Genomic DNA, 71,698 nt, shown 5'->3' on the forward strand with positions numbered 1-71,698 from the left:
AAGAGTAAAGCGCCTAGGCCCCACTGGATTCAGAGTGAACATGGCTGCATGACTAGGATCCTAAAAGCATTTCCCCTGTAGTTTTGCTCATGGAGGAGAAGGCTATCAATCGCTGCTAGTCCTGACGGCTATATGGTACCCTCAGTATCAGAGGCAGTGTGCCTATGTGCGTCAGTTGCTGGGGAGCATGGGCAGGAGGGTGCTTTTGCACTCATGTCCTGTTTGGGTTTCCCGTGGGCAGGTGGTTGTCCACAGTGTGAACAGAGTGCTGGACTAATTGGACCCTTGGTCTGATCCAGCATGGTTCTTCTTATGTTCTTAAGGGCGCAATCCTGTGGCCGCTAGTCAGTGGCTAGACGGCTATAGGATAGGTCAGTTCCCTGAGAACTGACCTCCACTCGCTCCCACACTGCCTCGTAGGCAGCATGGAATGGCCCTGCACTCCGCGCTTGGAAGAGGAGCACAGAGTGGCAAAACCAGGGCGTTCCTGGGGGCGTGTCAGGGTGGGGAAGTCGGAAATGCCGGTATGACACATCCTACGTGTCTTCTGGCTGCCCCTTCCTGCACTCCAAGGTCCCAAAGCTAGACAGCCAAAATCAGCTGTCTAGTTAGAAATGCAGGGTGGCTGAAGCGCAGAGGGGACGATCCCCTCTGCTCTGCTCCTGCCCAGCACTGAATCATAGAATCATATAATAGTAGGGTTAGAAGGGGCCTACAAGGCCATCAAGTCCAACCCCCATTGGATAGGCAGTCGCCTCCGAGTTCGGGGGCAGCCACCTATCCCGATAGGATTGCGCCCTAAATCTATTAGATTTATTTCTGACACAAGGAAACAAGGTTTGCTCTGTAAAAGTGTGTATAAGTATGCAATCCTATGCATGTTTAGACAGGAAAAAGTCTTACTGAGTGGGATTACACACTACGACTGTCCCATTTGAGATTGGAGAGAAGCTGCAGTCCTGAACTCCACGGGCTTACTCTGAGTAGATGCTATAGGATTGCACTATGAAGCATTTGCTGGAAGTTAAAACCTTTCTGTCAGTTACATTGGAAAAAATCCTATTGAATCAAGCTAAACTTCCTTCCCAGTAAACATGCACAGGATCCGGCTACATATCTCAGCTGTTGGAACTGAGAGGACTTAAACTTGCTTACATTTGGCTGGATTGTATCCTCCACCAACTGCATTGTTCCCCATGCAACCTAACCACTAAACAGCAGTTGAATCCAGAGCTTCTTCCAGTCAGTAAAATTCACATCGTTACTTTAGAAAGTTTTAATGAAAAATAAATTTCATTATTACAATGTGGCATCTGGATGCAAACATTTCAGCCTGAGATAGCTTCATTGTCCTACATTGATCTTCCTCCCCCTTTGCCATTGTTTTCTTCATTTTGTTTGAGAAGGGAAACTCATAAGAAGGATCAGACCAAGAGTCCATGTAGTCCAGCATTCTGTTCACACAGTGGCCAACCAGTTGTCGCCCAGGAACCCACAAGCAGGGCATGAGTGCAACAACATCCTCCCATCAACAACATCCACAAAGAGGAACTGGTGTACATAGGCTCACTGCCTCTGGTATTGGAGGCAGCACATAGCCATCAAGACTTGTAGCCATCAATAGCCTTTTCCTCCTGGAATTTGTCTAACCCCCTTTTAAAGCTATCCAAATGGGTGGCCATCACTTCATCCCATGGTAGCGAATTCCATAGTTCATGTGCTGTGTGAAGAAGGACTTCCTTTTATCTGTCCTGAATTTCTCACCAATCAGCTTCATAGATTGACTCCACTGGGGTCTAGAATTTTGAGAGAGGGAGAAAAATGTCTCCCTATCCACATTCTCTACACCATGCATAATTTTGTAGACCTCTGTCATGTCTTCCCTTACCCTCCTTTTTTCCAAGCTAAACAATCCCAGCTGTTGTAACCTTCATAGGGGAGATGCTCCAGCCCCTTGATCATCTTAGTTGCCTTTTTCTGCACTTTTTCCAGCTCTACAATATCTTTTTTGAAGTGTGGTGACCAGAACTGGACACAGTATTCCAAGTGTGGCTGCACCATAGATTTGAATAGGGGCAGTATGATCTTGTCAGTTTTATTCTCAGTTCCTTTTCTAATTATGCCTAACATGGACTTTGCCTTTTTTTTTTTTTTTACAGCGGCTGCACACTGGGTTGACATCTTCATTGAGCTGACCACCACAACCCCAAGATCTCTTTCCTGGTCGGTCACCGCTAGCTCAGATCCCATCAGGCTATACTTGAAACTCCTAGCGGGCAGAGACCGTTTTTTTTGCCACGTTAACTTTATCAGGCACCATTGTGCAGTGATGGAAAACTCTTATTTCTCTCTTGTAGTTGGAGTAGCACGAGTTCAAACGGCCTATGATTTCCTTTTAGTCATTCCTTTGGGGTTAAATAGATGTCCTTCAGTTTAAAAGGAGCTTCCCTCTTTAACAACGTCCATAAAAAAGGGTTGCCAACCTGTCCCTCCCCCAACCGCATGAGAAGCAAGGAGTCTTGCAGGTAAAGCAAAAAATACATAAAAGCACTGAGAGGCAGAAACCGAGCAGGTGAAGCTCCCCCTCCCCCACCAAAGTAGGAAAGGTTTTGCCCGCAGAACTCCTGCTGGACATACTGGGGCAAAGAAAAGCAAAAGTTGGCAACCTCACCGAACGCCCTGTTCTAAAAGTTTGCAGGTCAAACTTTTTTTTTTACATAGAGGGGCAGATATTCAACAGGTGAAGTCTCCCCCTAGAATGACTGCATCTCCGTGCAAAACAAAACAAACAACAAAAAACCTCTCCCTCCCCACACGAAGCTGTCCCAGAAAAAAAAAAAAAAAGCCCTACCAGAAAGAAAACGAAGTTGCCAACCCAACGGATTTCCCTTATTCTTGTCTTTTAGAAAAAGCCAGTGCGGTGTAGCGGTTAGTGTTGGACTAGGACTGGGGAGAACCGGGTTCTGATCCCCATTCAGCCATGAAGCTCACAGGGTCACTGTGGGCCAGTCACGGATTCGCGGCCTAGCCTACCTCACGGGGTTGTTGTTAGGATAAAAGGGAGAGGAGGAGATCCATGTAAGGCGCCTTGGGGTCCTTGCAAGAGGGAGAAAAGGCGGGATATAAATGTACAAACAAACAAACGGGGGTGGGTGGGAGAGAGAATGGGCAACCCAGCTAATCATCCTTTCCAGCCAGATGCAAGTTCTCAACTGAGAAAGAATCAGAGCTAGCAAGACAAACGAGGAACGCCGCGCGAAGGCGCCGGGGGAGGGAATAGCGCAGCGGTAGGTTCTGCGCAGGCGCCTGGCTCTCTCGGTCGCGGCGCGCTCAGGTGGAGCGCTTCGGCCGGGGCGACCGTACTTAAGGGGCAGCTGCTGGCCGGGGTTCGCGTCCCCCCAGCCCAGCCCACCCCCGTCCCCGCGGCAAGATCCCACCGGGCGGCTCATGGCTCTGATGGGGCGGATCGACTGGCAAGTAGGTCTTCTTTTGCAGTCCACCGTTCACGCGACGGGGGTGGCGGGCTGTGCCGGAGAGCACAGGAGGCAGCGCTAGGGGAGAGTTGGATCTGGGGAGATCAGACGTTCTGCCGGCCGCTCTTGCGCTGGAGACGGAGTTTGGGGCCTTCCCCGGTTCAGAGAACTCCGTCGTCTAGCGCTGCGCAAGAAACGGCGCAACCGGCGGCGGGGTAATGCTGAGAAGTCAGGGCTCCCTCCGACGGTCGAGCCGCGTGGATCTCGGCGGACCGTCTCTCGGTCCTTCCGCGCACATGGGGCGGCGGCGGCGGCGGCGGCGGCGGGGGGGCGGGTTAGGTTTCGGTGCAACTACAACTCCAATCATCCCCGCCATGTTCCCAGCCCTTTCCTTCTCGTGTTTTCTCGGCACTGCGCCCTGTTGGTTTTAAGGGGGGGGGGGCGGCGGCGGCGCGGCGGTAGCTTTTTAAGGCAGGCTGCACTCCTTGGGAGTAAGTCCCAGGGGACTCGGCTGAAGTCCCGATCCTGCTCTTGCGCTCGCGCGTTGCCTCGGGAAGAAGCCCCACTGACAGCCCAAGCCGATTCCGAAGTCAGCCTCGCTTGCCGTCGAACGGGGCTGAATTTCAGTGGAAACGCGCGAACTACATTCAGTGGGACTTTACGCCCAAAGAAACCTCTGCGGTTGGGGGGGGGGGGTGTTGTGCAACACAGCATTCCCCAGCTTGGGATAGTATCCAATGTTAGTCCTACGTAGAGTAGACCCATTGAAATGAATGGGACTTAAGTTAGCTATGACTAACCTAGGTCTCGGCCATTTCAATGGGTCTACTCTACGTAGGACTAACACTGGATGGCCTCCAGACTTTTTTGATTACTACACCTCCCGGCGTTCCTAACCATGGGCCATGTTGGCTGTGGCTGATGGGAGCTGTAGTCCCAGCGCAGCGGGAGGGCGCACTGGGCTTGGGGTCACAGCCTTCCGCCGAACTGCGAGCCGATCCCTTCGTGTCTGCTCAGGAGACGCCGCCCAGTTCTGCGCTTCCCAACTCGGTTAAACCGGAGGGGGGGGGGTGTCTTGAAATCGGCTCCCCTGTGAAGTCCCAAAAGGGCCAAACTCGAGCCGGACCCGCGGGAGCCGAGTGGAGCGAAACAAACCCAGCGACTGTGGCTTGCTTCGTTCCACCTTGGTGGGGGTGGGGCGAGGGAGTTCTCCGGAGCCCCAACTCCGCGGAGAGATGACAGCTCCGATCGGCCTGACGCCAACATCCCCCGGTTCCGGTGCGTTGTAGATCGGGCTAGGAAAGCCTTCTGAGAAACTGCATATGTGCCCCCACCCCACCCCACCCCACCCCACCCCACCCGCGGCCGCCATTCCAACGGTTACTACAAAATCCCCGAAGAAGCTCCTGTGAGCACCTCGGAAAGCCCGTGTCTGCTGCGCAAAAATCCTCGCAAATGGGTCTACTGCGGGATTCGATTTGTCGTTGACTTTCTCAGCTTCTGAACCCGTGTGAACCTCCTGGCCGACCGAGAAGGCAAGGAATCCCTTCCGCAGAAGCAAAGACGAGGCGCTGTTGCTAAGAAATGATCGCTTTCCCTCCTGCACATTTATTTATTTATTTATTCATTTCATTTCATTTCTATACCGCCCAATAGCCGAAGCTCTCTGGGCGGTTCACCAAGTTGGCAGAGAGAATCTTATCTGCATTCAATACGGGCGAGTTGCCACCTTTTTCTTTTGGCCCTGCTCCTGCGTTTCTTAACAGCAGGCTGAAGTCTAGCCACTTAGTGGATGACATTTTTTCTGGCATGGAGAAAAAAGTGCATTTTCGGGAGCAACTCCATTGAAACCACCGTGACTTATTTTTGAGTAAAATATGGGGAGAGATTGGGCTGCATATTATTTCTGTATGTCTGGCTGCTATTAAAACCACAGGGGCAGGGGCGGTTAAAAAAAGGGCCATCCATCCCTTAAAGTGTTAGAGTCACACAGAGCTCTTCATGAGATCCAGTAAAATACCCTTTTACCCATGTTCTTTCACTGAGAACCTCTTTCTCTTCTTAAGAGCAGGGAAATGGATCTTTTAAGCACACGTCCAGGTGTTGCAATTGAACTACAATCCATTTGTTGCTTGCGCTACCAATCTGCCTATTGCTACGGACACTGTGTTTATATCCTACCTTTTTCCCCACGTGCAAGGACTGCAAGGTGGCTTAGATGGTCCCCCTCTTCTCCCTTTTATCCTCACAACAACCTTGTGAGGTGGGTTAGGCTGAGAGGCAGCAACTAGTCCAAATTCATCCAGTGACCTTCATGGCAAGTGGGGCCTAGAACCTGGTTCTCTCAACTTCCATTGCAACACTAACTACTACACCACACTGCTTCCTGACTAGTAAATTGCCCTTGCATCTGGAAATGGCAAATCGATTTTTTAAAAGCCCCTCCCCTTGTCTATCCTTTCTTGGATCTTAGACCATTCTCTAACACTCCCATGCAAAGTGTAATCCTATAGAAGGAAGTTCTGTGGAAATGAATGGGACTTATTTCCAAGGGTACTATTTAGGGAGGTAACAACATCGCCGCGCCCCATATTTTAGGATTATTTTTCAGGTGCACTTATATTTCCAGCTAACTCGGTGACTATTACAAGCAATTAGCTGCCTGACCCTATTCATGTCCACTCAGTAAAACTTCCATTGAGTTCAATGGTACTTACTCGCAGATAAGTTTGTACAGAACTGCAGCGGAGGTCTGCATGGCAAAAGCACAAATCCCTTTGTTTGAGAAAGGAATACATTTGTGCTGACACCACATCATAATTGTAGCAAACACAATAAAAAGCGACCAGGCACAGATGTGCATATATATATATATATATATATATATATATGGGCGGGGGGGGGGCGTTGCAAGGTGCCACGCTATTCTAGTCATTTGACTCGTCTGCAAGTGTCGATGAGTGCCATAGGACGTCAGTGTGCTTATGATTACAAGCCTATATCCACTTACCTCGGAGTAAACCCCACTGAACTCAGTGGGGTTTACTTCTAAGTAGACATGCCTCGGATAGTTAAGACTGCAGCCTTTGGGTTGTATTCCAATTGTTAGCCTTAACTGAAGTCCCGTTCATTTCTGTGGGTCTACTCTAAGCAGGGCTAACATTGGAGACCGCCTTTTTCTCTATATCCAACACTAATATCCAGTCATCCAGCATTACTGAAAATTACGCCACCACCCTTAAAGGCGCTACTACTACGATCTAACCGTAACAGTATATAGACTGAAATGAATGGAATTTGCTCTTATCTGGGATTGGGGCGTACATATATTTAGGACCGGGGACCCCGACAGAACAGAGATCTTCTAAGCGCTTGTCTGTCTGTTTATCTGACATGATAATGTTTAACTCTTACCAAGGAAAAGAATGGAAGGAGGGTTGCTTGCGTTAATTTCATCAGTCATCGGTTGAGACATTCAGAACCTGTAGGATAATTCAAGGGGGTGGGAGTTGTTGCACTGGAAAAGATGCAAGCGACTATTTACAGAAAATAGGTACGGGGGGGGGGCGTGTCGAGATCTTGAAACCTAGCTGAGAAGGCATCTGGTGGTCTTTTTTTTTTTTTAACGAGAACTTCTTGTGTAAGTTTAGTGGCATTTAATTTCTAGGGAGTCTCTTTCTCTTCCTCTCCCCTCCTTTCCAACGTATAGGAGATGGTCTTTAAATTCAGATGTATTCATCCATCCATGTTTTTAATTTTGGCAGAAAGATCTCCCTTCCTCAAATTCTCAATCTTTTCTTGAGAAGTTAAAAGTTCAGTTAATTTGCCTGCACCACACTGATCCGGAGGGTTTTATTGATCACTAGCAAATATGTGTTTGGAGTAGGTACTGCATTCACTGAACAAGCAGAACTTAGGTGGTAGTCCTATACGCTCTTACCCCGGGAGTAAGTCCTATTGAATTCAATGGCACTTGTGAATAGGCATCCATAAGATTGCACTACTAGGCTGGGATCCTATGCATATTTACCTGGGAGTAAGTCCCACTGAACTCAGAGGGGCTTACTTCTGAATAGACCTGTATAGGAGTGCACTGCAACGTTGCAATCATACATATTTACTTGGGAGTAAGGTCCCATTGAATACAGTAGGTTTCACGTCTGAGTACGATCGGATTGTTAGAATATGATAATTACAAAGTTGCTTAACTTCTCTGGTAGATTTAATAACATTAGTTCACTTCTGCTTGGTTGTCTTGTCAATAAGACTGATCCTAACCCCATTTACGTGGAAGTAATTTGCACTGATTTTTTTAGCTAGTGCATGGTATCTTTGCCTTATGGATATACATTTTACATTTTTCCTTAAAAAAACAAAACATCTTCATGGCTTACACAAGGCAGATCATGAAATAAGCTCTATGCCACAATATATTTCACATTTAATGGGGGCTAGTTCTCAGTAAGTCTACTCAAGGACCTAACCTTCTTGAGAGATTTCATATGAAGTGGAATGTAATTCAAGTGACCCCAAAAGAGGGGGGTAAATCTTCGTTGAATGTTTTAAGGAGATTCATTCAGCTGTTTTAAAAACTGCATTTTTAAACAAAACTTTTAAGCTTAACAATGTACCAATAAGGATATTGGGCTTATATTTCACCCATATATTTCGGAAGGATCAAAATGTGTTCTGAACTACAGAAGCGTCCATAAAATAAGGGCTAGTCCTAATTTGGTTTTAATAAATTAAAATACATCTTTACGGTTTCTTCCCCTCTCAGATGTGGCCCCTTCTGCAAGAATAATTTAATTAGATCTAAAGCAAGTGGCATTTAAAGAGAGAGAAATGACGGTTTGTCACTCATAGGGGAACTTTTAAGGTGAGCTGTGTCTTTTCTTATTGAAATGCCTCGTCTTAAGGACGCCAAATGCTAGAGAGAGAGAGAGAAGTGGAGGTAAGCTTCACCTTTTTGTGGTAAATGCAGATTCTTTTGCCCCCGCTGGGCCCCATTCAGTGCTGTGATTCAGCACCTGCGTGCCAGATTGACAGATAACAGAGCTAAAGATAATGGCTCTGTGATTAGCTAATTTTTTTTCTTCTCCTTCTCCTACCCTGTCAATGGCATCGCTCTTGGAATTTTCACCTGGCCAATTTCAAAGCGGGAAGGGCAGGGGGAGCTATTAGCAGCAACATTGGGCTGAAGTTTTCCTGGACCACTTCCGCATACGACTTGAAAGGTGGCATTCTATAGAACAGGGGTGGGCAGACTTCAGGCTTTGTGGGATCTTCTATATTCTGCTTTTATTTATTTTTTAACCAGAACCCTAAGGGCCACCAACCAGAGCCCAGGTGCAAAATAGCGTCCTGGGCGCTAGGAGTAAAGGGAGCGTTTGAGCGCATGCTCAGCCCAGGGATTTGTGATCAGAACCAAGTGCACAAGTCCTTTGATGAAGGAATCCACTCCTGGTTTTTCTTCCAAATACTTTCAGCAACGTAATGGGGGGGGGGGGGCGTTTTACTTGTTTTGATTGTGCCAGTCAGAAACCCTTGATGATCTATTGCAAAGACCATCCAAAGGTCTTCCAGTAGATCCCGCTTTGCCTTCTTACAACAACAGCAATAAATCAATCAGTTTTGTTTTAAAGTTTCCACTATGACGTTTCCAGGTGAAGGTCTAAGGAAATAAATTAGGTAGTCATCTTTACTGTGCCACCCTAAACAAACACTTTCTTGTCGGGGAAATCGCAGGCACTTCCAATAATACTGAATGACTCCTGAATACCCCTTTAAATCCCTCATTTTCCTCTCCTCTACCTGAGCCAAAAGAGGTGTGGATATGTAAGAAAGTAAAAGAGAGACAGATGCAAACTGAGTAACGGCAATACTATCCGTGTCTCTCAAAACGAGGTCCTTTTGGTTCAATAGCGCTTACTCCCAGGTAACTGTATAGGATTGTAACATAAGCCAAAAACGTTTTAAATTTGCAATCCTAAACATGCGGGAGTAAAACCCATTGAACACAATGGAATTGTCTTTCAAGTAAAATCGTGTTGTAAATGAAAAAGACCGATGGAGTACACTGGGAAAAATAAATGTATGTTTCAAATACTGTGTCTGTTGTCTCAAGTGTTTTTGATTCTGGATCTGGCAAAGTTAAGCAACGTCAGCGTACTTTGGAATACGTATGTATAGGGTTGCCCTGTATATTTCTTCCAGGCCCTATCAGTGACGTTTAAGAGGGCTTAACTTTGCCTGAATCGTGCCCTATATAAAGTTTACAAAACCGAAAAAAGGCAAATCCAAATCGGATGTCAATGAGTTCAATGAGACTTACTCCTAGATTAATGCGTATAACATTGCAGTCTTAATGTGTATAATTTGAGGGAAAGTCAGTGATTTAAGCGGACTTTACTCACAAGTGAGTGGAATTGCAGCCCGATCCCACCATTTTCTCTCATAGATATTAGCGGGGCTTGTTTCCAAGTGAGTGTGTTTAGAATCGCGGGTGGGAATGGCTATACAATTCTACCTGCAAATTATTTTAAACGGAAGTAGAAGAATGGAGTAGGGCAACTAACACGCGGATCCTGAATACATAGTAGGGAGAGTTGTTCCATTGCACTCAGTAAGAATTTATTTCAACGTGTTGGGGTCTGGGATGAGAATGTGAATGACACGAAGATGTCAAAAGCCCCTTGGATGTCGAACTTCACTTTATGCTATATTGTAATCTACCTGGAATGCCAGCTGGTACAGAAAAGTGGCATGGACTTTTAAATAAATATGAACACACTTCCACTTAATAGTCTCCAGAAACAGTAGCCAGATCCTATGCGTTTCTCGGAAGTAAGTCCCATTGAGTTCAGAGGCATTTACTTCCACGTGGAGATCTCCCTAGGATTGCAGCCTTAATTTTTAGATCTCTAGTGCTTCCATGCTGTATTGAGGAACGCAAACTCTAGACAATAACGTACCTCGATTATACGTCTTTTTGTAGAAGGCACCTCAACTTTTGTCTGAACGAATCCCAATAAAACGTAATAGGAGAGGTATGTGGGAAAGAGTTTAGGGCTATTAACGGGTACGCAGGACTTTTGTTTTCTCCCGACGGAGAGTGATCAGCCGCGCGGTTATATAACTTGTAAGTCCCACTGATTTCAACCTATTAAAATCAACGGCTTTTGATTACGGATGTGGAGAAAGAAGACACGTGAGTGTGTTGCGCATTACCATGTGTTAATCCGCTTTTTGGTTTTATCGGGCACTGTGAGTTATGTCGATTTAACAATAAATAAAGCTCGATCTTATATCAGTATCTTACCACTTTGTGACTGTTCCTTTCTCAGGAAGTCCGTGGTACTTCCTGAGAAGGGTATGGACATAAACGAAGCTATAGAGGCCTTTGTCCGCTAGCCATCTAAGCTTCTAAATATTATGCTAAACCAATTTCGCCACCTGATCAACTCACGCTAAAGAGCGCAGCGGAAGCCGCAAGCCTCCGCAGAAGTACTACGTTCGGCCCACGCTTGTGTAAAATTCAGAGATCAGTGGCTAGGCGCTGCAATGCTGTGCATGTCTACTTAGAAGCCCCACTGTGTTCAATGGGACTTACTCGCAGGGAAGTGTATATACCGTACCCTGTAGAGGGTTGCAGCCTAAGAGAATCTTCAGTGCCTTAAAGACTATCAGGTTTGTGGGGTGGATTCTTGTCCACAACAGCTTTGTGTCACAATAAATCTGTGGCTCTTGGAAGGTGCCAGACCAAGATTCTCTCTCCTCCAGAGTTTGCTGTTAACAGCAAACATGTTTAGCATCATGGCGATCCGAACTGGTAACAAGTAAAGAGTTCAGCGGAGCTTGCTCCTATGTAGGTGCACATAAAATTGAAGGCTGTGGAGCCGAGAGTAATGAGGCGTATTTCCTCGTCAACGCGTTTCGGAGCCAGACCTTCGCCTTGTTCGTTTGATGTCCGTAGGCTAACGATCCGATCCTTAGCACGAGTTAAAGAAAGAGCCTGAACTTCTCGATCTCACCGACTCCAACAGGGCTTGATCCCACAGATAAGCGAGTCGTCTGGGCTCCGGAAAAAAGCGCCTGTCATTGATAGATCTGCCCGTCTTTAAGGTCCTCCTTGTCTGTGGCAAGAGATCGAGGCTGCAACCCTATGCGCATTTATTTCTTGCATTTATATCCCGCCTCTTGCAAGGAACCCAAGGCGGCTTACGTGATCCTCCTCCTCTCCCTTTTATCCTCACAACAACAACCCTGTGAGGTAGGTTGGACTGAGAGTCTTGTGACTGGCCCAACGTCACCCAGTGAGCTTCCATGGCCGAGTGGGGACTAGACCCCGGCTCCCAGTCCAACACTCTAGCCACTACTCCACACTGCCTCTCACGGTGGAAGCCCCAGTGCAGGCTTACTGCCGCCTAAACATGCGGAGGGTTCCACTGTGACAGCGCGACTCTCAAGGCGCCCTGACTCTGCACAGGATCGGGCTGCAACAGGGCTGGCGTGAAAGTGCGAGACGCCCCGATACCACGTCGCCGAAAACCAGGCTTAAAAGTCGCGAGCTGTGTGTCAGGCCTTTTCCTTTTTTTTTTTTTTAAAGAAGCTGGATTCACAAGAATTCAGGAAAGCGGCAGTTTCTGGATTATTAATCCCTGTTGCTCTAGTGTTTATATTCTGGAAACCGTCCATACCTACGACATCCTCTATTCCGTGACCCAGCACATGCCCCCACCCCCTTGGCTACAGTAGTGGAGGCCGGCGTGGCGGGGGGGGGAGCATCGCTCGGGTTCCTTTTCCTTGGACGGCTCTCGCTCTCTTTCCCAGCCCTCTCCCGTCTCCCCAGCGCCAACCCCCGCGGCGGGATTCCCAGAGAGCCGGCACCGCGCGCCCTCCCCCGGCCAACGCAGGGTTAACTTTCCCGGCCGCTCCTCGTCCGGGGTCCAGCGCGAAGCGCGCGTCGCCGCTGGGAGCCCTGCCCGCCGTTTGCGTGCGCGCCTCGCGGAGACGCTTCGCCCGCGCCCCGCCCCGCCCCGCCCCGCCGCCAGCCCTGCGTGCGGCGCCCTCGGGCAGGCTGGCGCTTTCCCAGGCGCGCGCGTGTGCGCCTTGGCGGCGCGCCAAACTCCCGAGCGCCGAGGGGCGCGGCTTACCCGAGGCTGCTCTCCGATTGGCCGCCTTCGCGCCGCCCGCGAGGGGAAGCCCGCACGGCCCGGGCCGTCCCTGGGGAGGGGCTATGCTGATGCGAGTGCCATTAAGGGCGGCCGGGGAGGGAAAAGGGTGCCAGTGGTTTTCTCTGCCCGGGAAGAAGTTGCTCTCTCCGCTACTCCGCCTATGCGTCTGCCCTTTAAAGTGGCCCTTTGCAGGTTGCGGGGAGAGCTAGCTTCCCCCCAGCGCCGTCCTTGGATTTACCACCTCTGGGGCTGGACCGCCTCCCCCTCCCTTTTCCCTTCCTGGTTTTGATTTTTAATTTTTGGGGGGATACTGGACGCCATGTTGTGGAAACTAGCAGACAATGTCAAGTACGAAGAGGACTGCGAGGTGAGCGCGTAGGGCTGTGGATGTGGCTAGACCTCATTGGCGGGGTTGGGGCTTACAGCTGTTTTCTTTGCTGAGGTTTTAACGGAAAAGGGATAGGAGAGGTGAGGGGATGGAGAGCGGGCGAGCTCGTGGACGGATTTCATGAGTAAAAGCGGGGTACGTGGATTTAAGCCTCCCCAGAGTATGATCTGTGCGAACACGAAATTCAGTAGTTTACTTATGGCAACAAGGCTGTTTCCCAGGCGTGCTTATCTGGTAGTAAGCCTCCTTGAAATCGGCGGGGCTTGCTTTTCCTCATAACCTAGAATAAGGCGCTAGTCCTAATAAGGCACAAGCTAATCAACTTAATTGCTCGAACCATCCGTTCACTTACATTAACGCCTTATAATGCAATCCTATATATATATATATATACACACACTCAGAAGTCCCACTGAGTCTAATGACTTACTCCTAGGTAAGTGTGTATAGGGTTACATCCTTAATTGCATTCAAAGTAGTGTGGTCAACGGAGGTACCTAGTCTGAAATGCAACCAAGTCCTTGTGGTGGTGGGATTAGAAGATTGGGCTGGTTTAAAATTAAGTCATTCTGCTTTAACAGGTGTGTGGATCAATTTGAGAGGCGAAGCAAGTTTCCTCCAAGTTAATGGGGGCTTTCCTTCCTAGGATTTATCGATAGGATTGTAGCCTCTAGGAACTTCTTCGCTTTGGACCGTTTTCGGGCATTCGCCTGTGAAAACTCACAAAGTTAATGGCCGCCGACTTCGAAATAATATGTTAAAACAACCCAACCAAAAACTCTTGACCCCAATGAGACTTCCTCGAGAAAAGTTAAGAAGTTGCCACGATGACGGGGAACATGTCTGACTGGAGGGTGTTACTTCGGCAACTCTTATTCCCACTTACTTAGTAGTAAGCCCCATCGAATTCAATGAGACTTGTTTTTGAGTACGCATAGACTGCAAAACGTCCAGGGTGCCTTCCCGGATTAAAAAGCTTACTCCAGAGTAGTTCTAGTAAAACTAGCGCGATTACTCTCGAGTAATTGATTTGCAGAGGATTGACAGCTTTTTCCTGTCGTACGATATCGAGTGAGTCGCTTCGGGCGGGATCCCTTCTCCTGGCTTGCGCGTTGAACGCCTTGCGATAATGGATTGTCTCCAGTGTTCGTCCTAGAGTGCACCCATTGAAATGAATGGGGATTAAGTGAGGCTAGCATTGCATACAATCCTATTGAGCCCATCCGTGTATCATTTCAATAGCATTGTCGATACTGAGCCCGCTTTGAAAGCTTCCTTTGCCGGGTTTGTACAGTGCGTGCAACCTCACTTGCGCGCGAAGTTAAAATAGCCTAAAGGCGGAATCCTATGCGTGTTAACCAGAAAAAAGTCCTACAGTTCCCAGAACTCCCCAGCCAATGCTGGGAGTTGTATGACTCTTCCCCCCCCCCCCCCCGCCAAGAAAAGCATGCATAGGATTGCGCCCGAAGGGGCTGCAATTTGTACACGTCCAACCTTGCGATGGTAAATTAAGTCCCGCTGTGTTTACTGGGGCTTGGTTTTTTCCCCAACGGCTGTCAAGGACCGCTGCCCCCTTATACACGCCCCGTAGCTGGAAGCAAGTACCATTCAATTCAATGGGGCTTACTTCTGAGTAGACATATATGTCTACACTATCCCCCCCCCCCCCCAAGTGGGAAGAAATACCTAATTCTCAGCACCACAATAAATCCTTAAAGGGAAGATCTGCTTCCCTCTCCTTCCTCAAAGCTTTGGCCTTTTCCCTTTTCAAACCGGGAGGAAGAAAAAGCGATGGGTTCACCAGGAGAGGAAGTGATTAATCCCCCTCCGGGCTGCTCCTGCTTGCCTTTTTCGTCCCCGGGGGGAATCGGTGCAAACTTTCGCACACTTTTTTTAGGCCGAGGTGCGTGCGCGCCCCGTCTGAATTCCGCCCACGAGCTGGGCAGATGCGACGTCGGGGGGGGGGGGGGAGAGGAGGAAGGGAAGCAGCGGGGAGCTGAACTCCGGGAAACGAGTGATCCGGCCTGTCGGACTGGTTCCGCCGGCAGCGAGAAAGGGAGGACTCGTGCTTCTGCCATGCGGGGAGGCCAGGAGGCGAGAGGCCCCGGCCGGGGCTGGCAGGAAGTGAGCGAGCCTGGCATCGAAATGGCACCCACGCCTTCTGGCAGCTCCGCGATTCCTCTCCCCGTGGGAGTTGGGGGTGGCTGGGTGGGGGAGATTTGGGATCAGGCAGCCAAACGCACCTCGACGAGGGTTGCCAGAGGGGTTGCTAACTCTGGCACGGCTCCTGCGCCTTTAAAGAGCTGTGCAGACGTGCAGAAATCCAACCGGCGACGCTTTCCACATGTTTCCTTTGTCCACGCTGAATGGGCTCTTTTTAAATGTCAGTTGGTTTTTTCGATTCTCCCCGCCTATCCTGCAGCTCATAAACTTTTAAGACTTAAAAGGAGCCCTGCTAGAGGAGGAAGGCCGGCCCATGGAGAACAGCGAGCGGTCGCTTAAAGATTGATCACTTACCCAAACACCCTTTCCTTTAGCCAGCTACTTTGCTCCAATCGCGGCCGGGTGTGTGTGTGTGTGTGTGTGTGTGTGTGTTTCAAAGGGCTTCCCCGCCTTCTGACCCCCAATCCTCTGTGAGCAGAGGATTTGAGTGGTAGTTAATCCGGATTAATCAACCTGGAGTGTGAGGGCTCATTAAGTTCGCAATTTTCGGGGGTCGCAGCCTGCCGACACAACACTTTTATTTGGGACGGGTTCCAGTGTCACTGACATCCTAGTAAGCCTGCATCGAATCCGGAGACCCTCGCAAGCCTTAGCTGTTAAACCAGCACCAGGCTGATGTCCTGGGAAATGTCTTTAGGGCCAGGATATGAGTCATATTGGTCGCATGGGGGGTCTTTTCGGATTAACTCCCCCCCATGTGTTTCAGCTTTCGTATTTGGAGAAACCCCCAAATTCCGTTGCAATCCATCAGTCCTTTAATCCTGGCGGTGCAGGAGGCTAAGGAAGGCTAGTCTATAGAAGAGCTCCGATCCACAAGGTGGGGGTGGGCTCCTGTAAGGGGCCAGCTTCTTACCACATTTACTGGAAAATGACTCCCCCCACACATACACACCCCTTAAATGAACGAGAATGCTTGGTTTTTTGGAAGTATGCATAGGATTGCAGCCCGAGCTTCAGGTTTACACATAAGTAAGTCCTACTAACTTTAGTGGGGCCTATTTTTTCTTTCCCAGGTAAGCAAGGCACAAGGGACTACAGCCTTAGAATGAAGGAGCCTAATCTTATGTCTAGTTGGAAATCGGTCCCATTACGTTCAATGGGTCTACGGCTAAGTAAGTGGGTATAGGATTGCAGCCTCAGGCAAGGTGCTCCAGGGTCTCTCCAATCCTAAATGGACTTTCCTTGGGGTATAACATCCTATGAGCTTCTATGCTGGGCGGGGAGGGGGTGCAGGGGGAAACGTGGTGTGAAAGGTAACGAAAATACATTTTCTTCCCCTGGCTTTGAATGGATCAAGAGTCCATCCTCTTGAAATAGTGTCAAAATTCCAATGTGTTAGGTTGGAAGTAAGCCTCATAGATTCAGTGGGTAGCGGAAGCCGTTCCTTCAGAAGTCGGCAATAGGAGATTACTCATAAGTAAACGTGCAGAGGATAGCAGCTGGGGGTGTTTCTTAAAACGCTTGCTGAGGAAAAGGGCAGGACTGTTTGGATTAGTAACCAATTTGAGGTGTGCGTGTGGTGGATTGGGTTTTTGTTGGTTTGTTAAAACATCTTTGGCGGAACTCCGCTTTTAAGTCAAGTCCGCTTCGTCTTCCAGCGCAAGCCTGCAATTTGTCTATAAAAAGCGAAGTCCCATTGGGTTCGATGGGGGTTACTCCCGCTTCCCAAGTCCCAGGGGACTTACTCCCAAGTAAACCTGCATCGGAGGAGATGCTTGGTCCCGGAATCTGTTTCAAATGCTATTGAGTGAGGAATAGCGAGGGTGCCTCTGAGCATGTACGGATGACCTCTCCACCCAAATAACCACAGGTGGAGCCATCCTTGAGGAAAATGGGAAAAACTTTGGCAGCTGCGGAGAAATATACCTTGGAGTCCTTGCGGCCGCCTTCTTGCGAAGTTGAACCCCCGAAGGGCAGAGAGTCTTTTAATCTACCCCGGAGTTATTAAGACTGCAATCCTGGAGGTAGGAGCAAGTCCCATGGAACAGGACTTGCTTCTGAGTAGACATGCCTAGAATGGCTGCAGCCCGAACCCGATTTCCTGGCGATCAGGTGCTGTTGAGCATTGGGGGCTTATGCCCGAGTAAACGCGCACAGGATCGGGCCCTCAAAATTATGGTTCTGATTCCACTTGGCCGCCCCTCCGCTTTTGATCCCCTCCGCTTTTGATCCGTTGGCTCCGGCCTGTCTCGGGGCACCAGCCGTCAAGCCACCGCATCTCCGGCTCTTCCTCGAGAGGAAGCCTCCGCTTCACGCTTCAATGGGGTCCCGGTTGCGACCCCCATTTTCCTTCGATTAACCTGCCCTTTTTAATGAGCGCAGAGGAGAAGGTGCTTAAATCGCGGGGGCCGACCTTGCGATTTGCAAGGGAACACCCTTGCGTTTTGCCGAAATTTTAATTTAATGAATTCATCAGTCCATGAATGGTGACTGGAAATTGCCCCTTGAGATCCAAGGGAGATTTTTAAAGTTTTAATCTTTGCCAAACGGTTTGAATTTTAAATATTGCATAATTTAAAAAGAAAACACCTCACAAAAGGTGGTGGTGGTTGTTTTGCAGGGCAATTTAATATTCCTCCTCCTCTAACAGGCGCCCTGGGCAGTGCTTTATATTAACTTTTCAATGGCCGCAGAGGGAGTTATTTTTAAATTAACTCAGCAACGGGTTTAAAAACGTTTTCCCCAAACTCTTGTTGGAGTAGTGAGAACAAAATGAGGGAGAGAGTAGTGTTTAGTCACCTAACCTTGTCAACCTTGTCACCACATTTTAAATTGGGATTTTCTGGGTGGCGACAGAGTACCCCTTTCTATAAACTTCGAAGTAAGTTTTTTGCAATAATTTGAAAAATGAGCACACAGAAAATCTTTACTGGGTTACATTTTCCCCAACCTTCCTGAACAATAAAATGTTTTTGTTTCCCCATTCTAGTTAGTGAATTGGGGATTTTCCTTCTTCTCACAATATTGAACAAATTGACTTTTTAGAATAGGAGTAGGGAGAAAAATGAATGCAAAAATTGCAGTTCTCAGCATGCTTTGTTGGGAAGTAAGGTACTTTGAAATAAAATGAGATTTTCTTCTGAGAAAATGTACTTTGGTCTAGTGTGTGTATGTGAAAAAAATAATGCAATCCAATATACACTCTGGTGTCCTTGAACTCAGTAGTACTTACTTCTGAGTAAACATACCCCTGGTTGGAATGTATGTCAAGTCTTTCAGGGTGACTTGGCAATAAACATTATCTCCACCTCACCCCTATATTTGTCCTCAACTTTATTTGTAAGTAGTTGATTGTAACTGAATTTACTACAAACTTGGTTTAGGATTGTGATTCTGGTTGATGTTGGAGATTATGGTTTCAATATAATTATGTTTATGAATGAGACGTTAGGTTTTTGGGTTTTTAAAAAATAATTAACTGGTTCCAAAAATATTTGTTGACAACAAGATCCTTGGTATTAAATGAAGTTCAAATTTCAAATCAATTTTTGTTAAGTTTGGAGAGCAAGGTTGCATCCTAATGGACATCACTGACGTGTTACATCACATTCCAGTATAATTCATCCACCACCCCAAGCAGGATTAAGACTGCAGTGTTCAAACTGCTTACTCCAAAGCGGAAGTATTTATTTCAAGGGGTGGGGTGGAGAGTACAGGAATTACTTGGAAGTGATAGATCAAATTGTGTCTAAAAATGCTTATAGGGTAGATACACTCTTATTGAAACTGATGAGCCTTACTCACAGTTCAAGGACCACCCTTGCTCTAAAAGGCAGAATGTGCCAATAAGGCTCATTCATTGCAATGGAACCTGCTTCCAGGTTGTGCTTTCAGATCGGGATGCAGGTGTGTTGAAGTCAATGACCACCACCCCATTTTCCAGGTACCTCAGGAACAGCTTCATATAGTCTTTTCTTCTGGAGATCCTCTGACCTGCTTCTCCCCCACCCCTACCTCCGCTCCCACCTTCAATCCAGGCTCTAGGATGCCTCGCACTGACATAGCATCTTTTCTTTCCTCAGGACCGGCATGATGGCAGCAGCAACGGGAACCCTCGATTGCCCCACCTCTCCGCCGTCAGCCAGCACTTGTACAGCCCAGCCCCACCCCTCTCCCATTCGGGGGCCTCAGATTTCCAGCCCCCTTACTTCCCACCCCCTTACCAGCCTCTGCCTTACTCCCAGTCCAATGATCCTTACTCGCACCTTGGGGATCCTTTTTCCATCAACTCGCTCCACCAGCCGCCACCGCCTCCCAGCCAGCAACAGACCAGCTGGCCCAGCCGTCAGACCAGCCAAGATCCTTCCAGTTTGTCCCATCATGCCCGGTCTGGCTTGGTCCCCCATCTCCCGGCTCTGGAGAGTGGCTCTGCTGGGGTGAGAAGGGAAACCTACAGGCGATCTGAGCTGCTTCTGCCCCACAGTCATGGTCTTGATGCCTCCAGCCTGGCAGAAAACCTCGGACTTCATGACATGGCCCATCAGATGGAAGAGGTGCAGGTAAAGATTCTGGGATCAGGGTTGAAAGTGGTGAAGGATGCCCTCGTTTCCCTTGGCATTCCATAGTGTAACAGGGGAGCTTGGTTGCCTTACCAAAGCAATCCTTATTTTGAGGGGTTACCATTGCTTCAAGACAAACATCTCCATCAAGTCCAGGCACCTGTAAGCTGAGCATCATTGTGAACCAGTGTGGTGTAGTGGTTAGAGTGTTGGAATGGGACTCAGGAGATCTGGGTTCTGGTCCCCACTCAGGCTATGAAACTTGGGGCCAATCACTGATTCTCAGCCTAGCCTACCTCACAGGGTTTTTGTGATGACAAAATGGCGTGGGAGAGGACCATGTAAGCCATCTTGGGTTCCTTACAAGAGGGAAAAAAATGTGGTATAAAAGTAATAAATAATAAAATAAAATCTGAGAAATGAAGGGCTGGTCCTTTCTATTTATTTAACATATTTATAGCCTGCCTTTCCTCCAAAGAGCCCAAGGATATGTATATGCTACCCCCACCCCCACACATAAAATTTTGTCCTCACAATAACCCTGCACGGTTAGGCTGAGAAAAGTAGTGACCGGCCCACAGTCACCCAGTGACCTTCATAGCTGCATGGGGATTAGAACCACAGTGGGACATATGATAGTCTTGTATGGAACAGGCACCCCACAGCTTCATGGTCCTGAACACCATGGAGGAGAACGGTATATCTCATTCATTGCTCCATAAATGGCGTAATATTCTTTAGCACTCAAGTAGTGCTTTTGAGTGATGCTGCTTGCTCCCCTGTGCTCAATCCATCTACCAAGGTTTGTTGTGTGACCAGGGTATTATTCTCTAGTGCAGGAGTAGGCAACTTAGTGCCCTCCAGATGTTTTGGACTGGACTCCAAAATGTCTGGAGGGTACCAGGTTGCCTATCCCTGCCCTAGAGCAAACCACATCACAAACCTTTCAATAATCTTTAGGGCACCCCTGTGGGATAGGTCTGTATTATTCCCACGGTGCTGATAGAAGAGTGTTTGGCCTAGTGAGAACTGCCCTGGTGCCATTAGTGGAAAGGCAGTATTAGCAATAAAACTTAATATGCCTGTAAGCGCTACCAAGTTCAAAGGGGCCTACTCCCAAGCAATAGTGCATAGGAGTGTAGCCTTAGCCACTCCACTCAACCCGTTGGAGAAATACCCTCACTGTTCTGCATCATTGACCAGTAGTTCCTAAGATGCATACAGCAGATACCCCACAGTTCCATAGACTAAAGCCACATATGACATCCGTATAATCACTTAAGTTCCATTCAATTTGCTTCTAAAATTGACAGACTATCAGTGCCACAGAGAGGCCATACAGAATAGACCAGGGGTCTCCAACCCTTTTGGGCCAGTGGGAATTGGAATTTGGTGTGTGTGTGTGTGTGTGTGTCATGGGCACTCTCACAAAATGGCTGCAATGGCTTGTCCATTCAAAAAATGGCTGTCGTGATGAGCATGGCCAGTCACTCATTTTGAGGAAGGTGAACTGAGAAATAACTTGCCCAAGAACCTATGGAAGAGGTAGAGTCTGAGCTCCAAAACACAAAACCACTCTTTTGATCCTAAATAAAGATGGTGCTGGAGAGTAGCACTTCACTTTGCATCATGCCACCCTCCCAGTAGATTATTTCTTAAAAGTTTTTTGTAATTTTTAAAAAAGTGAAGATCAGGAAGGGCAGGGAGAGACCCCCAAAATAGGCAGTTTGAAACAATATAGACTAGAACCCTATTCCCCAATAGAAGCCAGATCCTTCTACAGCCCTTCTACAGCCCCCCAACCCCCTCTCCTCCAAAAAGACCATCAGCCTATAGAAGTTTGCAATGTTCCCTATTCCTGAATCCATGATTGTGCCATTAGGCCATGTTGTTAAGATATTAACAAGTCTATGCTATATATGTCAATTCACAAATCAGTCCCATTGAATTCAGTGGGGCTTATTCCTGGGTAAGGGTTATAGCACTGCAGCCTAAAACTGCAGGGGTGCCTAACACATGGCCCCCATGGCCTGGAGTGCGGCCCCTGCCACCCTGCTGCTGCCCCCACACTGCTGAAATTCTGTGGTGTAGCAGCAAAAAAATGGTGCTTAGTGCTGAAATTAGGCATCAAACCACTACAGAGACTTAAAAGTGCCAAATGAAGCCCTTTGAATCTAGTAGTAGTTTGTCTACTACAATGGGGCTTTTTTGCTGCCACAAGTGGTGACAGGAGTGCATCCCCCAGAGGAAGCAGGGGGCTGGAAATTGGCCCAAGGACTGCCTGAATTTGCCCACCATCCCTAGGCCTTACTGAGAACTGCCTTGGCGAGGTGTGTGGCTCTTGAATGTCTTGGCTGAAATTCAGCTACTGCTAGTATTAGCATTATACATCCCTGTTGAAATCAGTGGGGCCTAAGTGGACACTCAGATGTATGGGGCTACAATCCTAGTCACATACACAGCCCCTTCTAATTTAGACTTAATTCTGAGTAAGCATAGGAATGAGCTGCACATGCGTTTACTCAAAAGCAAAGCAAGCATCGCTGTTTTCAGTAGGACGTGCTCTCCCAGTAAGCAGGCGTTATGATTGCAGCTTTACTGTCAATGTCATTGATCTCAAAGGGCTTAGGCAGAGCTAACTTCTCTGGGTGGAGGCTGCTATGTGGAAATATTGCTTAAATCAAGAGCTCTTCCCTGAAATTAATGTTTTGGATGCAAGTTATAAGGTAGTCCCCTGGTTCTTGCTTGTGTCAAGATTTCGTTAGGGGATAGATCATACATTATATGTGTATATCTCTATATATGGGGGTGGAGGATGGGGAGATGGGGCATACATTTTATTCCACAACTGTGTTCTAAAAAAATCACATTCTCTCTCCAGAATGTGGAAGATCAGCATTTATTAATGCATGACCAGACAGTCATTAGAAAAGGTCAGTAAGTCTGCATTCTGCTGTTTGTTTTTCTCTCGTCCTTAAAAAGATGGCATTTTTAACTTAAAGGATGGCTTCATGGTGGTGGTGGTGGTGGTGGTGGTAGATCGTTTTGGAACAAGATTTCCCTTCATGTGGCTTCTTTTTGAAAAGGCCATCTTGAAAGCAAAATAGGGTCTGCCCCCCCTTCTTTGCATGAGCTGGCATGTGTGCCTGAGGCTGTATTCCACAACCCATTTACTCCCAAGTAAGTAGATTGTGGATTTGAGTAGAGCATGTGTTTGTTTACAAACCAATGCCTAAAAAGGCCTGTTTTATTCAAGGCATGCAATTTGGGTCTAATAAAATGAGTTTAAGATGGGTTATTAAATTTTCGTGTGCAAATGTTAACTAGTTTGAACCGTAATTTCCCAGGAACAATTAATAATTGCTGTACCAGGAAGGATGTTCTTCTGATATATCATATAGCCTACCAATTGGTTAACTGCTTCTACCCCTCCAGAGATTACCACTTTGTTTTAACCCCCACAAATTTCTGTACGATTGCATTGGTTTGGAGAGCTCTATCTATGGATGCGGAAGACAAAAACCCAATATTATTGCAGCTGTTACTTTTAATTCTTCTGATATATCATATAGCCTACCAATTGGTTAACTGCTTCTACCCCTCCAGAGATTACCACTTTGTTTTAACCCCCACAAATTTCTGTACGATTGCATTGGTTTGGAGAGCTCTATCTATGGATGCGGAAGACAAAAACCCAATATTATTGCAGCTGTTACTTTTAATTTTTTATTCTTTTTTTCAAGTGGTCTTTTTATCTGGAAGAATCCCATATAGTTCATTTCCAAGACTGTTTAGCAATAGAAATAAATTATGGTTGGATTTTTTTCTGAAAAAAATAGTGTTTTAGAGTCTTTCTTGATAGTGGAGTAAGAGGAGAGAATAAATCTTTTATCCTGCAAACGTGGGGAGGAGTGGCTATTGAACCCAAGTATTACAGAATGAAGGTACGCTGGAGGAAAGTCAGATATTTTACGCTAAGTCTCTTCACCTTGCCTTGCTGTTGATTTTAACTTGGGCAAATTAATCGGGAAATATAACTGCTTCAAGCAGAGGTCTTAATTCTGTTCTTGGCCCCTAATGTTACTTCTGGTGGGGTCTTTTCAATATTAGAAAGAGAAGACTGATCACCACATCCACTAATGGCTTTTTTTAAGGAGTGTGGTCTCTCTCAGCTTGATTTAGATCCACATGCTCATATGGGCACAATCGAGCAAGGAAGGATGCAAGTAAAATTCTTGACAGACCTCCTAAGCAGGGAGGAATGAGTTAAGCTGCCAGACACTTATAAATGGATGAGCCGCAGGTTTGGTTAGGATTGATCAACCCTGAAAAACTTCCATTGGTGGTATTTATAAGCTTCCATTGGTGGTATTTATAAGGCTGCAGGTGGGGCAACAAGGTAGATCTTGTTGTGTTTTGTTCCTCGCTGACTGTGCTTTCCCCTCCCTACTTTGTGTGTTGCGGGGGGGGGGGGGCATTTTAAGTCAAAGGAGGGTTTTGTCTGAAACTTCAGGGTGACTTGGAGGGGAAAAAATGTGTCTGAGCTAAAGCAGAAATGTTTTGCTCTAAACTGTGCTGATTTGAGAATTCGCTCATGGCTGAAATATTTTTCTCCTGTCAGTATCATCCGCCTGAGAATCCTCAAGTGTTGGGCGTGATGGTTTAACCCTTTCTTGTTTTGCACAGTCCAGCAAAAATAAATAAAGAATAGTGTTTGTGGGCGCAGGGGGTGGGGTGGGGGAGAAGGTTGGACTTTGGCAAATTAGTGTTTAATTCCCACCTGAACACACTTCAACAGAAGTAAAGTTCTATTTATTTGCTTCCTATACTATAATCTCTAATATGAAGATGCCATTTCAGGTTCTAGCAACTGGAAGGGAAAAAAGAGGCATCTTTTGTTTTGTTAAATCAACTACACGTATTTTTGTAGCAATGATAAAACTGGGGATCTTTATTTAGATTTTTTTAAAGTAGCCTAATTTGACTTACATCCAGTTAAGTACTTCATATGCCATTGATTTCAATGGAAACAATGAGCATGCACTTAACGCCCATTAAGATATATGGTATGCGCAATGCTGAACTCTTGCCAGATGGTGCCCAAAGTTTGTTTTAACTGTTGGACAAAAGATTTCATCATCGCAGTTGTGAAGGCAGTTAACACTAGTTCTTTTCTTTTTTAAAAAAAGGATTGCTTAATAATAAAAGAGCAATCCTCTTTACCTCAGTGGAATTGCTTCACTTGTCACTGTGTTCTGGATGGTCATATGCCTTTTTACAAACTTTGGTCTGAAAAACTCTTGGTTGTTTTTTTTAATAAACAAGCCTCAACCGTTCTTCAGGAAAACCTATTTGGGGATATCTTCATGCAGCTTTCCCCAGCCTGGTGCCCTCCAGATGTTTTAGACTACAACTCCCATCAGCCCATGGCCAGGGATGATTGATGTTGTGGTCGATAACAACTGGAAGGCACCAGGTTGGGGAAAGGCTGTCTTAATCGATTAATAAAATTCAATGGATTTATTGTGCATGAACAGATCCGTTAAACTGTGAAATTTTAGGCATCCTTAAGAAAGGGGGGGAAACACACCATCTTCTTTTCCTTTCGTTTTGTTTTGTATATCTTGGTTCTCTAGGTCCCATTTCATTAACGAAAAACAATGCATTAGGTCTCCCTTGCCAGAAGGATGGACTCATCGGGGTAGTGATCAATCCCAATGAAGTATTCTGCTCTGTTCCTGGGCGGCTCTCTCTCCTCAGTTCGACATCTAAATACAAAGTGACAGTAGCAGAGGTTCAAAGAAGACTCTCCCCTCCGGAATGTCTCAATGCTTCTTTGCTGGGAGGGGTTCTCAGAAGGTAGGAGCCTGTGATTTCCCCCCTCTTTTTCCATTCCTATAACTGGGCTTTGTTGTGTTCTTTTAAGCCAAACCGCGTGCGAATACTGTCTTGTCCCTCAAAGCAGTTTGGTGAATATGTAAAGAGAAATAAAAACACTGCATCCTAATGGAGTTTATTTCCAAGCATTGTGTTCACACTTTCTCTTTCTCTCTTTGTCACCTTTTGCATTTCCAGATTTGAAAAGTGCTATAACAGGTCTAGAAACGCTCTCTCTTTTTCTGTTAATATGATGCTTTTCCCTTCAATAATAATAAAAATCTTGTGCAGAGAGCCCGTTATTTATGTTCAGGTTGCCTTGCTCAGCCATGTATGTATAATATTTAAATAGTATTCACATAAATAAAACTGGAAAATATATAAATAAATCAGTGGACAATATAAATTTATATTTGTATAAATAAATCAGGGATACCATTTCAAGAATCTGTTATGGTTGTCAGCTGGCCAGAACCACCTCCCCCCCACCCCCATAGCCTACTCCTATGCCTTTAAGTTGCAAAATTCATCAGGTGATGCTTTTTTTTTTTTTTTTTGCAGCAAGGCAGTTAACATTATCACCCGTTAATATCTGCATATTGAACTGCTGCTAAAGGTGCAGCTGCAACAGTAGATTCAAAAGCTGGTCACCCACATTTCTATAGGGAGAGATGAGATCCTGAGCAAAGTTCATAATATTCTTATGATACTTTTTTTTAAATAAAACGAAGCAGTGAGTTTTAAGAGCAGTTGTGGCTACTTTTTTTATAGGGTGGCCACTTAATTATCAAACAAGTTGCATAACATTTGCATATATGAAGATATATGTATAGACACCAATTTAGAAGTAATAACTATAATTTAGGGCACAATCCTATGCATGTTTAGATAGAAAATGCTGGCTGGGGAATGCTGGGAGTTGGAGGACATTTTTCTGTCTAAACATTCATAGGATTGCCCCCTTAAACAGAAATATAATACTTCTCACCATGGTGGGACAACTGTGACCAGGTGACCTGTGTGCCTACTCGGTCTGCTATCCAGATGCTAACTGTTGATGGGCAACTCCAAGGCCCGTGTTCCCCCTTCTGATGGTTCTTCCATCAGAACTGAGGAAGTACTTAATTGAATAGTTATAGAATAGTAGGTTTGGAAGGGGCCTATCAGACAATCGAGTCCAACTTGTTCACACAGCGCTTAAATTCTGGAATTTGCTACCACAGGATGTAGTGATGGCCACCAATTTGGATAGCTTTAAAAGGGGGTTAGACAAGTTCCTGGAGGAAAAGGCTATAAGTGGCTACTAGTCTTGATGGCTATGTGCTACCTTCAGTACCAGAGGCAGTGAGCCTATGTACACTAGTTGCTGGGGAATATGGGTGGGAGGGTGCTGTTGCACTCATGTCCTGCTTGTGGGTTCCAGGTTGACAGCTGGTTGGCCACTGTGTGAACAGACTGCTGGACCCTTGGTCTCATCCAGCATGGCTCTTCTTATGTTCTTATGCTTGTCTTTACACTGGACTTGGCCTAGACAGCCCTTCAAAGAAAGGATGCCTTTATATAGAGGGCTGTTCTCTCTGGAAGAGAATGTGCCCGCAAAGGATGTGCGGGCACTGTACTTTTTAAATACCTTCGTGATAACCAGATCTGTTGGTGTATTTGAGAAATAGTCAATAATGGGGTCTTAAGCATGGGGTGGGGAAGACGGGGGAGCATACTTGGGTGTTCCTGCACTCTTCCTTAAATGGCACCCTCTAATTTTGATGGCTTATACCAGCCTTCCCCAACCTGGTGCCCTCCAGATATGGTGGACGACAGCCCCCAGTAGTCCCAACACATCTGGAGGGCAAAAGATTTGGGAAGGTTGGATGATCAAGCCAATGAACTGGGATCGCAATGTTGGTTAATGCCCCCTCCCCAGCAAAAGCTCATTTGAGGCTCTGTACTTATAAAAGGTTTTAATTTCCATTATGTCTGTCATCATAATTGTAACATTTTTGATGGTGTAAATGAAAAGGCAAAGCGCATCCTCTCCTGCGCCCCTCTGATCTTTTTGATCTTGCTTTCTGATGTTTATGTGATTGAGCGTTATAAAGTAGGTCAGAGCTTGTTTTGTCATTTCCCCCCTCCCCAACAGAACTGTATTGAATGTCAGTAACTTGGCATTTTCCAATTGCTTCGAAATGTGACCTCTTTGGAAATGCAGCTAAATAAAACACAGTCCATCTCTTTCCCCGCATACAGGGCCAAATCTAAAAACGGTGGCCGGTCACTAAGGGAGAAGCTGGACAAAATTGGCTTGAATCTTCCAGCTGGCAGAAGGAAAGCTGCAAATGTGACATTACTGACATCATTGGTGGAAGGTCAGTCTCGATTCTTTTTAAAAAGACTTTCTGGGTAAAGGACAAACTGTGTAACTTGTGTGCCCAAATGAGGATGTCTTTTAAAATGGTAGTCTTCAGACATTTCAGATCTGGTACCCACATTTAGCCCAACCATGCATTTGGGACCCACTCCCCAAATCAGATATTTGTATGGTGGTAGGGCTGCTGTTGTGACCCATCAGTCGCTCTCAAATCATTAGAACAAGGTGGGCAGGGAGAGGAAAGCGTTCTTTGGGAGTGTAATACCATGGGCAGTTGGCCACTGGCATTATGCAGAATGTGGATTTCGTGTGTGTGGTTGGTGTTACCTATGTGTAAGAAAGCCCAGACAGGGAATTGGGCACACAGTGTGTGTGTGTGTGTTTACTGTCTTGGTGTTAACTCGCTTCTATGTAACTCGCTTGTGAACAAACACCTGATCCGTGCATGCATTTTGTATTCATGGAAACCTTACTGCAACTTTCCCCCAACTTGGTGCTTGGTGCTCTCCTGATGTTTTGCACTGCATCCCCCATCATCCCTGGTCATTGGTCATGCTGGCTGGGGCTGATGGGATTTGTAGTCCAAACCCTCTGGAAGGCACGAAGTTGGGGAAGGCTGATTTATGACGGCATTTCTCAAAGGCTGTGATAGCTAAGGCACACTCTCCACCCCCACCCCCTCAGATTATAGTAGGAGCCACACTTTAGTCTGCTGGCCAACTAAGCTTGCTTTTATGTTAGAAGTAGATTGTGCGATGCCACCGTTTTCTGCAGAAGTCACTGGTCTGTTTGAAGTTAAGATTTCTTTGTTTATTAATTACATTTATATCCCACCTTTCTTCCATTGTGGAACTCAAGGTGGCTACATGTGGTTCCCATGTAGTCTCCCCTCCAAGCACTGACCAGACCCAGACCTGCTTAGCTTCAACAAGGTGGTTAGGGGATCAGAGACTCATGCAACCTCTCCCATGGGATTGGAGAAATTTTGTAGCTTAACAAATGTATTTCTTGAGGAATACTACAGTGTACCCAGCCAGACAGTTTGGAAATTTTTGCTCTACGGTGTAATTTTTTTTTTAAAGGAGCTCTGCGCAAAGCCACATTGAGACAAAACATGGCTAAAAGCAACCCATAAAGAGCTGGGAAGAGAGGTCTAAAATTACTAATGAGACCTCAAAGTAATGGCATATAGATGCGAGTCCAAAACAGGAGTACTCATCCTGAGAGCCAACTTGGGAACAGAGAGATCTAAATGCCCTGGAGCCGCTGACTGCAGTGATGGACCATCCCCCAGTGGAATTCCAAGAACTCTTCCTAATTTATTTATTTTTAAAGTGAGGTTTAAAGGTTCTAACTTCCATATGGGAAGCAAATGGAATTAGTTCCAGTTTTCTGAGTTGGGGGCCTTGTATTCGATTTTGTTGTCGCTGCTTCTTATATTTGGCAAGCATCTTCTAGGCAAATAAAGGGAGCTATATTATAAGGCTTTATAATATTTACATTTACACGTGAATGCTTAAAAAAAAAGTAAAATGGAAGTGTGATAGAAGTGTGATAGAAGTGTTTACAAGCCTGTATAAAATACAGAGACGTTCTTCAGCGATCTTCAGAGAGTTGAGGTTGGCTGTGGTCCCTGCCGGGTATAAACACTCTGACAAACTGAGTTTCTGTGTTTAATGTGTGAAGTGACCTCTGTGATGCTGTTCACAGAGCTTATTTTGCTTCTTTCTTATTCTGCTTCAAAAGTACTCAAAGCGGCATATGAGATCCTAAAACAATTTTAACTAAATGCAGTAAAATGAACACAATCAATGCCACCTACAAAGCAGGAGTAGGCATCTTTGGCCTTCAAAGCCCATCAGCCTTAGCCAGCATAGCCAATGGTGAGGGATCTTGGGAGGTGTAGGCCAAAACATCTGGAGGGTCACAAGTTGCCCACCCCTGCTGTAAAGAGGACAATGTGAAATCAAAATTGCAACTTACAAACAAACCCAAAGCAGCAGCGGCAGCAGCAGGTCAAATCGGCCAATGAAATTGCCACCAGTCTCTAGTAATTTTCAGATCAGAGAACGGTTTCCAAAATAAGTACCTGAAAGGCTATTGTGCAGAAGATGGAGCAGACATGTTCATTATTGCTCTAGCGGGTGGGACTAGAACCAATGGATGGCAATGGCAGGAAAGCAAGTTTTTGCTAAATATTAGGAGGAATGTCTAAATAGTAAGAGCTGTTTGACCATGGAACAGTCTCCCTAAGGAGGTGATGGGTTCTCCTTCACTGGAGGTATTTAAGCAGAGGCTAGGTGGCTATTTGTGAGGGATGCTGTGGTGACATCCTGTATTGTAGACTACACTGAGTAGGGTTTTGGACTAGATGACTTCTTAAAATCCCTTCCAGCTCTATCTGTTTTTGCTTGGTGACTGATGTTATGGGAGTTAGGAAGAGAGTGTAGCAGAAACCCAAGTAGGGGTTAACTAAATGAGAGTAATGCTTTTATTATATTTTTAAAAATCAGGGTAGATTTTTGTTTTTCTAAAAATAGATTGCATATTTATAGCCTAATTAAGCTGTGTAGCAAGGATTTAATGGATTTACAGTCCAAGTCTTGAGCATCCCCCCATTAAGTAATTAATTGAAATACCGTGGCCTAGTTTACAATGTGTGTGTGTATATAACTTGGTTGGTGTGTGATGCATGGCAAGTCAATGCATGAACCGCCTCTACGGAAAATCAGTACATATATTTTTAAAAAGTAATAATCAGTTTATTCAAAGTAATAGGCAAGTTATATGTGTAGTACTTGATCTGTGATATTTCATTCGCACATTTGGTCCTGCAACTGAGTGATGACCTTGAATTTGTGAAGCCGCCCCAGTTTCCAAGCAAAAGTGTTTAGAATCGGGACACCAGTCCATTGGGCTCAAATGGGCTAAATCTGCTCAGACCCCACAGTTTTTGCTTGACTGGACTTGGGCTGGATTTATGGGTGGAATCCAGATCCATTAAAATGAATAGTTGCTTGGCTAGCTGTTTTGATGGGAGTGTCGTCAAGTCTCAGATGAGAGTTTGGGTTCAAGCTGCATCAACAGCATACGGGGGTGATGTTCTGAGCAATCTATGTAGTTTCAGTTACTACCCTAGCTGTTCAGAACTTCTGCACAGAACTGTACAGAAAAGGGCAACTAAAATGATCAAGGGGCTAGAGCATCTCCCCTGTGAGGGAAGGTTACAACAGGTGGGATTGTTTAGCGTGGGGATAAAGGAGGGTAAGGGGAGACATGATAGAGGCCTACAAAATTGTGCATGGTGTGCATGCGGTCATCCCACGAAGCTGATTGGTGGGAGCTTCAGGACAGATAAAAGGAAGTCCTTCTTCACACAGCACATAGTTAAACTATGGAATTCACTACCACGGGATGTAGTGATGGCCATCAATTTGGATGGCTTTAAAAGGGGGTTAGACAAAATTCCTGGACAAGAGGGCTATCAATGGCTACTGGTCCTGATGGCTGTGTGTTACCTCCAGTATCAGAGGCAGTGAGCCTATGTACACCAGTTGCTGGGGAACATGGGCAGAAGGATGCTGTTGCGGTTGTGTCCTGCTTGTGGGTTCCTGGTCAACAGCTGATTGGCCACTGTGTGAATAGAATGCTGGACTGGATGGACCCTTGGTCTGATCCAGCAGGGCTCTTCTTATGTTCTGTTAATTCATGCTACTTACTACAAACTAATATTTCTTGCTGTCACTCGACATCTTGCAAAAATGTGTGGGAAGAAGTTGTCAATTATAGGTTGAGAAGACTGAATTTAGCCCAAACATAATTTGGAGAACCCCTCTTTTGTATTTTTTTTAACCATGTGGGAGAGCCAGTGTGGTGTAGCGGTTAGTGTTGGCCTGGGACTCTTTGGAAGATCCAGGTTCTGGTCCCCACTCAGGTCACTTGACTCTCAGCCTAACCTACCTCACAGGTTTGCCGTGAGGATAAAATGGAGAGGAGGAGGACCACATGAGCCGCCTTGGGATCCTTGCAGGAGGAAAAAAGGTGGAATATAAATGTAATACTAAATACTTATTTTTATGGTAGAAGTTTTGTTGCAGTGGATCCAGATGAGCTGGTTAAAGCACAAATGAGCAGCTGATCCTTCTCTTGGAGGAGACCACTAGCTGATCCCCACTTCTGAGGAGCTGCACTTCAAGCATTCAGTGTTAGCCTTTGCTTTAGGCCAAGAAGAAATAAAACTCTGCAACCGTTGGTGTCAAGGCAAAATTTATCAGATGCTGTCCATAAAATAGTTTTCTCATAGGCAGCCTCTATTTACTTCTTTGAAATCTGACGGCATTTTAAAAGTAAATAATAAGCCTGGTGAAAAAATATACTAGACATTATGGTCCTGCGTAGGGAATATCATGGAAGTAACAAATACCACGTGTGCACTTCTCCTGCAAGCAGTTGTGTTTGGGGGAGGAATCTAGTAAGCAAAACTTTTCTCTTTGTCCCACTTCCAGGCGAAGCTGTTCACCTTGCCCGGGATTTTGGCTATGTCTGTGAAACTGAATTTCCTTCGAAAGCTGTAGCTGAATACTTAACTCGGCCCCATCTAGGTCGCAATGAGATGGCCACCAGGAAGAACATGCTGCTTGCTGCAAAGTAGGTATCTTGTCTGAACTCGACCCTCTTGGCTTGACAACAATATTTAGCATTTCCATAGCACTCTTAATATGTCCAAAGGACTTAAATAATCTGTTCTCAATAATCTTTAAAAGAGCCACTTAAGTATCATTATCTGCATATTGCAGATTTGAGGGGGTGGCAGGAGGGAGGTTGCTGAGGCTTGCCTAAGGCCTTTGACCAGAATTGGCTCCAGGCTTGGGGCAGCGGGGTGTGTGTGTGTGCTTAGCACAGTGCCCGGTGGTGGGTGTCCCCCTGCTGCCCCCAGCAAGCTTACCCTGTGGTGGCAGCAGGCCACCATTTTATATTACCCACAATGCCCTAGAGTGCAAAAGTAGTGATGCTGTGGGGAATTATGGGAAATAATTTACATGATGGCTTGTAGCTGCCATCCCAGGGCAGGCTGGGTTTGCCTCCTATTGAGATAATTGCAGAGGTGAGATTTGAACTGGAAACTTCTGGTTCACAGCTTAGTCTCTCAGCTTGTAAGTTGCAGTACCTCTCAGTTTGTGAAACAGATGGTAGTTGGGGTTTTTTATGGTGCATGCGAAAGCAATTAGATTTACATGGGACTTCAACATTATGAGATCTTTTGTCCCTCTTCGTTTTGTTTAAATGGTCCATTTTTAATGTATAAAACAAGCACTGCTTCTGATAATGACATAGAGATTTTCTAAGGGTCAAACAAGAGCTGCAAAATGGCAAACTTTTTGAAACTTCCTTCAGCCTGAAATCCAGTCCTTGCCCCCTCTGCCCTAGGCATAGGAACATGGGAAGCAGCCTTGCACAGAGCCAGATTATTCGTCCGACTAGTCCAGTATTGTCTACTCTTAACTGGCAGGGGCTTTTTTCCCATCACCTGCTCCCTGCACCTTCTAAATGGAGATGCCTGGGATTGAAACTATGATGTTTTGCATGCAAAGCACTGATCTGTGAGTTTGGGCTGAGCTCTGAGCCACGGCTGGGGCTCAATTAATCTGGGGGACAAGAGGCGTGCCCTTTTCCCATCAGCCATATGCATGTGTGGCAAGCATTGTGTTCTGTCTCTTTAAGAGGGAAGCCACAAAGGGGAAAGCCCAGCACCTGCAGGCCTTGTGAGGGATCAGGAAGAAATGGTTTCACTTTTTCAGCAGAAGCCTGAATGAGTTGGTACGGAGCGGTGGTAAATCTGTCAAACTTGATCTTGCTCAGGTTCTCATTTTTCCAATGCCAAGTTCTTTCCACCATGATATCGCCTCAGATTGCGTTTTCTTTTTTCAGTCCTCATGAAAATGTCTACACGTTCTCCTGCACATTTTCAAAACCTGCGTTTTTGTGCACATTTTCCCAAAATGTACAGATTTTTGTGCTCAGTGCTGCAAATATGTCTCCCCCACACACTGAATAAAGTATTTCGTGTACATTTTAAGACAAATACATGCTTTTTAAATGTATGCTTTTTTGTGTACATTTTTTTCTTTTTTTTTTTTGCAGTCTGCATCACAACTTTGGAAATATATGGATTTGGGTGGCAAACTTCCAGTTTGTGCTTAAGTTTGAGAGGTGCAAATTTGATAAGCTCGCATTGAAATGCAAACCCACATTTCTTGCTGATCCCTGTTGGTTGAGTCTGTATATCCTCCTTGGGAGAGCCAAAACAATCCTGGCCTAGATGGACCAGTAGCCAGGGTCAATTCTCAGTTGGGTTGAATGTGTCCTTTTCCTCCAATCCAAGTTCTTTTCTTCCCTGGGCTTGTCCAATGAGTAGCAGTAATAAATAGTTGAGTTTCCAGAAAACTGTTCTCACATATACAACAATAACAAGTGTGCGATGTGTCTGCTCCAAGAGGGCTGCCATTTTCAGGCAGGCTGAAGTTCTGATGCCTTTTCTTCTAGAAAACCCTGTGTCTGCTGATTTTTAGTATAGAGAGCCACTTCACTCAGTTGACAAGCTGTGCCGCGGCTACAATACAGTCCAAGACAAGTTTTACAGCCTGTGGGAGCAGTGTCCTTTCTCTCTCCCTCCCCTGCCCCTAATTAGAAGTTGGGGTCTGACCTGTGTATAATCTGGCTTCCAGAAAAGCCAGCCTCTGCAACGTGGTTTGTGCAATTTAGAAGAACTTCCTACCTTGCACAAGGAATTGGACAATGCTTTCAAGCTTAGCTTGGCAGCCATAAGGACTGGAAGCTGCTTTTGGAAAATAATACAGCACGGGTTTCCAAAGATGTTGAATGCATGTGGTTAAATGGTACTTGAGCAACACCACAGAATATCTTCAGCTGCCCAGTGAAGAGCAAATCTGCTGACTCTCTAGACTAGGCTGAAGTTTAAAACAAAAAACTACCTAAACAAGGATCACTTAATGCTTTTCAAACTTGCACCTTTGCCTTCAGAGGAATTGCTGCAGTTCAGTGGTATTGCACACTGAGAAGGGCTTGGAAGAAGCCAAGTGAAACCCTGGAGAGCAGTCACTGTAGACTGGGGATGGCAATCCAGTGACCTCCATATGTTTTGGACTACAATTTGCCTAGCCACTGACCATTGGCCATGCTGGCTGGGGCTGGTGGGAACTGCAGTCCCAACACATCTGGAGGGCACCAGGTTGACTCCCTCTGACAATATTGACCTTGGGCAAGGTAGACTATTGGTTGGACTCTGTATGAGGCGGCTTCCTGTGTTCTCTCTGCAGATCAGCAAAGCGGAGTTCCAACCTACCAAAGCTGAAGTTAAAACAAGTGCTTAAGGGTGCAATCCCATGCATGTTTAGACAGAAAAAAGTCCTACAACTCCCAGTATGCCCTTGCTGGAGCATGCTGGACTTTTTCTGTCTAAACATGCATGGGATTGCACCCTTAATCTGTCCCCCATTTTGAAATTGATGCATTGTATCCAAAGATGTTCCTATGGGGAGGGAAAGCAATTCTGCTTATGTTGGGTGGACCCCCACTTTGCCTTCCAGACCCCACTGCAGACCCCAAGAAAATGTTTATAAGTGTTGGGGACCCTGCAGTACAGTGTGGGAAGACTTGGGGTGGATGGGTGCAGGCAGGCTACAGGGGCGATAAGTGAATATCATGCAGGAGTGGACATCGCAGGAGTGGACAAGCTCACGCAAAAACACCATTGGATGCAAGTGGATAATTCTTTTTAAAAAATAGTTAACATGGGCTGGATTGTCCTTTATGGTTTCCATTCTACAGATGGAGGCTCTGAGAGTGAGAAGTACTAAAAGCCAAGATGAATGAAAGGTTGAGATGAATTTCTCAGTTTCTAAATCCAGCAAATGTATTTTGCTTTGGGGGTTTTCCACTGGTTTGTCTTAAAAGTTTTTAATGGATATTGACTGTAGTTATTTTGTAAAAAAGAAGAAAGATGTTGGATAGACGGTGGTATTCCAAAGCTTAGCCTTCTGCATGCAACCTAGCACTCTCCAGATGTATTGGACTACAACTCCCAGAATCCTCCAGCCAGCTAAGTTGGCTGAGGAATTCTGGGAGTTGTAGTCCCAACACATCTGGAAGGTGCCAGGTTGCGGAACGCTGGCTTAGCTCTTCCTGATAATTGAACAGGCTGGAGTTATATGATGATGTGTACCAATATCTGGCTTGGGCATCATGGTATCGGCTTCAAGCTTGTTGAGATTTGTGTGGTCACTTTGAGGTACAGCTTGGTTTTTTTGTCTTTTTCTTTTTACTGAATCTGTAATTGAAATTCTCTTTAAAGGAAACTGAGAGCGTATTTTAAGGAAGAAATTTGAGGCAATTCGCCTCCCAACTGCATAGCATGCCAGCTGTGATTGCTTGAGGGTTATAGCTTTTCCCACACGAGAGAGTGTTGCATGTTTTTTGCATTGGGGGCTGGAATGTCAACAGGAGGAAATAAGTAGCTTTTCGCTTTCATAACTTCTCAGTAATCGTTTTCAAGATCAAAAGGTACCGTGTGCCTTTTGTAGAATGGCACAAATCCCAAATGATCCTTTTGGATTTTTGTAACTCTGGAACGTGCAAAGCCTCTTGGGTGCATCTAAGAATACATTTCCACTTCTGCAAACTTGCAGGCTGGTTTAGGTCCATGCTCGGTGTATGAAATCTGTAGGTACTTCCACATGAGCCATCAGTCTCCAGTGAGAGACAGATCCAGTTTTACAGCTTCCATTACCCTGGCAAATGTGGAAGTTCTCCTGTTACTAAACCTTCAACTGATTAATAGAGCAGATCCAGGCAGAAGGTCATACTGAAGGAAAATAGCATAAATTTATCTTGGATTCTGAAGTTGGATTATAGCAAACTTCCCCAACCTGGTGTTCTCCAGATGGGTTGGACCACAACTTCCAGCTGGCTGGGCGATGCTGGGACTTGTAATCTAACAAACCTGGAGGCAAAAGGTTGGGGAATGCCAGATCGTAGCAACCTGTGAGCAATAGGTGTAGGTCTTTCAACCAGTGTGGTATGTGTTGTGTTCCACAGGAGTTCAGAAATGTGCACAATGTGGTATTGGCAACAGAATCCAGTTCCCTAAGAATGTCGGTCTTAATTAAAAATAAAGCCCAAGTTGCTAGCCCTCAAGATAACAACAATATGATTGAAGTGCTGTCATTTTAGGTTTTATTAAAATGTCATTGGCTGCCTGTTTACTTCTGGATCTAATTCAAGGTGCTTGTTCTTGTCCTTTTCAAACCCGAAGGTCCTGCATGCCTTCTTGAGAGCACCTTCTCTCCAACGTGTCTTTTGGTTCAGTATTGCGGTGTATTTTGCCGCTTACCGTCGTTAGAGCTGAGTGATCCCTGACCCGACCCACCAGAGAATAAAACAGAAGTGGGGAGATGTATGGGCTATATCCAGAGTTAGTTTAAGTCCCATTCATTTCAATGAGCCTGGACTAACATTGGATTGAGCCACACAGATGCAACCCTGAGCTCCTTGGAAGAATGGCAGAATAGAAATGGAATGAATGAGACAGCGTTGGGTGCAGGTCTCTTGATGGTGTTCCAGGGCTGCAGGATTTTACAGATCTCCTTCTTTACCCAGGGAGAAGGTCTGTCCTTGGAAACCTTCTCTGGGCAGCAGACCTTCCGTTTCCCCTCTGTCGCTGGAACTCCAGCAGAGGGGGCAAAAAAGAAGCCACCCAGGGATGGATCGAGGGACACTTTGATTTTCAGGATTTAAAGCCCTCCTGTTCCCCAACACACCCTCGGAATGGGAGGAAACTATTCCAGACCTGGTTGTGGTGTTGGTTCCAGGTTTCTGAGGGCCCTTGGGCAATGGCACCCTCAATGGGCCCCCTCCCTCAGTGAGTCTCCCTTCTCACCACCATTGCCAGCAGCTGCTATTGCTTCTCATCTTCTTTCTCATCATTGCTACCACTTGCTTGCTTGACAGGCAGAGAGCCAGGGAGCAAGTAGGCAGTGGCATCTACCGCACCACCTTCACTCCACCACCGTGGTCTGGGCCAGAGCAAGATGATGGTGGGAAATCCGGTTAAAGTGGTAGAGAGGAGGAGCAAGTCCAGGGGGCTCCTGTCAGTGGGCCCTTGTTGGGGCGAGGGCCCTCAGCAGGTGCACAGCCATGCCTACTCTTGACACGAGCCCTGAAGGTTTATTTCCCTCCCATTGGGAGGAATGAGAGGGGAATGCTTTTTTAAAAGGCACCAAAAAGACTGTGAAAGGGCCCCCTCTGCCATGTTCTGCCCTCCAGCCCTAATTCCTGTTCCCTGGACCAGGTGGGATTGCTCCAGACTGCAACTCCTCCAAAGTTGTTTTAATTGTAAGTCGCCTTGGAGGCCCCACCTGGGCTGAAAGACTCATAAATTTAGAAATTAATTAATTAATTAAACTCCTCTGCCTCCTCCCCATGCTGAAAAGTTCTGCAAGCTAAACAGGGCTGCAATATGTGGCTGATTATACTGAACTGATATAGACTACAAAAAGGTTGTTGTTGTTGTTGTTCAGTCGTTCAGTCGTGTCCGACTCTTCGTGACCCCATGGACCATAGCACGCCAGGCCTTCCTGTCCTGCGCTCTCTCCCGGAGTGTGCTCAAGTTCATATTCATTGCATCAGTGATGCTATCTAGCCATTTCATCCTCTGTCGTCCCCTTCTCCTTTTGCCTTCAGTCTTTCCCAGCATCAGGGTCTTTTCCAGAGACTTTTCTCTTCGCATTAGGTGGCCAAAATATTTGAGCTTCAGCTTCAGTATCCGTCCTTCCAATGAGCAGTCAGGGTTGATTTCCTTTAGGATGGACTGATTGGACCTCCTTGCAGTCCAGGGGACTCGTAAGAGTCTTCTCCAGCACCACAGTTCAAAAGCATCAATTTTTCGGCGCTCAGCCTTCCTTATAGTCCAGCTCTCACAGCCATACATTACTACTGGGAAAACCATAGCTTTGATTATACGGACCTTTGTCGGCAAGGTGATTTCTCTGCTTCTTACTATGCTGTCTAGGTTTGCCATAACTTTCCTCCCAAGGAGCAAGCGTCTTTTAATTTCATGGCTACAGTCACCATCTGCGGTGATCTTGGAGCCCAAGAAAGTAAAATCTGTCACTGCTTCCATTTCTTCCCCTTGACTTTACTCTCGAGGATGTCCGGCTCAAGTTCAGTGACCGCACTATCATGGCTATCAGGGACATTCAGATCTTTCCTGTATAGTTCTTCTGTGTATTCTTGCCACCTCTTCTTAATCTCATCTGCTTCTGTTAGGTCCCTGCCTTCTTTGTCCTTTATCATGCCTGTCTTTGCACAAAACGTTCCCTTGAGATCTTCAATTTTCTTGAAGAGATCTCTAGTCTTTCCCATTCTGTTGTTTTCCTCGATTTCTTTGCATTGTTCAGCCCTGGTTAATCCATTAGCAGGTTTTACCTTTTTGAAATTTTTTGCACAAGTACTCTAAAAAATACAAATATCTCAAAGGAGGCATTCCCTTGTCTCTTACACATATGAAGGAAAACCTCGACTTACTTGGAGCTTCCCTTGATCTTTGCCTGCCGCACTCCATGTGTGCATCATCTAAAAACCCTGCTTTTTTCCTTTAGAAGAGTTTTTTTTTCTGGATGCAAATTTATGCAGATTGCATTGATCAGAGACCATGGAGATTTGTTTTAATTGTCATGATTTTAATTATCATGATTTATCCTGTTCCTGTATGTTTCTCTTCTGTCACTGTAGAATTTGGACTACCTTGGTCCAGAGTATTGGGGGTGCATTTCTTTTTCCAGCACAGAATACATACTGCCCTATGACTATTGAGCAAGTGTGGTTCAGTGTTCCATTCGGACTGGGGAGATCCAGGTTCAATTCTCCCTTCAGGATGACGGTCACTGGGTGATCTTGGGCCAGTCACCATCTTCATGACGCACTGTAGCTCAGTGGTAGAGCACAAGCTTTGTATGCAGAAGGTTCCAAGTTCGATCCCTGGTCTGTCCAGGTAGAAGGATCAAATATTAGGTGATGGCACAAATCTCTGCCTGCGGTCGTGTAGCGTTCCTGCCAGTCAGAGCAGATATAACTGGGCCAGATGGACAAACAGGCTGACCTGGTATGAGGCAGCTTCCTGTGTTCCAAAGCAGAAGGGGTAGGCTAATTTTACAAGTGGCCAGGTGGCTCAGCTGGTCAGGCCATGATGCTGGTAATGTCAAAGGGTTCAAGTTCCGTGGGGTGGAGAGTGCAAGTTTTCCTTCCTTGTAATGGGGAGGGGCCATGGCTCAGTCGTAGAACCCATGCTCTGCATTGAGGAGGAGGTTCCAGATTCAGGCCCTGGCCTCTCTAGGTAGAGCCCAAAAGACCCCTGTCTGAGACCCTGGAGAGTTGCTGCTAGGTGGTGTAACTAATCCGGAGCTAGGTTGACAAGTGGTCTGGAGCTATATAAGGCAGCTTCCTACGTTTTAGCCTACCTCACAGGGCTGTTCTGAAGATAACGTGGGGGTGGGAGCTACTTTCTTCTGACCCATTTTTACTCAACCGAGCATTGTGCCAAACGTCCTCCTGCACCTGGCTGGCTGGCCAGCTGCAGCAGCGACAGGGTTGCGTGTGTGTCTGTCTTGAACTTTACTTCTGGCTCGTCTAGCTAACAAACATTTCTGTTGGGGTGGGGGGAGGAGATTCCGTGCCACTCTTGTTCTGCCTTGTTGCAGTGATGTAGTTGGCTGTGACCTTTGCTCTTAAAAATATTGGTCCATCTCAGCCAAGCAGGGGTGGGAGAGGCAACTTGCCTGCAAGCCAAATTTGACCCTTTTAGTGACCAAAAGGTCAAATTTACCCACTGTGGGCAGCATTTTTAAAAAGCATTTTTAATTTTTTAATATTCATTCATTCATTCATTTATTTTTGGCCAGCAGGGGCGGGATTGCGGCCCATGGAGGGAGGGGTCTGGGGGATGAAAATGGCCACTGGGGGATTGGGAGGGGGAGGCATACACAGTGGCTGTGGAATGCCCAAAGGGTTAAACTTAACTTGCCTGCAAGCTAAATTTGACCCTTTTAGTGACCAAAAGGTCAAATTTACCCACTGTGGACAGCATTTTCAAAAAAGCATTTTTAATGTTTTAACATTCATTTAATTGGCCTCAGGAGGGGGTTGCAGCCCATGGAAGGAAGGGTCTGGGGGTGAAAATGGCCATTGGGCGATTGGCGGGGGGAGGCATACACAGCGGCTATGGAATGCCCAAAGGGTCAAAGCTTGCCTGCAAGCTAAATTTGACCCTTGTAGTGCTCCGTAATGGGTACAGAGTGACCAAAGGGTCAAACGTACTCACTATGGACACCGTTTTTAAAGGGTATTTTTTTTTTTAAAATATTTATTCATTTATTTTCAGCCCAAGGGGGTGTTGCAGCTCATGGAGAGAGCGGTCAGGGGTGCGTGAAAATGACTGCTGGACCATTTGCAGTTGCACACTCCTACTCTAGATAAATGGTTTAGTGTTGAGTCTCAACCAGGCAGGTACTATAGGTACCCAAGAGGAAAGGATGGATCTTGCCCAAAGTATCTAGAAACAGCAATCTTTTAGAATGGGGGGGGGGAATGGCACAAAAGCCCAGGAACCACCAAATGATCGGTGATTTGGGGAAGGGGTGTGTGGCCAGGGGAAGGGGGTGTGGCCATCTGGAGAACCCCAGAGGGCTTGATTTGGCGCCTGGACCTGAGGTTCCCCCCGCTTCAGTAGAGCTAACGTCACTACTTCTTTTCTGAATCAGGTGCGATCGCTGATGTCTCTTAATATATGTGTCTGTGTCTCTTGCAGACAGATCTGTAAAGAATTCACGGAGCTCCTCACACAAGATCGAACCCCTCTTGGGAACACTAGGCCCAGCCCCATTTTGGACCCTGGCATCCAGGGCTGCTTGACTCACTTCAGCCTGATCACGCATGGCTTTGGGAGCGCTGCAATCTGTGCCGCCATGACATCCGTCCAGAACTACCTGAACGAAGCGCTCAAAATAGCGGACAAAACCTATATGAATGCAGGGGAACAGAGCCCCGTGGAAACCAATAAAAGCATCGAGAAGATGGACAAGCACCGGAAGTGAGAGTGAGGGGGAGACAGAGAAGCCAGACTTTCCAAAACTGTTCTCACACACAGACTTAAGATCTTCTTGCCAAGAGGGCATGTAGATATCTGTTACAATTTGCTTTGGGGTGTGTTTATTTTTTATTTTTTGCAGCATCCTTTTCTGGATCTTCCGTGAGATACATGTGTCTCTTTCTCTTCTTTAAAGCTGCTCTTAGTCATAAATTGTGGGACCAGCTACCAGAAGGTAACATGGATACAATTATCTTTAAACACTAAAAAGTGGTGCTATCTAATTTTTTTTCTTGCGTGGAAATCTGTTAGTTGCTGTTTTCAGATACTTTGGGCAAGATCCATCCTTTCCTCTTGGGTACCTACAACAGCTGCCCGGTTGAGACTCAACACTAAACAGTTTATCTAGAGGAGGAGTGGGCAACTGCAAAAGGTCCAGCAGTCATTTTCACACACCCCTGACCGCTCTCTCCATGAGCTGCCACTCTCCCTTGGGCTGAAAATAAATAAATGAATAAATATTTTAAAAATAAAAAGTACCTTTAAAAATGGTGTCCATAGTGGGAAATTTGACCCTTTGGTCACTCTGTACCCATTACGGAGCACTACAAGGGTCAAATTTAGCTTGCAGGCAAGCTTTGACCCTTTGGGCATTCCATAGCCGCTGTGTATGCCTCCCCCCCCAATCGCCCAATGGCCTTTTCACCCCCCAGACCCTTCCTTCCATGGGCTGCAACCCCCTCCTGAGGCCAATCAAATGAATAAATGTTAAAACATTAAAAATGCTTTTTAAAAAGTGCTGTCCACAGTGGGTAAATTTGACCTTTTGGTCACTAAAAGGGTCAAATTTAGCTTGCAGGCAAGTTAAGTTTAACCCTTTGGGCATTCCATAGCTGCTATGGATGCCTTCCCCCCCACCAACCCCCCCTCTAATGTGGGGTGGCAAGTGGTGACAGGCCTATGGGCCATGTGTTGTCCACCCCTGTTCTAGAGCTATGTGAATTGCTGAAGTCCCAGGGTCCATACTCCCTTTTCCCATCTCCTCCAAGTGCACCTGTGGGAAGGCAGTTGGAAACATCTGCTTCCTGTTTAATGCTAACCCAGTTGTGTCTGAAAATGACAAACTGTGGTTTATTTAAACTATGGTTTATTGAAACAAACTGCGATCATTATGCCACGGTCTGGTTGGTTTCAGTGAATCTTAGTTTACACTAATCACAATTTGTCCTTTTCAGATATAACAATAATCGATGGTTTAACAGGAGGAAGATGTTTCCAGTCTCTTCCTTGCAGCTGAGCTGAAGGGTGACCTAGGATGGGGGAACATGCAGGCTAGAGCAGGCTGATTCACGTGGTTTCGTGTTGTGTCTGCACCAGGCCAGAGTGTGCATACAGGTTACTTATGGAGAAAGACCATCTGTATTGCTTTATGGGAGGTGTGTATTGGCTTGTTAGTCCAGGCACTGGTTGGGGGAGGGGACCGCTCATGCTCTAAGGGTGCAATCCTATGCATGTTTAGACACACACGAAGTTCTACAACTCCCAGTATGCCTCAGCTAGCATGGTTGGTGGGGGCGTGCTGGGAATTGTAGGACTTTTTTTCTGTCTAAATATGCATAGGATTGCGCCCTAACGGAGTGTCTAAGTTCTGACAAGCCAGTTATAAGTGGGATCCTGCTGTTTTTTGGGGAAACCAGCATCAGAACATATTGCAGTATTAGCCTCGGGCCATCTGAATTGCTGGCAAGACACCCAGAACTCTAACTGAAAATGAAAAGCTTTTGATTGAGCTTGGTATGAAATCGAAATAATGCTACCTTCCCCAAACCTGATGTCCTTCAGATATGTTGGCTTACAGCACCCCTCTTCCCCAGCTGGGGATGATAGGTGATGTAGTGGAACACATCTGGAGGGAGCCAGGTTTTGGAAGGCTGAAATAATATGTCCGATGATATTTGACTGCTTGGTATCACTTAAAAAAATACTCCGACTTCTCGGCATATTCTAATGTAAGTGTGGCTTCTGAAAGACTGATATGAATGGGGGCAGCAAGCACTAAAGCGTACTGTAGCAGATTTTTTTTTTTATCACAAGGAAAAATGAGTTCAAACTAAAAAAAGAATAGAAACTTCCATCCACTTAAAAAATGCAAAAAAAAAAAAGTCAGGATATTGCAGCTTTATACACATCAGGTCTTGTGTTTTTAAAATAGGAAAAAAACTTGAAAGAATAGGCACATAATTTTTAATTATTTTTTGCCTATATAGGCCAAATATTATATATATAAATATATATATATATATATATATATATATATATCCAGGGAGGTTTTATGTGTATAAGGGAAAACAATGTGTTGAATGTATATATTTATTTATGTGTAATTTAATGGGATTTGTAAATAATGGTGAACATTTTAATACTTTTTTTTATTAAATGGGCTTCAGATTTTAAAGTCCCCCTCCCCAAAAGGTAATAGGTAAGTTCAATACACTACTAGGTTATGTACAGTTCTGTTTTATGCTGGATATTTAAAATACTTTTTACTAAAAAAGAAAAAAAGATGAAAATCCTCCATTCTTGCCACTGAAGATTTCTTTATGATCTGAGGTGTGTGTTGACAAAGCAATAACTTTTTGTGTATTTGAAATGAGTGTGAGGTGCAGTGTGCATGGTGGGAGGGAGGGGGAGGATAATAGAAGTCACAAAACTACATTCCCTCCCCATTTGTAAATGTTTCCCCATTATCAAAATGCCATTGTATAGGATGCTCCATATAATAAAAGTATTCTGGATAGAAGTACTGAAAGTTGTTTAATTGAGAAAAGAAATTTTGTTGCTTTTTATGTGGGTTGGGCATGCACACACAAAGGCACAGTAATTGAATACTGATTTTGCAGCACATCAGATTAATGGAACAGATATGTGAAACAGAGTTTCAGCAAACCTTATAGTTTTAGGGCACATTCATATGTAGGTTTAGACAGAAAACCTCCTACAACGGCCAGCATTCCCCACCCAACCTGGTGCCCAATAGATGTGTGAGACCACAATTCCCATTATCTCATTGGGCATGCTGGTTGGGGCATGCTGGGAGTTGTAGGACTTCTTTTCTGCCTAAACATACATAGGATTGTGCCTTTAATTTCTTTAGTAATAGTCTTATCTCTGTGGCTTCTTTCTCTTCCCCACCTTTCTATCCCTGCCCTCAAAATACAATGTGCCTAGGCAAATTCTTTTAAAACATTTTTTGCCTAATCACTTAAGGGAGCAATCCTATGGTCGCTAGTCAGTGGCTAGACGGCCATAGGATATGTTGATTCCCAAGAACTGACCTTGGAACCTATGCTCCCCACTCCCACGCTACCTAGGAGGCAGCTCGAAATGACTTAGTGCTCGGAAGAGGAGTGCGGAGTGGTGAAAACAGGGCGTTCCGAGGGTGTTCCGGGACCAGGAAGGAGGAAATGCTGGTACGATACTTCCAACGTGTCGTCTGGCAGCTGCTTCCCCCGCTCCGCCTTCCCGTGGCTAGAGAGCTGAAATTGGCTGTTGTCTCTCCACAAATGCAGGGCGGCTGAAGCGTTGGATGGACGATCTCCTCTGCACTTCTTCTGCCCTGCATTGGAGAGGCGGTCACCTCTGAGTGCAAGGCCACCTTTGGAGGTGGCCACCTATCCTGGTAGGATTGCTCCCTAGGTGTGCCAGGTGAATCTGAGGATGCCAAAGATTGGCAAGCACACAGGGCTCTATGGAGGGGGCACATTTAGTCCTGTGCCCACATGATAAGGCTGCGCCAAACTGCGCCAAGAAAAATGAACTAGTGCTGTGCCAAAAATCTCTCCCACATTTTTTCAACCATTCTCATTCAATTTGATAGAAAAGAGATTGCTTTCGAAAAGAAATTCAGAGGAGGAGAAATTCTCATGGGGTGGGTTTCAGGTTCTTGGCCTTAACTTATTTGTGAGGTGGGTGAGGTGTGGGTGAGTGTCCCATCTGTCATTGTACAGTAATCTCTGGCAGCCTGTAGCCTCCTCAGCTTCCCACACTTCGGTTAAAGCCAGCATAAGGAAGACATCATGAGGCAATTCCTCCCATGGGGCTTTTTCAGTTCAGGAATGGCAGGTGGCCTGGGAGGCTGCAGAGCAATGGAAAGATGTGCAATAGAGAGAAAACACCTCATAGTGATTGGGTAAGCTCAAAAGTACCACCAAAAGAAATTCAAAATTCTGCCTCAAAAAAGTGGAAGCCACCAACAGAAGCAGTGCAGTAAACCAAAAATCCTGAGGAAAAAAGGAAGAAGCTGTGCTTCAACCCCTGCCAATAGTGAGCTCTGTCTGTGAGAAACTGTGGGAGAATTTCTCTTCCCCTTGGAGAAATTTGGTGAAATTGTCCCCCACCCCCAGTTTCTCTGCCCACAAATAGGCTGGAGAATTTTGAGAGCCCCTTTGTACACAGGTCTGGAATGAACAAAACTCATAAAGGCACCTTGGGGGTGATCTTATTTCATCCCTCTACTCCAGGGTCATGGAACATGAAGCCTGGGGGTTCTCCAGATGGCCACGCCCCTTCCCCTGGCTCCTTTCTCCCAAACAGCTATTGTGTGGTTTCCTGGCTTTTGAGCAGCCTTTCTTCCCTGTTCTGAAAGGCTGAAATGCCTCTTCTAAGGCTTAGTTGCAGGCAGTAAGACCTTTAAGCTAAAATAGGATGGTATTTTGGCTCCACCCATTTTGCCTTCAGCTCTGCCCACCTCTGGACTGCAGCCCCCGAAAGCCTCTCCAAAACTGAATTTGGCTCCTGGGCTGAAGGAGGTTCTGCACCCCTGCTCTACAGAATGCAAGATGCAACTGTAGCAGGGGTAGGCAACATGTGTTCCTGCAGGAGATGTTGGACTGCAGCTGCCACCAGCCCTAGCCGGCACAGAGGCACGATGGGAGTTGCAGCCCAACTTCCTTGAGAGCCGCATTTCCCCCCACCCTGAACTACAGCAATCTTGAGGGATAGCCATCCAGGCTCAGCATAAATACCTCCAGCGAAAGAGAGCCTCCCGCCTCCCAAGGAAGTCAGTTTCACTGTTGAACAGCTCCCGCTGTTGGGAAGTTTCTCTGAAATGTTTAGCTGAAATCTGTGGCATTGCACTTCCCACCCATTAGTTCTAGTCCTGCCCTCTGGAGCATGAGGTAGTTCTCTGTACCTCTAGATTAATTGTTCTGGCCTTCTCTCCCTCCCTTTCCATTCAGCCTCTGCCTGGGAATGAGCGTAATTCCACATTGGGAGTGTCTGGTTGATTGAATTGTTCCTACTGCAGAGGCAGAGCAGGAAAGACCTGGCCTCAGAAGAGGTTTCCATTGCAACTCTTGTGTGAGTTCCTGCTCTGGTCTGGCCACCCAGACCAAGAGCATGAGGCGCCCAGAGCAGTGGGGAGGGGGCTCCTGAAGGTGGGTACATCTACTGCTGCACATGCTAAAACTAAGACCTTTAGGGCGCAATCCTATGCACATTTAGACAGAGAAAAGGCCTACAACTCCCAGCATTCCCCAGCCAACAAAACATGCATAGGATTGCACCCTAAAAGTATAAAAATGGTACGGCAGCACTTATACGCTTAATTATGCAAAAAGGGCAGCCTTGTAAGTAAGTCCACTGAAGTTACTAGACTGATTTATTTTATTTTGGTTAACTAGCCTGCTAAGAAATTAGTAGCCTGCTGGCCATGGAGGAGGGAAGCCCCTACTCTGCACATTGTGCAGAAATGCAGGTGATTAACTCCAAGCGGACTAGCAGAGGAGGGACAAATCAATCCCTCTCTGCTGCCAGCCCACTGCATTTCTGTGGCGGCCTGGAGAAAGACACTCCTTCCTCTGAGGCTAGCATGGCATCCAAGCAAGCTGCAGAGATGGGGCAATCTGTTCCCAGGTCAACAAAATATCAACTTGGCTTACCAATCAAGCCTCCCTCTCTCTGTGTCCTCTCTACCAATTCTACCCTTGCTTCCACAATGGAAGAAAAATCCCTGCCTCTCTTCACGCCCTCAGTGATTGCTAGAGGGCATGAGGAAAGCTTGCAGAAAGTGTTGGGGAAGGGCAGAAAAAGCAGTTTTATGCTTGCGGTTTTGTCCTGCAAAGTTTTCTGCATGCCAGAAAAGTCTCTTTCTTGAGCATAGTACAGTTAGGGTTGGACTTTGGGGCCAAAGTCCAGGACACCACACCCCAAAAGACCACCCAGAGAGTGGCAGGTGCAAAGTGAAAGCTGCCCCATCCCTTCTGACAGGGTGTGGTCAGAGAGTAGTTTTCCCCCAATCATAATTAACATCTATATCCCGCCCCATAGTACAAAAGCCCCTTTTAACATGCATTGGACTGAATTGGATACGGCCCTTGATTACCTAGAAAATGAATTCCCACTCGCTATTATTACAGCAGTAGGAGATTTTAATGCTAGAATTGGAGGAAACAAAAATAAGTTAGCAGGCCACCTGAATATTGATGAAGAAGTATTGTTAGCTGTCTTTCCACAGATCTTGAGAGACAAGACTACTAATATAGAGGGTTACAACTTTTTGGAGTTTCTGTTTAAAAGGAACTATTCAATCTTGAATGGCTCCTATCCAAAAGATACCCCAGGAAACTTTACCTATTTATCAATAACGGGGCAAAGCATAATTGATTATGCCTGTGCTCCTCTGAATAAGATTAAAATTCTTATTCAGAGAATTAATTAACTTCATTAATTTTGATGTCATGCCTACGGGCCATTGTGACCACCAGCCTCTAAGGTTTGAGTTCTTTAGAGAAGATGGAAGCCTCCAGATTTTTGCCTGTGAAGAGTTCCAGGCCAGTGTCGATCTACTTGGTTAAAGGAGGGTTAAATGGAATAACATTACAATGGTTATAATAAATCGTACCCTCCTATCAGAACAGATGTTATCCCTTCGTAATAATATACTACAATTAGATGTTACCTCAGCAAACGTTGTACCTCTGTATCAACATATAACGAGTATTCTAAAGCCTAATTTGATCAGAGGCAAATGTAGAGCTTTCTGCAACCAATACCAAGAAAGCTGGTTTGACCTGGATTGCAGAAAGGCTCGATCAGCAGTAAGAAGCTATGCTAGGAAAATAAAGTCTAACCATTCCCCTAAAATAATTGAGACACTTGTGAATAAGAAAAAAGAATACAGGAAATTAATCAGAAATAAGAAAATGACATTTCAAAGACATCTCTGGCATAGCTTGGATACTGCTTTGAAGACAAAAGATATGTCAGCCTTTTGGTTAAGACGCTGAACTGCAGACTGGAAGGTCGGCAGGTCAGCAGTTCGAGACCCGAGTGCTGCGTGACGGAGTGAGCTCCCGTCTTCAGTCCCAGTTTCTGCCAACCTAGCAGTTCGAAAGCAAGAAATTGCAAGTAGATAAATAGGTACCGCCTCGGTGGGAAAGGTAACAGCGTTCCGTGCACCTCGGTGTTCAGTCATGCCGGCCACATGACCACGGAAGCGTCTTCGGACAGCGCTGGCTCTTCGGCTTAGAAACGGGGATGAGCACCGCACCCTAGAGTCAGACACGACTGGTTGGGGACACCTTTACCTTTAAACAACAATTTAAATGGTGATATATCAAATGTAAATCCACAAATATCAAAGACAGATTGGGAGAAACACTTTAGTGTTTTATTTAATGCCGATAGCCCGCAATTAAATCTGCCTTTATGCTCCATCCTTTGCACTACAGATCCATGGCCCCCCATATCCCATAAAGAGATAGAGTTATTAATTAATATAATGCCAGCTAAAAAGCCCCAGGAGAAGACATATGTCCCAGCAGAGGTAATCAAACATAACATCAAGTGGTGGCTGCCTATTTTGGCCAAATTGTTCGATCATATAAACCTACTTGGGGAATTCCCAAAGGGTTGGAATACTATTGTAATTCCGATCTTCAAAAAAGGAGACCATAATCTCCCTTCAAATTATAGGCCAATTAGTCTTATTGATATTGCAGCCAAATTATATGCTAGACATCTGCTAAACAAACTGGAGGATTGGGCCTTCATAGATAACATCCTTATAGAAGAACAAGCTGGTTTTCGAGTGGGTTATTCAGCAATGGACCATTGTTTTGCACTAGACCACCTGGTTAATAAGTACAAAAATCTAAAAAAAATCAAAATTGTATGTGGCATTTGTTGATTTCAAAGCAGCTTTTGACTCAATAGGAACAGGTTATGGGCAAAACTGGCAGACTTAAATTTAGATCGACATCTCTTGATTCTATTACAACTGTTGCATGAAAACTCAAAACATTCAGGTGAGATTTTCTACTGCTGGACACATGACCAGCAGTAGAAAATCATACACATATTTGTAAATGATATAGCTTTTGATTTGACTGCTGATTTCTATTTCCCAGTAAAATTAGAAGAAAGGAAATTGTCCTTTCTTCTTTATGCTGATGATCTGATTCTCATTTCATATACCCAGGTAGGTTTAAGGAGATTACTATCAGCTTTGGCTGAATATTTCCATAAAACCCTACTATCTCTAAATTATGGGAAAACCAAAGTCATGGTCTTTGGACATAGATCCCCAGTACACAAATGGAGAATAAACACCCACCCTATTGAGCAAGTATCCTCATATCGCTATCTGGGTGTTCTTTTTTCAGCTTCAGGAGGCTGGGATGCTCATTTCAAATCCTTGAAATTAAAGACAAACCAACAACTAAACGGTTTACTGAAGTTTTGGCATACAAGGGGAGGTTACCAAATCCACCCAATGCTAATTTTGTTGAAATCAAAACTTATCCCTCAGTTTGTATATGGAGGAGAGTTATGGGCTTTGAAGTCTTCCTATAATATAGAAATGTTTCAAAACAAATTGCTGAGAACAATTCTAGGTTTGACATGGTGTATTCCTGCTTCATTTTTACGTTCAGAAACTGGTGTAATACCAGTTAAATCTATCATGGTCATCAGGGCCTTTAATTATTGGCTCAAGATTTTTTTCTCTCCTTCAACTAGATTTCCTAAACTGTGCCTTTTAGAACAAATGAGAGTTAACTTATCAAACACATTATCCTGGTTTCAGAAATTAATTTATTACATTCATTATTACGGGTTTTCCTTTAAATATTTTACCACTTTGAATGTTGCCCACAGCAAAGAGGTTTTTAAGGAGAGGGTTTACAGTGTTTCGATCCAAACGGATCTCTGTTCAGTGTCTAGTAATAAGATAGCACCTTGGTTTGCAAAGACCAAGCTTAAATTTGAATGTGAACACTGTTGTTGTTCAGTCATTAAGTTGTGTCCGATTCTTCGTGACCCCATGGACCATAGCACACCAGGCCTTCCTGTTCTCCGCTCTCTCCCGGAGTGTGCTTAAGTTCATATTCATTGCATCAGTGATGCTATCTAGCCATCTCATCCTCTGCCGTCCCCTTCTCCTTTTGCCTTCAATCGTTCCCAGCATCAGGGTCTTTTCCAGTAAGTTTTCTGTTCGCATTAGGTGGCCAAAATATTTGAGCTTCAGCTTCAGTATCTGTCCTTCCAATGAGCACTCAGGGTTGATTTCCTTTAGGATGGACTGATTTGACCTCCTTGCAGTCCAGGGGACTCGTAAGAGTCTTCTCCAGCTCCACAGTTCAAAAGCATCAATTCTTCGGCGCTCAGCCTTCCTTATAGTCCAGCTCTCACAGCCATACATTACTACTGGGAAAACCATAGCTTTGATTAGACGAACCTTTGTTGGTAAGGTGATGTCTCTGCTTCTTACTATGCTGTCTAGGTTTGCCATAGCTTTCCTCCCAAGGAGCAAGCGTCTTTAAATTTCATGGCTACAGTCACCGTCTGCGGTGATCTTGGAGCCCAAGAAAGTAAAATCTGTCACTGCTTCCATTTCTTCCCCTTCTATATGCCAGGAAGTGATGGGGCCAGATGCCATGATCTTCGGTTTTTTAATGTTGAGTTTCAAACCAGCTTTTGCACTCTCCTCTTTCACCCTCAACAAGAGGCTCTTTAGATCCTCTTCGCTTTCTGCCATTAGGGTGGTATCATCTGCGTATCTGAGGTTGTTGATAATTCTCCCGGCAATCTTAATTCCGACCTGTGATTCATCCAACCCGGCGTTTCTCATGATGTACTTTGCATATAAGTTAAATAAGCAGGGCAACAATAAGCAGCCTTGTCGTACTCCTTTCCCAATTTTGAACCAATCAGTCGTTCCTTGTCTGGTTCTTACTGTTGCTTCTTGACCCTCGTACAGGTTTCTCAGGAGACAGGTAAGGTGGTCTGATACTCCCATCTCTTTAAGAATTTGCCACAGTTTGTTGTGATCCACACAATCAAAGGCTTTAGCGTAGTCAGTGAAGCAGAAATAGACGTTTTTCTGGAATTCTCTTGCTTTCTCCATGATCCAGCAAATGCTGGCGATTTGATCTCTAGTTCCTCTGCCTCTTCGAAACCCAGCTTGTACTTCCAGTAGTTCTCGGTTCACATGCTGCTGCAGCCTAGCTTGTAGGATTTTGAGCATCACCTTGCTGGCATGTGAAATGAGCGCAATTGTGCGGTAGTTTGAACACTCTTTTGCATTGCCCTTCTTTGGAATTGGAATGTAAACTGACCTTTTCCACTCTTGTGGCCACTGTTGAGTGTTCCAAATTTGTTGGCATATTGAATGCAGCACTTTAACAGCATTATCTTTTAGGATTTTAAATAGCTAAAGAGATCTCTAGTCTTTCCCATTCTATTGTTTTCCTCGATTTCTTTGCATTGTTCATTTAAGAAGGCCTTCTTGTCTCTCCTTGCTATTCTCTGGAACTCTGCATTCAGTTGGGTATATCTTCCCCTTTCTCCCTTCCTTTTTGCTTCCCTTCTTTCCTCAGCTACTTGTAAAGCCTCATCAGACAGCCACTTTGCTTTCTTGCATTTCTTTTTCTTTGGGATGGATTTAGTTGCTGCCTCCTGAACAATGTTATGGACCTCTGTCCATAGTTCCTCAGGCACTCTGTCTATCAGGTCTAATCCCTGAAATCTATTCCTCACCTTCACTGTATATTCATAAGGGATATGATTGAGGTCATACCTGAATGGTTTAGTGGTTTTCCCTACGTTCTTCAATTTAAGCCGAAATTTTGCATTAAGAAGCTCATGATGTGAGCCACAGTCAGCTCCAGGTCTTGTTTTTACTGACTGTATGGAGCTTCTCCATCTTTGGCTGCAAAGTACATAATCAATCTGATTTCGATATTGACCATCTGGTGATGTCCATGTGTAGAGTCGCCTCTTGTGCTGTTGGAAAAGAGTGTTTGCTATGGTCAGTGTGTTCTCTTGGCAAAACTCTATTAGCCTTTGTCCTGCTTCATTTTGTACACCAAGGCCATGCTTGCCTGTTATCCCAGTGATTTCTTTACTTCCTACTTTGGCATTCCAATCCCTATGATGAAGAGGACATCTTTTTTTGGTGTTAGTTCTAGAAGGTGTTGTAGGTCTTCATAGAAGCGATCAACCTCAGCTTCTTCGGTCTCAGTGGTTGGGGCATAGACTTGAATTACTGTGATGTTGAATGGTTTGCCTTGGATTCTTACTGAGATCATTCTATCGTTTCTGAGATTGTACCCCAGTACTGCTTTTCCCACCCTTTTGTTGACTAGGAGTGCTACTCCATTTCTTCTAAGGGATTCTTGCCCACAGTAGTAGATATAATGGTCACCTGAATTAAATTCGCCCATGCCTGTCCATTTTAGTTTGCTGATTCCCAAGATGTCGATGTTCAATCTTGCCATCTCATGTTTGACCACCTCCAGCTTACCTTGGTTCATTGATCTGACATTCCAGGTTCCTAAGCAATATTGTTCTTTACAGCATCAGACTTTCTTTTCACCACCAGACACATCCACAGCTGAGTGTCCTTTCGGCTTTGGCCCAGCCGCTTCACTCTTTCTGGCGCTACTTGGAAATACCCTCTGCTCTTCCCCAGTAGTATATTGGACACCTTCTGACATAAGGGGCTCATCTTCTGGTGTCATATCTTTTAGCCTTGTGATACGTTCCATGGGGTTTTCTTGGCAAGAATACTGGAGTGGGTTGCCATTTCCTTCTCCAGTGGACCATATTTTGTCAGAACTCTCCGCCATGACCTGTCCGTCTTGGGTGGCCCTGCACAGCATAGCTTATGGCTTCACTGAGTTACGCAAGCCCCTTCGCCACAACAAGGCAGTGATCCATGAAGGGGATGTGAATACTATCTGACTTTAATTACAAACCCTTGTCTTAGATCCGCTCTCACACGATTGAAGATGGAGCAAATGAAAACAGCAGTTTTAGAAGGGCGTTTTAACAAGACTCCCTATGTCTTGAGACTCTGCCCCTGCCGTACTGGCAAAGTGGAAGATCTGCCTCATTACTTTCTTGAAAAAAAGTCCAGCTGGTCCGATTTAAACAGAATACACTTTTTGTTTACTTCGAAAAGAAAGACAGTCTTATTAGCATTGGCCAATTTTGCTCTCACAGCCCAATTGCATAGAGCTAATTTTATGACCTTGCAGGAAATTAAAAATTAATATGATTTGTTTGATTTCTTTCATGTATGTTTTATCTTTGTTATTATTTTGCTTGTTGTAACCTCTGGTTGAAACAATAAAAGCTTTGATTGATTGATTGATTGATTGATTGGTGATGAAGGCAGTATGAGCAAACTCCCATTGTATTCCTGTAGTCATGATGATGCTGTGATTTAAGGGAGTTTCTCTGGCTGCTGACCTTCTTTGAAAGCTTCCTGCAAATGAGAGAAGATCCCCACTGAGCCCTCTAACAAGCAGAGAGAGCTGGATGGAGAGCTGGGGCTTTCATAGGTTCAGAGGCTTGGATAAGGATGGACACTGCAGGAGAAATGCCTGCAGTTTTCTTATCTAAATGGCTGCCTTGCCATGAATCTTTCTTGCCAAGGGGCTGCTCACTCTCCATTTTTTAAATTGTGAAATTTCAACAAAAGGAAACCCCCCCTCCCCCCCCACACACAGAGATTTGTATATCTACGTATCAATGACTACCTGTGAAATGCATATATATGAAAATGCAGCTTTCTAGTAATTATACTTAAGCTTCAACAAAAGTGGACCAGATATAAGTAGCCATCTGAAGCTGGCGTCAATATGCCACCTGTTGAAATACTGAAAGGGCTGTAAAGTCCTCAATCTATTCCATTAGAGGAGGTGAGTGTTTATCCTTCCAATGTTGTAGTATCAGTGTTTTGGCTGTTTAGCTGTCAAAAGGGTGCGGAGAATCCATTTATTCTGGCCAGCCATTAATTTCCCAGAAACAGGAAGATAATCCACTCACTCACCTGCATGGAGTTCCTGGTCACCTATAGTGACCAGGTGAGATGTTAAATATAAGGCTATACCAATTGCCACAAAAGAGATGAAGTTCAGGGCAGGAAGTGTTAACTGGCTCAGGCCAGATTCTGTCCAGGTTTCAATGCAGGCTCAGTTTGAGGAAAACCGCAGATCCAAATAAACGGAACCGTTTCACGGTTCCCAGATTTGAAGCAGAACTGGAATCATAATTTTTCAAAGGCTCTGAGCCGCTTTATGTGAATACCTTATCAATTAAGGGTTGCAGTAGGAAGTGGTGATCTGATTGTGGTAATAAGCTGCCAAAGGTAGAACCTTCAGCACACCTCAACTGTAATGGAGTTGGGTTGCACACTCAGGAGAGAGCACATCCATGCCATGTGTTCAGTTAGGCTGCTTGTTGACTTGCAGCTGAATCCAAACCAGTTTGTTGTCTGGGTTCGAGGTGCTGGCTGTAAGTTTGCAAAGCTGCCTTAAGCCTGACCTATCTCCTTCCCCCCATATCCTTTTGCAGGGATAGGCAACTTGGAGATTCCTCCAAAAGAGCACTGCATATTCTTAGCAGTGTTCCCCTGAGGCAAGAAAGATCAGCGTGAGCACCCAGTAAGATATTCTGATGCTAAACCTCTCCAGGTTTGGCTGTCCCTTCCCACAAATGGGGTAGAGTCCAGGTCAGTGGTAATGTGCATGATGGGCATGCAGAAGGTTCTAGGTTCAGTTCCTGACACTATGAGCCATAGCAGCCAAGATTAGAACCAGAACCAGGTTGGTTGTAACCCTCGTACTCCTAAGGAGTCCCACTTTAAAAAAGAAAAAGCTGAAATGGTGTGTCTCAAGCTTAAAGTAGGCGAAAGTGCTGTTCTTCCAACATAGGTGCTACCAAGACCCTCAGGAAGGATATGCTGGAATTAAGGACTTTCTAGCTCGGGGGGGGGGGGAGCATAGCCCAGTGGTAGAGCAGCTACTTTGCATGCAGGAGGTCGCAGGTTCATCCCCCACCATTTCCAGTTAAAAAAATTCCAGTTCCCTGGTAAAGACCTCTGCCCAAGCGCTTGGAAAGCCATGGGGATTACACTAGTATACACATTTCCCTGGGAGTAGGCCCCATTGAGCTCGATGGAACTTACTTCTGAGACTATATGCACCGTATTGGGTTGCACTGTAAGATGTATCAATCTTGAAACAGAACCACAGAAAGACTAAATAGCGGTTTCGCTCCCTCTTAATGTTGTTATTTTCCCCCCTTTCTGCGCACAGGGAGAGACTTCGATCATCCTACAGTAACAGTATTTTAAATTAGCTGAACGGAAAGTGTGAGCTTGCTTGTTATTAATGTATCAAGCCAGACACTGTGGTAAATGGCCCCCTGGGAGAGGAAACAAGCATGTTTCCCTCAGTTCAGCATGCACCCAAGCCAAGCCAGCGGAGAGTCTAGCGGGACTCAAGCAGTGCGCTCTGTATGGACGCCAGCATGCAGGACTTTGCTTCCACTGCCTTTATACACATGGCTATGCTTATGATATCGATTACACCACAGCAATGTCTAGTTCCATGCTTAAGAGGCTTCATCATTCACTTTCTTGATTTTTTAAGAAAAAGGAAATGGGGAAGAGGAACTAGCTTGCTAATTTAAAATCGATTCTTACAGATAGAATCTGCAACAAAATGTCTCAAGTGGGGAATGTTTCCGGGTACCAGTCACTTCACTCCATTCCAACCCCGCCGCCAGTTTTCTGGTGTCTCCTCCCCCTTGTACCCCAGCATGCACACAGCAGTCAGTCAAAATTCCATTTCCACTGAGCACATTCAGTCCCCAATGGACTGATTTTTTGAGGGTGGGTTTCTAACATTTTTTATTTGTCATACTTCTGCAACCCATGGGTTCATCAAGTCATTCTGATCCTACCCTTTTGTGTGTGGGTGGTGCTATTTTGGCTACATAAGGACTGGCACTCGGAGAACTGAGATCACTGTTAGTGTATTTGATGATTTCTATAACACTGCTCAAGGTACAATGGTGTTGGGTTGTTTTTTGTTTTGTTTTTGGCCATTCCTCTCTAATTCATCCTTACGATTTACTTACCACATTTATATAGACACTATATTGCTTACCACTTTTCCTGCCAAAGCACTCAAGGCAATTTACATTTTATAATAATAGCTTACCATCTAAGATATATGATACAAATGGGGGTGGGGAAAGAGCCAGAGAAGGAACAGAATAATTGATTATTGATTATTAATCTTTATTATGGCTATATGGTCTGTTCAGGTTAAAATTCAGCTGCTCTGAGTGGCACTGGGGTGGGGGCAACGGTGGGATATACAATAAACTTGGGTTGCAATCCTGTATCCATTTACCTAGGAGTAAGCCCCAATGAAAGTCTGAGTAGACATGTATAGGCCGGAGACTCTGGTAGTGGGGCAGTGAATCTGCTCCGGGTTTCAGTCAGAACTCTATAGGAGCTATCCAAGGTGTGAACTGATTCTGGCTGAAACCCAGAGTGATATTGGAGCCACCAGCCTCCACTGATTGTACTGTTTCATACCCTTCAGTTCTTACATAAATAAAGTTATACCCAGGTGGAATGGTCAGTGCAGAAGATGGTTACGGTAACCACACTATGTGGTCGATCATACAATGTCTTTCGTCTTACAAGACTCTCCCATGTCCAAGTCTGACCTCTAACTAGATGTGTAAGGCTAATTTGTTTGGGCTTTCTGTTTATTCCTTAGGATCTCTCTCTCTCTCTCTCTCTCTCCATCCATCCATCCATCCATCCATCCATGTTGTTGTTCAGTCGTTCAGTCATGTCCGACTCTTCGTGACCCCATGGACCATAGCACACCAGGCCTTCCTGTCCTGCGCTCTCTCCCGGAGTGTGCTCAAGTCCATATTCATTGCATCAGTGATGCTATCTAGCCATCTCATCCTCTGCCGTCCCCTTCTCCTTTTGCCTTCAGTCTTTCCCAGCATCAGGGTCTTTTCCAGAGAGTTTTCTCTTCACATTAGGTGGCCAAAATATTTGAGCTTCAGCTTCAGTATCTGTCCTTCCAATGAGCAGTCAGGGTTGATTTCCTTTAGGATTGACTGATCTGACCTCCTTGCAGTCCAGGGGACTCGTAAGAGTCTTTTCCAGCACCACAGTCCGAAAGCATCAATTCTTCGGCGCTCAGCCTTCCTTATAGTCCAGCTCTCACAGCCATATGTTACTACTGGGAAAACCATAGCTTTTATTATCCATCTATGTATCTATCTAAAATGTTATATGTATAGGGCGTGATCCAGCCAAGGTTACATAGCATAAAGAACCATTGATTTCAATGGGACATTTGAGTATGCCCTTGAATTTGGGACTTCAAAATGCTCAGCTTTGGCTGGTTTGGGCCCATAATGTTTGCCCACTGTCAGTATCATAACACCCTTACAGAAAACTGTGATGCAGCCACATTTGGTATACTGTGTTCAGTTCTGCTTGCCCCATCTTAAAGACTATCACAGAGCTGGCAAAAGGTTCAGAAAAGGATGACCAAGGCTGGTCCCCAAACCTCTGCATGTTAGCCAGTATATGTACATACGTATATGTAAGATACAGACATAGGTGCTCCTTTCAGAGCTTCCAGCTAATGCAGAGAGGTCTGGCAGCAGGAACCTTGGGGCACGGCAGAGGCAGTGGGGTACAACAGTCTTAGGAGCAGGGCCAGGGAAGCATAGTCGCCATCCTGGTAGGGTGGCCACTTGCACACTGCCAAGAGAGGATGCTGATTTGCATACCATTTGCATAATATCTGCATATGCAAATTTGTACGTGTAGGTGCACATTTAGGGGGGGAAACCCTATAAATGCCACACATCTCACCATCGTGAGGAAGCCTGTGACCAGGTGACCTGTGGGCCTGCTCAGTCTGCAGCTCAGGTGCCAACTGTTGATGGGCAACTTCATAGCCACTGCTCTCCCTCCTTAGCAGTGCCAGCTCCAGGTTTTGTGGGCCCTTGGGCAAGACACTCTCTATGGGCCCCCCTCCCTCAGTGAGTCAACTTTCTCACCACCATTGTCACCAGCTGCTATTGCTCCTCATCCTCTTTCTCATTGCTACCGCTTGCTTGCTTGACAGGCAGACAGCCAGAGGGCAAGTAGGCCGTGGCATCTGCTGCTCCTCCTCTTCACCACCACCGTTGTCTGGGCCACAGCAAGATTGCAATGGTGAAGAGGAGGAACAACTCCAGGGGGTTCTTGTCAATGGACCCCTGCTGGAGTGCGGGTCCCCAGTAAGTGCCCAACCATGCCTAGCCTTCACCCTGGCCCTGCACCTTACAGTTCTTTGACTTTAAGCCAGACATGGACTCGACAACTCATGAAACAGAGGACTATCCTCTGCCTTCTCTCCAAAACAGACATTGTAACATTGTGGATGGGGTAGCAGGCATGGTCCTGCTGCCCCCTCCATATAAGTGGAGGGAGTCGCTGAGTGTGTTAAGAAGAATGAAGCAAACAAAAACACAGTATGAGAAACAGGGAAGTTATACAAAGGGCCAAAACAGACATTACTTTAAATGTGCGTCTAGCAGCTATCTCTTCTTCTCATTTTTACTCTAGAGTAGGCACATCCTCCCCGATCCAGATCTTAGAAGCCTCCCTACTCCCTATGCTAGTGTTCTGATCCAGCTTGGAGCCCCTGCACCTACTCTAGAGTAAAAATGAAGCAGGGAGACATGGCTGCTAGACACACATTTTACGTAATGTCTGTTTTAGCCCCAGAGGCCTCCCTTAGCTTGACCAATTAGTCTTCTGCTCAGAAATTGGCTATTTGTGCCTTTGAAGTCAGATTTCATGTGCCCTTATTGTGCAAGGTTTTGGCCACAGGCATTCCATTTCTTCATTCCACCACCACTGATGCTCAGCCTCTGTAGTTAGGATCCTGGTTAGATGGGGTTTTTGTGTTGTTGTTGTTGTTGATGGGGGGGGGGGGTTGCTTGCAGACCACACCATGGCGGTGCATTCCTTACATGATTTGTCTGATGAACACAAAGCTGGCCCATAAATTTAAATGCAAACCACATCACTCGAAACATACTGTACCAATCTACAAGACAGCTTGTCCATTTTGTTTACAAATAAACTGGAATGTTCCTCGGAGAGGCATTTGATGCAATCCTTCTCTCACCCTCACAGCCCCCCTCCGAAAGAGTGGAACTCTTTCTGGTAAGCTTCAAAAGACATATTTTTATAATTTGGATGTCTTGCAGGGCAGTGATAGAGGCAGCACAGGACAGACAGACAGACAGAAAGAAGGAAATAAAAAAAAGATATATTTTTATATGTAAATAGTGAAAAACAACCCATTCATGCTTTCCCTGAAATGTCCCAGGAGTTAAGATATAAAATGTTATCAATTAAAAAAAGCCCACATATTCAAAAATAGGGAATCTTGTGGATGAATAGTCTTCACTGTTGTAGTGGAGTCAGGGCTCACAAGGTTGAAGCACCAGGACCTTTTAATTAGCAGGGATGCTGACAACATCTGCCACCCCCTTCCCGCCAGCTTAGCTGCAGTCCTCACAGTATGGGGGCGGGGGCGATGGATATTCCCAGCAACAGTTATGAGCTATCCCTGTTGTAATGCAAAGTATTTGGCATGGCTTGATTTTTTAAGAACCATTTGCTTTACAAAAGACCAGCTCCTGGTGGAGATGATAACTGCTAGAGCTGGTTTGTTGATATGATCAACACCACTGGCTGCATTTTTAGACCCTCCTTGGGGGTCTAAAGATTTTTAGACACCTCCTTGGGGGGTGTTGCTATGGGGACTATCATGGTGAGCATCTGCACCTCAAAATTTACCACTATACCACTGATAGTTTTAGAAGCAAAGGATCACTTAGGACATGCCTCACACATCTTCATGCCCCCAGATATTTGTGTTATTGGTTCTGGGCAGGGAACTGGTTCAGAAAAGTTGCTCATTTTCCTTACTTTCTTCTCAGGGCTGGTGTCAGAACCCACACATCCTCGGGTAGTTGCTAAAGCCCCAGCATCTTGGTGGAGCCGAGAGCTACCATGAGCTACCCGTTTAAACATTTTCTTCCTGTCCCAGAGCTCCAAGCAGCATGAGGTCTAGCTGCTTTTTTAGTTTTCCACAATTCTTCTGCATAGATCTGGTTCGGAAGACACGGCAGGCTCAACAGGGGCTGTTTAACCCACGATGAGCTGCAGCACGTGGCGGCTCATGCAGGTGATATTTTGACTATACAACCTCCACTCAGGGGTTGTCGTGTTGTGGGAAGCCAGCCACTGAGGTTATTTGAGGGATAAACAATCTTTGCATGACCCTTGGTTTGTCGTAGGGTTTTGCGAGGGGTGTTTAACCCTCATATAAAATTTGTGTGAAACGACAACCCCTGCTTGAGGTTGCATATTCAAAACAATAATGTGGTGCGAATCGGCCCATGCTGTTGCTCTGGGGGGATTGTGGGAAATGAAAATGGCACCTAGACCTAGCTGTCCACAGCTCTGCTCAGAGTGCAGTTGCTACCCACCGCAGCCTGGTAAGCATAGAAAGGACCACCAGTGGAGGTGGGGGATCACTTTGCCCAGAGGGGCCCTCTCAAAGCTGGAACAGACTCTGCCTTTCTCTCCGCCCAACCAAAAAACACTCAGTATAAAGGAACATGGGAAATAAAGACTCTGCCGCTTTGGACTGCTGGAAACTATTTTAGATTTATTGGAATTGTATCAAACATGTGTTGATTTATTGCATTCATATCCCTCCTTCCTTCCAAGCAGCTCAAGGTGGCATAGATGGTTCCCCTTCCACCAGTTTATCCTCACAACAATAACACTGTTGGGAAGTAGGCTCAAATAGAGAAGGACTGGCCTGAGCTTCACTCAGGGAGCTTCATGGCTGAGTGGGGATTTCAGTGTGGGTCTCCCCATTCCTAGTCTCATACTCTCACCCAGCAGTGCAGAAACTCAAATCTGGCCTGCCTTGAGTTTCAGTCTGGCCTGTGGGGATTCTCCAAATGCAGTGGAGGTTAGTGGCTCTGGGTTTCAGTTCGAACCAGTCAGAACTCTAAAGTAGCTATCCAAGGATCCGCTCCGGGTTTCGGCCCGAACCAGTCCGAACTCTAGAGGAGCTATCCAAGGATCCGCTCCGGGTTTCGGCCCGAACCAGTCCGAACTCTAGAGGAGCTATCCAAGGATCCGCTCTGGGTTTCAGTCCGAACTCTAGAGGAGCTATCCAAGGTGCTTTGGATAGCTCCTTTAGAGTTCTGTCTGGTTCAGACTGAAACCCAGAACGGATTTACTGCCCCACTAACATCAGAGCCACCAGCCCCCACTGTCCAAATGGCCACACCCTCTTTTTCTGGGCCACTGATCTTGGCTTATGTGTGCGTTTTTCTCCCCTCATTCTAAACCTTTGAAATGCTTCTCTTAAGGCTTAGTTACTGGCATGAAGAGCTTTAAGCTAAAATAGGTTGATATTTTGGCTCTATCCCTTTTGCTTTTGGCTCCACCCACCACTGGAATGTGGTCCCTGTGAGCTTCTCTGCAACTGAATTTGTCCCTTGGGCTGAAAGAGATTCAATACCCTGGATCTAACCACTATACCACAGTGGTTCTCGTATGAGGGAGATTGTCAAGAAACACTGTATAGAGCAGCCTTCCCCAACTCTGCACCCTCCAGATGTGCTGGTACTACAGTTCCCATCATTCCCATCCAACATGGCCAGTCTGTTCACTGGGGATAGTGGGAGTTTTAATCCCAGCACACCTGGAGGGCCCCAGGTTGGGGAAGGCTGGTATAGAGATTCACCTGGATGTAGCTTCAGGCCTGGGTGTCATTTATGGGATATTCACAGTATGTTCTTCTTAGTTTTTTTTAATCCCCCCCCACCCCTCTTTTTCCTCCCATAAAATAGTTAAATCAAAATGTGCTTAACATACATAATTTATTCCAAACACAGAATTTCAGTTTTCTGGACACAGAATGTAATTTGCACCAAATTCCATGTTCAGAAAGACATAAGAACGTTAAGTAGAGCCCTGGTGGATCAGACCAAGGGTCCATCTAGTCCAGCATTCTGGTCACACAGTGACCCACCAGCTGCCCACAAGCAGAGCATGAGTGCAACAGCACCCACCTGCCCATGTTCCCAGCAACTGGTGTACAGAAGCATACTGCCTCTGAGATTGGAGATAGCACATAGCCATTAGGACTAGTAGCCATTGATCGCCTCCTCCTCCAGGAATTTCTCTAACTCCTTCTCAAGCCATCCAAATTGGTGGCTATCACTACATATTGTGGTAGTGAATTCCATAGTTTAACTATGTGCTGTGTGAAGTCCTTGCTTTTATCTGTCCAGAATCTCCCACCAATCAGCTTCATGGGATGGCACCATGGTCTAGTATAGCCTCCTTTTGGGTTTGCCTGGCATTTACTCCCCCCTCCCCCGGCTCCTTCCTTCTGTCAACACAGCAGCTTCCCATAGAACAGACTGTTTTTTTTTCCCACCGCCGTCTCATTTATCATCTCCTATGCATGGCTATGCGGCATGCCTGAGACACCTCACGCCATGACTCACTTTCGTGTTTATGACATTGTTGGGTTGTGGGGTCCTGGATGGATCGCACATCGTCAAGACCTTGGGCTCAACATACCTGCTGACGGGGGAATGCACCAAGCCTAATAGTGCTGCATTCATAAGCATGTTCTGCTCTTGGCATTTCCACAGACTTGGGCAGATTGGAGGGGGTGGGGTGGCTCTGCCTGAATTGCTCAGCAGCACCGCTTCCAACTGTATCTGGATTTTCCTTGGAAGTTTCCTCTCCAAGTAACTCAGCAGGCTGGAGCTTGTTTCACTAGAGAGAGAGCTCAAGATCACAACCAGAGGCAGGATGGCTGCAAGCCATTTTCTTGAGAACTCATTAAAAATTACATTTTTTTAATAATAAAAAAAGGTTAAAACAGATACACTGTTAAAAAAAGTGTGTCTCACGCACCAGAAAGTAGGTGAAAGGGCTTTTCTTCTGGTACACAAGTAGCCCATCATGTCAAGAAGGGCAGCTTAGATTTGCGAAACTTTAAACCAGGGCTGTTGGACCTCTTTTAGCCTAAGGGCTGGGTTCCATTTTGGAGAAGCTCTCCAGGCCACATTGCAGTGATGGGTGGAGCAGAGAGCAAAAGGGGGCGAGGCCAAGATACCAAATGATTGGTGGTTGAGGAAAGGAGTTGTGGCCAAGGGAAGGCGGTGTGGCCACCCGGGGAACTCCAGAGGGCCAGACATGGACTCCAGGAGGGTCAGATTTGGGCCTGAGGTTCTACATCCCTGCTTTGAATGTCTTCCTGTAACACTTTTCTTCAGGGTCTCTAAAAGGACTCACAGCAAAGGCCTTGTGCAGGGACAATTAACATAATTAAAAACAATAATAATGCACATATAATAGTTTTACATGCATAGTACACTCACCACCAAAAACAATAAAACAGAGCACAGCCCTCCCAAAGTTCTGTCTTTTTTTTCAGCTTGAGTCCATAACAAAAATATAAATAAAACTTCTCTCTGAAGCCTGATTTTTCTGCTGGCTGAAGAATGAAAACAGTCTCTATTCAGTTCACTCCTGCTCCACAGCAATCTTCTCAAAAATGGACCAGGATCCAGCAACACAGGAACAACTTTGCAAACAGCCCTTTTTATAAGATAAAAGAACATAAACAACAAGGAACTCATAGTGTTTGTAAAAAAAAAATCATGACTCTTTAAAAAAAATCAAAAGGAAACCTCCCTACTAACCTGTCTGAAGGGTTCAGGGAGAAAGAGAGGAGAAAGCAAGCTTCTTCCACACTGCATTTTGGTAGCATTTTGGTAACTGCCTAAACTGGTGGCCACTCCCTATCTCACTCCTTTACTGAGCATGTGCAGGAATATTCCCACTCAAAATTCTTAAAGAAAAATATACCAGTGGGTTATACTACCTCAGTGGCAGAGTACAGGCTACGCATAATGTCCTGGGTTCAATCCCTGGTATTGCATCATGAAGCTTGCCTTTGGGCCACCTATCCCAGTATTGTCTTCTTTGACTTGTGGTGGTTCTCCAAGTCTTTCCGAGCTGTGCTACCTGAGATCCTTATTAACTGACATTGCCAGGGACCAAACCTGAGACCGTGTCCATACAAAGCATCGCTCCCATTAATAGCAAATTCAGCTGATGGGTGCCGACAGGATTATAGTAAAATGGGGCCACTGAAAAACAAGAAGGAGGTGTCAGAAAGCTTGAGGAGAAAACAAGGTCTGCAGAAGTAAAGGAGTAGACTCACTGAGGGAGGCAGCCCATTGAGGGTGTGTTGCCTCAAAAACCTGGAAGCAGCACTGTTATGCCATTCATTTTAATGGGTCTTCTCTAAGTAGGACTAATGTTGGATACAACCCCATTTCTGTTCTGCAACACTTATAGTTCCTATAATGGCACTATTCAGTCCATCTTGACATGTTTACACATCATGGGTCTTTAGTTTAATTTGGCTAGTGGATTCGTTCAATACTGTTTATTTGCGGTTGGATCTAGATTTAGTCATACTTCGAATAGACCCATTGAAATCAGTGTGACATCAGTTAGTCATGACTAACTGTATGACTAAATCTAGATCTAATCCTTTGTTCTTTTTGTAGGGTTTTTTGGGGTGTGTGTGCAGCGGTGTGGATTGATTGGTTTTATTTATTTTTATACACCACTTTGAGAGTGTGGAAAGTCAGCTAATAAGTGATTTTAACAAATAAGGTCTCCTTTCTAATTGTGCCTCCAGATGTAAAGTTTGCTTGCCCACTCATATTGCATTACTCTTTTGAATATACCTAGATGGCAATAGCTTCACCACAGTTACGCACACTCTGGTAACTTCCCATTTAGATTATTGCAATGCATTACACATGGAAAGGAAAGGTTCCTCCTGTGCAAGCACCGGGTCATTACTGACCCCTAGAGGGACGCTGCTTGTGCTGGTGTTTTCATGGCAGACTGTAGCGGGGTGGTTTGCCATTGCCTGCCCCAATCTTGACTACCTTTCCCCCAGCAAGCTGGGTACTCATTTTACCGACCTCAGAAGGATGGAAGGCTGAGTCGACCTGAGCCAGTTACCTGAGACCTGGCTTCTTCTGGGATCGAACTCAGGTCGTGGGGAGAGTTTCGGTTGCAATACTGCCGCCTACCACTCTGCGCCACACAAGGCTTGTTACACATGGGGCTCCCTTTAAAAAATGCTCAGGAAACTGCTGTTGGTTCAAAACAAGATTACTGACTAGGACTAAGCATTTCAGTCATATTATGCCAGCGCTGTTCTATCTGCACTGGCTCCCAGTCCATTTCTGCATCCAAGTTGAAGTGCTGGTTTTAACCTATAGACCCTTAACGGCTCTTTCAGGTTACCTGAAAGATCAGCTTCTTCTATGTATAAAGATCAGATTCTTCTATGTATAAAGATCAGATTCTTCTATGTATACCCACCTGAACCTGAAGTCCTTGTTCAGAGGTCTTCTTCATGTGCCAAACAAACTGAGGCACATATGGTCTTCTCCATGGTGGCGCCCTAGCTGTTGAATGGCTTCACTAGAATGGCTCACCTTGACCTTCTTTATGCTCTTTTTGGTGCCAGATGAAGACCTTTTTATTCACGCAGGCCTTTTAAACAGTCCTTAGGTTCTTACTGTTTTCGTATGGTTTGAATCTGGGCTGCTAATTATTTTATGCCGTCTTTATTAGAAGAATGTTTTTAATGTTGCATTTTTATTGTTTTTCTTAATTAGTTTGTATATTTTTGCATATTTTGTATATTTGTATGTATTTTGTGTGTTTTTAACATTTGATTTTGTTTGACTTGACCTGCAAAGTGCCTAGAAAATACTTGTTGATGGAGCAGCCATGTAATTTGAATAAATCAAATCCTTTGAGTGAAAAGTTTTGCTTGCTTGATGGAAAAGGAGTGGGACTTACATTTCAGTCATTCATTGCTTCGGCTTTGATATTTTTCATACTTGCTTATTTTTATACCTTTGCATTTAAAGCTCCGTATTTGGCAAATGTCTCTTTGTGGGATTAAACACACACACACACACACACATGCACGTTTGCCTAGTAGTCCTTTGTGGGACAAGAAAGTCAGTCGTTTTATTGGGATGTCCTTGTTGTGGTTTCTTTCTGCATCTCCCCGAAACTTAAGTCTAGCTGTGATTGGCAAGAGTTAAGGGCTCTTGGTGCGTCAACCAACCCTTCCAGCCAGAAATGTGGTTCAGGCTCATTATCTCATAATCGTGCACCAGAATCTGGATACTGCAGTATATATTCTCCCAGGAATTTAATAAACTGCAACCCAGTAACAGGTCAAGCAAGAGAGTCATTTTCTAATCTGGCTGGGCGTGTGAGTGCAGAAGCCAGATTTGATAAGTTTAGCGTCACCCTGATAACAATCTCGCAGCCTGTGCTCCATTTCGGTTTCCAGTATAGAAACCTCATTCACATGTCTACATGGAGGTATTAAAAGCACATGTCTACATGGAGGTATTAAAAGCACATGTCTACATGGAGGTATTAAAAGCACATGTCTACATGGAGGTATTAAAAGCCAAGCTGCCATTTTAGGCAAAAGTGCATCATGCACTCTTAATTTAAGAAAGAACATCCTCATTAATCGCTATTAATCCTCATTAATACCACTGTCTATTCTCTTTGAGAAATCATGGAAGACGGGGGAAGTGCCAGATGACTGAAGGAGGGCTAATGTTGTCCCTATCTTCAAAAAGGGTAAAAAGGAGGAACCTGGGAACTACAGACCAGTCAGTCTGACATCAATCTCTGGGAAAATTCTGGAGCAGATGATAAAGCAATCCATTTGTAAGCACCTTGAAAACAATGCAGTGATTACTCGAAGCCAACACGGATTTGTCAAAAACAAGTCCTGCCAGACAAATCTGATCTCATTTTTTGATCAAGTAACCTCCCTTGTAGACCGTGGGAATGCTGTAGACATCATATACCTCGACTTCAGCAAAGCTTGCGACAAAGTGCCCCATGATATCCTGATGAGCAAACTAGCTCAAAGTGGGCTAGATGAAACAACGAGCCAGTGGATCCACAGTTGGCTACAGAATCGGACTCAAAGAGTGCTTATCAATGGGACCTTCTCAAGCTGGGGAGAGGTAACGAGTGGGGTACCGCAGGGCTCCGTCCTGGGCCCAGTGCTCTTCAACACTTTTATGAATGACTTGGAGGAGGAGGTGCAGGGAATGCTGATCAAATTTGCAGATGACACAAAATTGGGTGGGATAGCTAATACCTTGGAAGACAGAAACAAAATTCAAAGTGATCTGGATAGACTGGAGCGCTGGGCAGAAAACAAGAGAATGACATTTAATAGGGATAAATGCCAAGTTCTGCACCTAGGAAAACGAACCCAAACACACAGTTACAAGATGGGAGATACATGGCTCAACCACACTACAAGCGAGAAGGATCTTGGAATTGCTGTCGATCACAAGCTGAATATGAGCCAACAATGTGATGTGGCTGCAAAAAAGGCCAATGCTATGTTGGGCTGCATTCATAGAAGCATAGCTTCCAAATTCCAGGAAGTACTAGTTGCCCTCTACTCAGCACTGGTTAGGCCTCATCTGGAGTACTGTGTCCAGTTCTGGGCACCACACTTTCAGAAGGATGCAGACAAACTGGAGAGGGTTCAGAGGAGGGCAACAAAGATGATCAGGGGACTGGAAACAAAGCCCTATGAAGAGAGACTGAAAGAACGGGGCATGTTTAGCCTTGAGAAGAGAAGACTGAGGGGAAATATGATAGCGCTCTTCAAGTACTTGAAAGGTTGTCACAGACAGGAAGGCCAGGATCTCTTCTCGATCATCCCAGAGTGCAGGACACGGAATCATGGGCTCAAGTGACAGGAAGCCAGATTCCAGCTGAACATCAGGAAAAATCTCCTGACTGTTAGAGCAATACGACAATGGAACCAATGACCTGGGGAGGTGGTGGGCTCTCCCACACTGGAGGCCTTCAAGACGAGGCTGGACAGCCATCTGTCAGGGCTGCTCTGACTTGGATTCCTGCATTGAGCAGGGGGTTGGACTCGATGGCCTTGTAGGCCCCTTCCAACCCTACCATTCTATGATTCTATGATTCTAATCTGCTGATGCATGCATGTTCAGCATCACCTGATGACAACAGCATTATGTTGTCTTAAATTCACATTATTTATTCCATTTCTATACTGCCCAAGCTCTCTGGCCAATTTAAAAAACAAATTTAAAACCATAACATACAATAACATATGTAAGTTAAAAACAGAATCAAACTCAGGTAAGAACCAAGCCAAAAGCCAAAAGCGCAAGGATCTAAAAATGCATGAACACATTTTTTTTTAATACTGAAGGGCTAAAAAGCCTGGGAAAATAAAAAGGTCTTCTGGGCTGTGGGGAAAACTGAGTGGAGTACCTGCAGGCTCAGTGGGCTGCACAGAGTGCCACGTGTGGCCAACGTGTTGTACACCCTGCTTTAAGACAAGAAACAAAGCATTCCTGCCTTAAAAATTCATTGCAGACTTTTAACATTAGCTTTTTAAAATGTTTCCAGCAAAGGCCAATTTCAAAAAGTAGAATTTGAACAGAATTCGAATTCAAGAGATAATTGTACTAGTTTGCCAAGTTTCAAATTAAATTCAAGTCCAGAAATTTTCCATAGCCCCAGTTTTTAATTTGGAATCTCAAAGTAGGCATTTCACCTTTGAAAGGTGATTTTGAATTCTGACAGAATTTTCAGTGTGTTAATCAATAGCATCTCTCGCTCTCCCCGCTTCCCTCTCTGTGAATGCCCACATATATGTGGCAAGTTTGGAGTTTCAACATTTTTATATCAAATATGTTAATATTTGAAATACAAAACTTTTCAGATTCAAAAATTTGAATCAATGTACATCCTAGTGCAGCCTCTTCATATAGCAAGGTTACCTCCAAATCATCCAATTATCCTACTCACTCATTTAAAGTGACACTATTGGGGCAAGTTTTTTGATCTTTCAGGGTTGGAAGGGGAAGACTGACTTTTGTGGTGGGAAAGGATGACAAACAAAATGTTTTCCCCTCAAATATGTCCAATTTCTTAGAACAGCTTCTTGCTTAAGGACGCTTGTTGAAACCTGTTCGGTCGGTCGGCTTCTTTATATGACATTTCCTTCGAAGGAATGTGGCAAGGGTTCTAATTTTTTCCCCCTCATAAAAAAATGGGATGGTTGTGGACGATGTCACGTCATGGCACTATTCCATAAAGCCCTTTTATGATTGTTATTATTATTATGAGCAAGCTTTGGCTCTTGTGAAGAAAATGGGAGACTCCACAAAGTCTTGAAAAGATTTACCTCGTTCAGGGCTGTCCCAGCCATGGCGAAGGTGGTCACTTGCGCGCACACACACACACACACACACACAAAGGAAAAAGAGAGGAAATGCATCACCCCAAAATGGAAGAACAGGGGACATAGAATTACATAAAATGTGCATGTGCTAACTTATATCTGTAAATGCAAATTTATTTATTTATTTATTTATTTATTTATTACATTTATATCCCTCCTTTTTTCCTCCAAGGAGCTCAAATTTAGAATGTAAATGCAAATTTAGAAAGAATTGCTATAATTCAATCTTTAAGGCAGCCTAAAAATAATTCTACATAAATAATCAATTTAAATAGGAATGCAAAGCATCCCCCAAAGTAGGGAACTCTGTGACCAGGTGACCTGTGTCCCTTCTGTTCAGCCTGCTGCCAAGGTGCTAACTGTTGACGGGCAACTTCAAGGCCCCCTATTCTCCTTTCTTATGGTTCTGTATCTTTAAATCACACTTGGAATGGATAGTCCTTCAAATACAGGACACCTTCACAGCAAGGACTGTCCTCAGTAAAGTAGGACACATGGGGTAATATGCAACGGTGTCATTCTACAGATCCAAGCAGCACCAGCGGAGTTCCACCAAATCTTTCTGTTGTGCAAGGGGTCGTGCACTGTGCTTGCGCAAAGGGTTGCACCATGGGTTGTGCAATGGGTTGCACAAGAGGTTGCACAAGCGTAAAGCACAAGTTGCACAAGCGTAACGCACAACACGTTGCATGAATGTAATCCACAACCGCGTGCACAACTGCACATGT

At 45.3% G+C, this 71,698-nt stretch overlaps 1 protein-coding gene across 2 annotated transcripts; it reads left to right on the top strand.

The window, feature by feature from the left end:
• Nucleotides 1–3,257: 3,257 nt before the first annotated feature.
• On the top strand, nucleotides 3,258–44,300 carry TFAP2C (transcription factor AP-2 gamma). 2 transcript variants are annotated; one of them, XM_084848400.1, is made up of 7 exons: nucleotides 3,258–3,477; nucleotides 19,283–19,759; nucleotides 22,641–22,692; nucleotides 25,396–25,618; nucleotides 27,881–27,999; nucleotides 32,507–32,648; nucleotides 41,881–44,264. In XM_084848400.1, exons 1-7 carry the CDS (start codon nucleotides 3,448–3,450, stop codon nucleotides 42,164–42,166), a joined length of 1,329 nt encoding a protein of 442 aa, XP_084704526.1. In that variant the 5' UTR covers nucleotides 3,258–3,447; the 3' UTR covers nucleotides 42,167–44,264. The 2 variants fall into 2 exon arrangements, with proteins under 2 accessions (XP_084704526.1, XP_084704525.1); XM_084848399.1 differs by lacking the exon at nucleotides 3,258–3,477 and adding an exon at nucleotides 12,969–13,016 and having other exon boundaries at nucleotides 41,881–44,300.
• The last annotated feature ends 27,398 nt before the right edge of the window (nucleotides 44,301–71,698 follow it).

This window comes from Heloderma suspectum, chromosome 4, assembly GCF_057233095.1.
Source record: "Heloderma suspectum isolate Gila_16-S chromosome 4, 16-S_ref, whole genome shotgun sequence".
NCBI lineage: Eukaryota > Metazoa > Chordata > Lepidosauria > Squamata > Helodermatidae > Heloderma > Heloderma suspectum.

Bases quoted from the DNA above. Each gene is read 5' to 3' on its own strand.
- TFAP2C (XM_084848399.1), top strand. From the start codon at position 12,969: ATGTTGTGGAAACTAGCAGACAATGTCAAGTACGAAGAGGACTGCGAG. The intron at 22,693-25,395 runs GTCAGTAAGTCT...TTGGTTCTCTAG, and splicing joins CCAGACAGTCATTAGAAAAG to GTCCCATTTCATTAACGAAA. The intron at 25,619-27,880 runs GTAGGAGCCTGT...CCCCGCATACAG, and splicing joins CTGGGAGGGGTTCTCAGAAG to GGCCAAATCTAAAAACGGTG.